Source organism: Cannabis sativa, chromosome 2 (genome assembly GCF_029168945.1).
Source record: "Cannabis sativa cultivar Pink pepper isolate KNU-18-1 chromosome 2, ASM2916894v1, whole genome shotgun sequence".
Classification (NCBI taxonomy): Eukaryota; Viridiplantae; Streptophyta; class Magnoliopsida; order Rosales; family Cannabaceae; genus Cannabis; species Cannabis sativa.
Window position 1 is genome coordinate 5,814,835 of NC_083602.1, and position 72,089 is coordinate 5,886,923.

Below are 72,089 nucleotides of genomic sequence, written 5' to 3' on the forward strand. Positions count from 1 at the left end.
AAAAGTATAAATTATAAACTATCTATACTCTAATTATTTTGGTACTATAAATTATTCCATTTTTTAAAAATAAAATTAGAGAACGTGTGTTATAGCTACAAATACAATAAATATCAGGATATATTAATTTGTGAATTTTTCTTACATGTATAGGATATAACACAAGAATAATACTGTAATTTTTTCAATAATTTATAGTTATTCTATGACGTTCTAGATGTGGTGAGGATTTCGAGATCCCAGAACATTTTTTTTTCTGTCATATTCTTATTCTGGTTTGGGAATGAAGAATTATAGCAGAGAGAGAACGAGAGAGAAAACAGAGTGTGTTTTCTTGAAAGTAATTTGAAGAAAAAACTTGATCATTTTATTACTGAAGCAAACGTTTATATATACAGAGTTACAAGCTAAACAAACATAACAGAAAATAGACAAGTGGAACAACTGAAACTAACAGACTCTAACCAACATCAGTTAGTTGGTTATCATCCCCCCTCAAACGAAAAGGGGAGGAAGACACTTTGAGTTTGTTTTTGAGGTAGTGAAACCGGTCTTTAGGCAGAGACTTGGTGAGTATATCAGCAATTTGATCGACAGAGGGGACATATCTAACAGAAACTTCATGGTTGAGAATCTGATCACGAACAAAATGTTGGTCTATTTCGATGTGTTTGCAGCGGGCATGAAAGACCGGATTAGCAGCTAAGGCTGCAGCACCTTGATTGTCCACCCAAATAATGGGAATATCAGCTAAGACCACCTGTAACTCTGTAAAAAGAGATTGCAGCCACTTTAACTCAGCAGCCGTATTAGCTAGAGCACGAAATTCTGATTCAGTGGAAGACCGAGCAACCACCTGCTGTTTCTTAGCAGACCAAGAGATAAGATTTGGTCCCAAAAAGATAGCATAACCACCGGTAGAGCGACGATCATCAGGGCAACTTGCCCAATCAGCATCGGAGTAAGCTTCAATGGATAATCTAGCTGCTGGAGATAGAGACAAGCTGTGAGTAATGGTCCCTTTTAAGTATCGTAGAAGCCGTTTACATGCTTCCCAATGAGTGGTAGTTGGGGCATGTATGAACTGTGATAGCTTGTTTATGATAAATGCAACGTCGGGTCGAGTGAGAGTTAGATATTGCAATGCGCCAACTGTGCTTCTATAAAGAGTTCTATCTTCAAAAGGAGTCCCTTCCTTAAGAGACAGTTTATGTGAAGAGCTTGTGGGACTAGAACACACCTTAGCACCTTCAAGATGAACTTTCACAAGAAGGTCTGTTATGTATTTGCTTTGGGATAATGACATTCCACTGTCATTTCTATGAATCTCAACTCCAAGAAAGTAGTGGACTTCACCCATGTCTTTAAGAGAAAAGGCTGCATTAAGATCACTTATAAATCTTTGTATAAGACTTGGATTAGGCCCTGTGATTAATATGTCATCAACATAGACTAGGAGTATTATTTGATTAGAACCCGAGCCATAGAGGAACAAGGAAGTATCAGCACGAGAAGCTGTAAAACCCCAGCTGAACAAGGTGGTTTTAAGCTTGTCATTCCAAGCTCTAGGCGCTTGTTTCAACCCATAGATAGCCTTGTTTAGTTTGCACACATGATGGGGATATTGAGAATCAATAAAGCCTTTTTGGTTGGGTCATATAAACCGTCTCATTAAGATCCCCATATAGAAAAGCATTTGACACATCTAATTGCCTTACTTCCCAATTAAAATGGACAGCAAGAGTAAGAACTAACCTGACCGTGACAGGTTTAACGACCGGACTAAATGTGTCCTCAAAGTCAATGCCCGGTTGTTGAAGATATCCACGTGCTACCAATCTTGATTTACACTTATCAAGGCTCCCATCTGCATTTAGCTTAACCCGAAAAACCCATTTGTTGTCTATTAGGACCATATGAGATTCATAAGGCACAAGAGTCCAAGTTCCTCTTGCTTTTAGAGCATAGAATTCACTTGACATAGATCGATTCCAGATAGGATCTTTAAGAGCCGACTTCACAGATTTAGGCTCTCGAGGTATGAGAGACTCAGGTAGTCTATGCTTAGTGGCCATATAAGCTTTGGATTTGTATATACCTCGCATAGATCTAGTTACCATAGAATGAGTTCTTGGTATTGTTGAAACTGCTGCATTAGATATAGGAAGAACTGGTACAGAATGTGGCACAGGTGCTGTAGCAAGAGTTGCAATGAAGTTGGTTCAGTGTCCGTAGCAAGAGTTGCGCTTGGTTCAGTGCCGTAGCAAGAGTTGCATCGGTTGGTTCTGTTGCGGTCACATGTTCTGGTGAGTTAAATGGTACAGAGTTGCCGACATTAGTAGAAGCGGTAGGAGTAACATTTTCGAATGCATGGAGCAGACCGGCACTTAATCGAATGAGGAAGCAGCTGAAATAAGTGGTACATCAGACCTGAAAACCTGTGGAAAACCAGTAGAAAATTGCATAGTAGGACAGCCAGCAGTTTCAGTTGTTTCTTTAGCAACAGTAGGAGTATTGTTAGTAGCAGGAAATAATAATTCATTAAAGGTGACATTCCTAGCTATAAAAATTCTCCCAGTAGCATTTTCACAAACATAACCTTTATGTTTGGGTGAATAACCAAGAAACAAACATTCTTCAGATCTGAGTTCAAGTTTATGATGATGATAAGGTCTTAGATGTGGATAGCAAGCACAGCCAAAAGGCTTAAGAATGTGATAATCAGGGATTTCATGAAATAGACACTCAAAAGGACTGATATGGTGAAGAACCGGAGTAGGCATTCGATTAATAGAGTGAGTTGCACATTGAAACGCAAACCACCAATAAGAAAGATCAAGACCAGCTTGAGCAAGAAGGGTTAGACCAGTTTCAGTGATATGTCTATGCTTTCTTTCAACCCTACCATTTTTTTCATGAGTATGAGGACATGGTTGCTGAAATCTAATGCCTTGATCTGCTAAAAATCTCTCAAAAGGTCTGAATTCTCCCCCACCATCAGCTTGGACAGCTTTGATGGGAAGATTGAATTGTTTTTCAACAAGGCTTTTAAATTTTATAAAGGTTTCAAAGGCTTGAGATTTGATTGAAAGAGGGAAAATCCAAGAAAACCTACTATAATCATCTATGAAAACAATATAGTATCTATAGTTTTCTTTAGATGGAATGTGGGAGGGACCCCACAAATCAGTGTGCACAAGAGCAAGAGGTTGAGTTGCTCGAGATTGAGATAGAGGAAAAGGTAATCTATGATTTTTGCCTAGTTGACATGCTTTGCAAAACTTAAGATCTTTAAGTGAACAAGCAATATTGGCTTTGGTGAGAATTTTTCTTAAAGTATCAGGTGCAGGGTGCCCAAGTTTTGTGTGCCAAACATTAACATCAGTGAGAGTTTGAGCAATGAAAGCTGTAGAATTGTACACAGTTGGAGAGAAAGAAAATGACTCTTTATTATCTTGATTATTACAAGTAGAGGTTGAAGAGTCAACCAAGGTACAATCTTGAGTACAGTTTTTATTTGGACACAAACTGAAAACAGATGGACTAGCAGCAGTAGCCAAATGCACCTGAAGAGCCTTTTGAGAGAGATTTGAACTATCATCCCCTAAGAGATAGAGACCATCTTTAATTTTGCCCTTGAGTAAGACAGCCCCCGTTTCCTTGTCCTTTACAAAACAACAAGTTTTATGAAATTCCAAGAAAACATTATTATCATTAGTAAGCTTTGAAACACTAACCAAATTTTTAGTGATAGTAGGAATTTGTAAAACAGAATCAAGATTTAAAGAACAAGATTTGGAAGAAAGAGTAGCTTTACCAATGTTAGAAATAATCAATTTCTTACCATTAGCCACAGCTACGGTTTCTTGGCCAGAATAAGGAATGATAGATTCAAGATTATCAGTAGACTGAGCAATATGATTTGTTGCACCAGTATCCACATACCAGCCTTCATCATCACCAAAATCCGGAACTGTTTGAGCAAGAAATGCTTGAGGATCATAATCGATGGTGTGTTCAGCAAGGTTTGCTTGGGGCTGAGGGTGGGGAGCTTTCGGAGTGACCCAATTTCTGTCATATCTATAGTGACAAGTAGCTGCTGTGTGTCCAAACCTCATACACACTTGACACAAAGGCCTGTTGTTATTGACAGATCTGAATCCATAGCCACGATTACCAGTTTTTCCAGCATTATCCGTATGTTGACCCTTTCCAGTATTGTGATAATGTCTGTTACCCCCAGTTCTTGATCCCAAAGTAAGGTTTGCAGCCATTTTTGTAGAGATGTCCAGAACCGTGGTGTGTCTTTCAAGTCTTGATTCATGAGACATCAAGAGAGCTTGAACTTCTTCCAGAGACAAGTTTTCACTTCGAGAGGTAATACTAGACACCACAGAATCAAACTCGGGACCAAGCCCATTAAGCAAGTGCAAGATTAAATCGAAATCATTAACTGGATGTCCAGCAATGGCTAAAGAATCACATACAGACTTAATTTTGTCAACATAATCTGAAATTGACAGATTACCTTTCTGTAGATTGGTTAGTTGACATTTAAGTTGAAGTAATCTTGCCTTAGATTGGCTGGCAAACTTCTGTTCAAGTGCCTTCCAAACAGAGCGCGAAGTGGAGTAGCATGCAACAGTGGCCAAGATTCCCTCTGTCATTGAGGATCGGAGCCAGGACAGCAACAATTGATCCTTGCGACGCCATTGCAGATACAAAGGATTGTCGTTGCCATTTATGAATTTATCAGGAGGAGCTGAATCGCTGAGAAGCAATTCATCAAGATCATGACCGATCACCGTGGGTATGACCTGCGATTTCCATGAAAGAAAGTTTGAGCGATCAAGCTTCAAAGTCAGAGAAGCAGTGAGAGAATTTGAGAAGGGATTCCAATTCTGTGCCGTCGAGGAGGACTGAGCCGGCACACTGACAGGATCGGAAGCTCCAGCTTGAGACGAGTGGTCACCGGAGGAAGCCATTGACGTTAGTCAATGGCTCTGATACCATGAAGAATTATAGCAGAGAGAGAACGAGAGAGAAAACAGAGTGTGTTTTCTTGAAAGTAATTTGAAGAAAAAACTTGATCATTTTATTACTGAAGCAAACGTTTATATATACAGAGTTACAAGCTAAACAAACATAACAGAAAATAGACAAGTGGAACAACTGAAACTAACAGACTCTAACCAACATCAGTTAGTTGGTTATCAGGGAACAAGCAAGATTACTATCTTCTATTCTATATCATAGATATGTTAATGGTCTGATACTGAACATTATTCTTAATGTTCTATTTTATGAATATTCTTGGGATGAGTTCGAATTGATGGTGATGTTACTGTGGTGGATTTGGTATGATAGAATTTTATTTTGTTCGGTAAGACGAAATCAAGAGTCAAAATTCTTCTCGAACTAGCTCAACAGGCCTTGTGGGAATTTCGAGAGCATTGACGACTTGGTATGAGGACGACAACAACTAGTAGTGTTGGCAGAGCCACGTCAAGGCGGTGTCCTCCACCAACGGGGCACTTCTCTTTAACTATTGATGCTTCAGTAAAGTCGGGCAGGGGGTTTGTGGGGTTAGGAGGTGTGATTCGGGATAGTGAGGGGGTGGTTTGGGCATGTTGGGCAGTGGCGTTGGTAGGGGAGTTTGCTGTGAATGTGGCGAAGTTGCTTACGGTTAGATTGGGATTGCATATTGCTTGACAGTTTGGCTTTTCTATCTACATTATAGAAAGTTATTTGACAGTTGTCATAGGCTGGATTAATAGTCCTAATTCCAATAACGTATGTCAGCCAATTATCTTTTATGTTATTTCTTTATTAACAATTGTTGGTGATAGTTCTTGCAATGTTATTTTGTGCTCTGCGAATGATGTTTGGCTACTTCTATTACTAGTTTTTTAGGAGAATTTATTTAGATAGATGTTAATCACGTTTTATTAGTTCTCCTCAAACAATTAATTTACTTTAATGAAATCTTTCTTTTCTCAAAAAAAAAAATATATATTGTAACTTTGTCCGAGATTGAATAAATATGTGTCATTGTATGTGGTACATACATAATCAAGCTCATTAATTCAGTTTCCAATCTCTAACTCGGTAATTAAGTTTTCAGATGTGAATTATGTAGTTTTTAGTTTTATATAGAAGAAATAAATAACAACAATGATAAAATATCATTTTGGATCTTGTGTTTTGTAAAAATTATTATTTGGACTCTCTGTTTTGTTAAATGATAAAATGGACCATGTATTTTCTAAAATGGTACAAATAGGACCCTACACTGATTTTTTGTCAAAATAAAATTTAATAATAATTCGATCTAAAAGTGTTATGACAAAAGTATTTACATTTTATGTATCTGTTCGTGTTAGAAATTGTCTTCAAGTTAATTATACTAAAAAAAATTGTCGAAAATTAAGCTCAGGGTCCTATTTTTACCATTTTAGAAAATACAGGGTTCATTTTGTCATTTAACAAAATAGAGGGTCCAATCAGTAACTTTTGCAAAATACAAGGTTCAAAATAGTATTTACCTAATAATAATAATAATAATAATAATAATAATAATAATAATTCATTTTTAAACAAAGGAAATCATGGAAAATGGGTCCTTGTAACGGCTAAAAATGTATGGTGATTGGGTTTGAAGTAGTAGTAGATTGGTATAATGGCAAATCTCTCGCAAGACAACACTCACGTACTGCTGCCTTAGAAAGACCCCACAATCTCTGCCTATATATATGACACACCCACAACCCATGGCCCTCCAATGTTTCACACCTCTTTTGTCCTTTTTTTTTCAAATTTCAAACTTAAATTTTAATAATCCAAATCCACAAGGACCCCATCCAACCTTTGGTTTGGTTTCTTTCTACCAAACTACCAACAATTAATTTACCACCAATTCTCTAATCCTCCCATGTGTGTGCATAAATATTTAAATGAGGAACTTAATCACTTCACTAAAAGACAAAGAGTAGAAATGCATTCAATAAGTACCTCTTATAGGGGGTAATATATGGGTTGAATTTGTAGGACTTAAATATTTATATTGAAATTTTTATTAGAAATGATTTGGGTTAGATCATAGGTCCCTCGTATTAAACTTTGACTAAATTTAAGATGAAATTGTTGGAGATTTTCTCATTACAAGAGGAAAAATGGACTATTACAATCAAATACATAAAATACAAATAAAGTACTTCATCAAGATTACATGGAAAAAAAAACACTCAAGAACATACGATAGGCTTGACCAAAATTTACGGAACTTAGTCCTAAATGTAATTTCTTCCCTCACATGGACACTTAAAGAAACTCAAAAAATACTTATAAAGATTTTCAAGCCTAATATGTTCACACAACTAGTGGTTTCAACTATATGTTTCCAAGTGAATAAATGGTCACTATTTATAAAGTTTTCACTCTCATATGAACATGAATGACCACTATAAAGCCCTTAGTTGTAACCAATCATCAAATGAAAGTTTATGGTATTAACTGGATGATTTGGATGTGTTTTGAGCTGTTAGAGAAGCTTTTAATGTTTTAAAAACATATAAAACTGATATGCTGAAAAAACAATAAACAATAACTGGTTACTAGTTACTTTTTTTTAGTTTTGGTAGATTCTTCTCCAAAGTGCTCCAAACCACTCTCACTTGATTTTGAACCATTTATATACCTTATAAATGAACAAATCAAGTCTCTGACATTTATATTTTCAATAGCTATCATCCATTCATATTTATAAATAATTAATAACATCTTTTACTAATTTAAAGGTGAAAAAGAAATGTGAGTTACATATTCATGTGATCATCAAATTTAAGGAATTATATGTGATCATCAAATTAAAGTATTTTTTCAGAGAAAACAGCTATTGTATATTAATGAATAAGTTCATTTACAACAATAGCATGTATAGGACTAAGAATAATGGCCCTCCAAACTTAATCAGTATCCACCTGAAGAGCAAATCTAGCAAGGTCGTGAGTTGTAGTATTAGCACGCCGAGGAACATGACTTAAAGATGCACTAGGAAAAAAGGACAATTGATATATAATATCCTAAATCAAATCATTAAACCTGTTGGGTTGATCATGGAAAGTGTTCACATTGTTTGCAACAATTAGAGAGTCAGTTTCAATAAAAAGAATAGGAACACTGAGATCATGCACCAATTGAAGGCAAGAGGATATAGCTTTGGCTTCAATTTCTTTGACACTCGAGAGCCCTTGTAGAGGTTTCAAGATGGTAGCAACCATGAGTCCCTGTGAATCACGAATAATACCGCTTATTCCCATAACCTTCCCTTCCGAAATGATGGAGGCATCAACATTAAGTTTAACGGTGTTGTAAAGGGGGGTTGTCACTGTGGTGCATCTTGAGAAAGACAGTAAATGGTACTCATAGATGAGTTGTTTGCCTCGTGATATTCATGGGGATAAGAAATAGCCTTCTCAAGAATAATATCAGCTGACATAGTTTTGGAGCCATGGTAATTGTTCTTCCTGTCATACAATATGTACCACATAACACATAAAATTGTCTCCATTTGCTTATCATCAAACAATCCACAAAGAGAATGAATGAAGTATCTGCTAGTAGTTGCTGAAGCTTTATCAAGATCTACCTAGAAATGTAGTAATCACCAAACGTTGCTTGGCCTTTTTACTATTGAAGAAAGCATGATTCAGGTCTTCACTAGTGTTGTTGCTGTGAGAACAAGATGAATCAGGTATGATATGTTTCTTATGAAGATTGGCTGCAAGCGGCAGGGCATTGTGGATAACTTTCCAGTCAAAAAGTTTGATTTTACAATGGAGGTTCATATGCCAAAAACGATTCCACCAATGAGAACTATCTTGAGAAGATGAGGGAGTGTGGAGATCCAATAAATTGGTAGCCAAGTGGTATCACGTCTTGATCGAATAAGCTCCTGTGGGAGAGAAATACCAAATAATGATCCTCCAAAGGGAAAAGGCTCAACAGTATTTGCATGATCCGATCAATATCAAAGTTAGTAAAGTTTCATTGCAAATCAATCATGTCCCAAGTTCGATTAGGTATAATTAAATTAGAAACTCTAAGGTCTTGATCAGCAAATAAGGTTCGGATAGGCTCAAAATTGGTGCTGCCTGGAAGTCAGGGGTCATTAATATATGATACTGAAGTACCTTAACCAATTATCAAGATCAAGCCTTTAGTAAGCAACTCTCAGCCCCAAATTATACTCCACCAAGTGTAAGAGGGATTGTTACCCAATCGAGCTTTAAAGAAACAATTGTGCTGAAAATATTGGTGATGAAGAACACAAAAAAGAAGTGAATTAGTATTTTATATCAGACGCCACGCTTATTTTACAAGTAAGGCTTGATTAAAATCAATAAAAGATGTGAATCCAAGACCCCCAACTTGCTTACTGTAGCAAAGAGCATTCCATCTTTTCCAATGTATAGAACGATCATTTAATTTGAAGCCCCACCAAAATCTCACCATTAGACTTTCCAAACTGTTGCAAAACTTGGCAGGAAGATGAAATTAACTCATGGCATAAGTGGGGATTGATTGCACAACCGCTTCAAGAGAACTTCCTTACCCCCCCCCCCCCACAGAAAAAACTTTTCTTGCCAAGAATTAAGAAGTTTCCAAATGCAATATTTAATAGAGCTAAAGGCCTCACTCTCATTGTAGTCTGTGTAGGAAGGAAGGCCCAAATAATGCTCATGACATGATTGAATCGGCATACCCAAAATTTGATGAAAAGCTTGTTGATCTGCAAGATAAGTATTAGGCGAGAAGGACATAACAAATTTGTCAGCATTGATGAGTTAACTCGATGCCTTACTATATAAATCCAAGATATTTTTAATGACAGCCTGAGAGTGAGCATCCGTTCATTAAACTAGCAAGTTATCGTCAACGAAGATGAGAGACTTTAGGGGCGTGTCAGGTAACAACAAGGCCAGTAAGCATACCCTGATCTTGTTGGTTTTTGAGTAGCCTTGAAAAAGCTTCCGCACATATGAGGAAAAAGTAGGGAGAGAGGGGGTCCCCCTGCCTAATGCCTCGTTGAGGTTTGAGATGGCCAGTAACTGCACCATTAAGAAGAAAAGAAAAGCTAGTGGAGCTGATGCAATGCATAATAATATCAACCAACTGTTGACCAAAACCCATTTTCAGCATGACCTGCTTAACAAATTGTCATTCAACCCTGTCAAAGGCTTTGCTCATATCAATCTTAAAGGTAGTGTAGCCAATTCGACCCCTAGTTTTATGTCTCAAATAGTGGAGAAGTTTGTAGGCCACTAGAATGTTGTCAGTAATCATTCTGTTGGAGATAAAGGCACTTTGGTATTTAGATATGACATGAGCCAGAAACGGTTTAATCTGAAGGACAATAGCTTTGGAGACAAGTTTGTATAGCACATTATAGAGGCTAATTGGCCTAAATTAAGCCACTACTGTAAGATTCTTGACTTTCAAAATAAGGGTTAGCAAGGTATTATTGATGACAGAAGGGTTCCAGCCTTGTTAAGAATATCAAGAACTCCCTTAGTCACTAGAGAACCCACCATAGACCCATGATTAGTGAAAAACATCACAGACATACTAGGACTTTTATCAGCACTCATGTTATGAAGAGCCTGAAGAACATCCTCAGAAGTATATGGTTTCTGTATAATATTATTCATAGCAGGCGTGATGGTGGTGGGAATAATAGCTCAAGTATCAGCAAGAGCAGCTTCATTAATACCAAAAGTGCCAAAAATAGAAGCATAGTGAACAATATTTGCAATTTTGGTCTGATCAGTTGTGAAAGTCCCATGAGTAGTTTAAAGTTTCTTAATGCAGTTGTTAGCTTTTCGTCCAAAGGCTTAAGAGTAAAAATATTTGCTATTGGCATCACCCGATTATAATCGAGAGATGCAAGAGTGTTGCTGCCAGTAAGTCTCTTCTTGTTCTAGCAAGCCATCCGAAATGTGTTCAGATTAGAAAAATAACCAGCAGAAATGTCATTGGAATCCCTGAGGCTAGCAACCCAATCCTCAACCTTAGTGATATTCTTTCTCATATTGCCATATTTATTAGCATGACAAGATTAAAGAGAGGTAAAACAATGCTGGATATTATTAACAACATATTTAGGAGAATCATGTCTAGAGTTTTGCCAATGTCAAACAATAATATCAGAATATTTTGTATCTTTCAGCCAAAGGGCTTCATACTTGAAGCAAGATTTGTACTTAGGCAAGGCATGATTGTTAGAAGGCATATCAGAGAAAATAATCTTAAGAGCTCTATGGTTAGAAGAGTAGAAATCCAAATGATGCAAAGTGTTGTAAATGGGTAATGGTAATTCCATGATGGATTGATAAAACTATAATCAAGACATTCTTTGATATTGGCATCACCAGGATCTTTGTTAGTCAAAGTAAAGTCATCTCCATCATGATCACCTAGATAAGTTTCCATACTTAGTACATGCATGGAAATTATCAATAAGACTACCATCTCTAGAAATACCCCAAGCTTAAGATTATGGGAATAAATTTCATTGAAGTATTCCAAGACCAACCATGGATCTTAAGGAGAAACATTTGCTAAACATCTCAAGACTTCCCATGTTTCAGCTCGTAAATGTGTTTCGGGTGCCCCATAAAAACTAGAAAAGTGCCATTCAATCTCATTATCACAATGAATATAGCAAAAAATATGATCCATTGAAAAGGATAGAAGTGTTACATCAATATTATCTTTCCATAACAACATAAGACCATCCTCGAGCCCTCTCCTAAGAACTTTTATCCCATTAAGAAAATTTAAAACATTGCAAACATGATTGATAGACCCAACCTTCAACTTAGTTTCCATAAGAAATAAAATTTGGGAAGCTTGTTGAGAGTTGAGAAAGTGCAGTTACTGGAATTCGCTCGGTTTCTCCAATCCCTGAGCATTCCAACCAATAACATTCATGGCGAGTGGTATGGTTGCGGAGCAACACCCACCAAACCATTCGCATCATTTGTTGTTGCAGCATGTGGAGATAAAAATTCAGGCACAAGAACAGCAGCAAACTCAGGGACTTCATTATTAAAAGGTTCAGATATGATAGCGAATTCAACATGAATAGTGTAATACCCGGAATTAAGAAATGGATTAGCAAAACCCTAACTAGATGATTATGTATAATGGAGGAATTATATTATTATATTGTTCAATATATGTGATTTATATGAATTTTAATATATTAAAGACCAGGGGCATTTTGGTAATTATGACCCGAGAAGGGTAAAATGATGAAATTAATTTAATTATATGTGATTTATGTGAGAAAACTTTCCTGGAGTTAAAGCAACGCTTGATTACCGCTCCTGTATTAACTCTTCCTTCAGATAAGGAAAAGTTTGTGGTATATTGTGACGCCTCGAGACAGGGTCTCTGCTGTGTGCTTATGCAGGCTGGGAGGGTAATAGCTTATGCTTCTCGGCAGTTAAAGGAGTACGAGCAGAGGTACCCTACTCACAATTTAGAACTCCCAGCAGTGGTATTTGCGCTGAAGATTTGGCGGCATTACCTTTATGGCGAGAAATGTGAGATATACACTGATCATAAAAGTCTGAAATATTTCTTCACCCAGAAGGACTTGAATATGAGACAAAGACGTTGGCTAGAATTGGTGAAGGATTATGATTGTGAGATCCTTTATCATCCTGGTAAGGCCAATGTGGTTGCTGACGCTTTGAGTAGAAAAGGTCAGAGTCAGTTGAATACTATGAAGCAAATCTCCCGACAGTTAGCAAATGAGATGACTCGAGCTCAGATTGAGTTGGTTGTAGGGCAACTGGCTAATATTACCCTGCAATCCACTCTTTTAGAGAGAATTAAAGAAGCACAAAAGCAAGATTCGGAGTTGATAAAAACCCGAGCTAGGGTTTTGGCTGGGAAGGCTAGTGATTTCTCAGTAGAGGAAACGGGAATGTTGAGATTTGGAAGTCGAGTTTGTGTGCCTATGGATTAGAACATCAAGAAAGAGATCATGGATGAGTCTCACACGACTCCTTATTCAGTTCATCCAGGGTCGGCAAAGATGTTCCAAGACCTGAAAGCCATGTTTTGGTGGCCAGACATGAAGAATGACATTGCTGAGTATGTTGTTAAGTGCCTTACGTGTCAGCAAGTGAAAGCTAAGCACCAGCGACCTGCAGGGTTGCTACAACCGCTGAAAATACCAGAATGGAAATGGGAAGATATAGCTATGGACTTCGTGGTAGGTATGCCTAGAACCACGGGACAATTTGACTCTATGTGGGTCATAGGGGACAGGTTTACAAAGTTTGCTCACTTTTTACCTGTTCGGACGAATTTCTCCATTGATCAGTATGCTGAGTTATATGTTAGAGAAATTGTTCGTCTTCATGGTGTCCCAAAGTCCATTGTGTCGGATAGAGATCCGAAGTTTACATCGAGATTCTGGGAGAGTCTGCATCGAGCTATGGGTACTCAGTTAAAGTTCAGCACAGCTTTTCATCCTCAGACGGATGGACAATCCGAGAGGACCATTCAGATTTTAGAGGACATGCTACGGGCATGTGTGCTTGACTTTGAGGGATAATGGGTAAAGTACCTTCCCCTGATCGAGTTTTCTTATAATAACAGCTAGGATGGCTCCTTATGAACTTTTATATGGAAGAAAGTGTAGATCGCCCATTCACTGGGATGAAGTGGGTGAAAGAAAGTTCTTGGGTCCCGAAGCTGTTTAAAAAAAAAAAGTGAGGCAGTTGATAAGATTAGAGAACGAATGCTCGCGACTCAGAGTAGGCAGAAGAGTTATGTAGATCCAAAGCGCAGAGATATTAATTTTCAGGTCGGGGACATGGTATTTCTCCGAATATCTCCGATGAAAGGCATAAAACGCTTTGGGAAGAAAGGAAAGCTTAGCCCGAGGTTCATTGGACCTTTTGAAATCCTTGAGAGGATAGGGCAAGTAGCGTACAGGTTGGCTATGCCCCCAGCGCTGGCAGCTGTACATAATGTGTTTCATGTTTCAATGCTTCAGAAATATGTCTCAGACTCGTCCCATGTTCTGAGTTATGAAGCATTGGAACTTCAGCCGGACTTGTCATACGAGGAATAACCAGTGCAGATACTTGATAGAAGAGAGAAAGTCTTGAGAAGCAAGACAGTGGCACTGGTGAAAGTACTGTGGAAGAACAGTAAGGTAGAAGAGGCAACCTGGGAACTCGAGACGGATATGCAGCAGAAATATCCGGAGTTGTTCAGGTAAATTTCGGGACGAAATTTCTATAAGGATGGGGTAATTGTAATACCCGGAATTAAGAAATGGATTAGCAAAACCCTAACTAGATGATTATGTATAATGGAGGAATTATATTATTATATAGTTCAATATATGTGATTTATATGAATTTTAATATATTAAAGACCAGGGGCATTTTGGTAATTATGACCCGAGAAGGGTAAAATGATGAAATTAATTTAATTACGTGCTTAATAGAACTATATTATTATATAGTGTGCCTATGTTGTCTTTTCAGGTGTGTTCTGACAGGTTGGCGCGGTATAGTCACAATCGGGAATTTCGGGTCGAACCGGGTTCGGGCCCGAAATGCAATTGGATGGAATGAATTGGCATTTTATTTGATATTTGATATTTGATAATCTGAATTTTATTTGGTATTAAATATGCATGGAATGACAAAAATACCCTTGTGAGGGTGAATATGTGTGCTTTGGCCCTAAGGGCATTTTGGTCTTTTGACCTTATTTAATTTATTCTAGTAAAAGCTGAATTTTGAGTTAATGAGATGAAAATTCTGGTATTCCCTTCCCCATAACCCTCTCTCTCTCAAACCCTCTCCTTATTCTAGCTTTGATTTTGATGGGAATTGCTTGTTTTGGAGCTTGGAGTTTGTGGATTAGTGAGCTTGAAAGTGAAGGAAGTTTAGCTAAACTTGAGGTAGCTTTTTTAGATTTTAATTTTGACTTCCTTGCTGAATTTTCTTGATGATGGAACATGATTTTGGTTGTTGAAAGTGTATGTTGCATGAGGTGTTATTCTCTTGTTAGTTTGAGTTTGTTGTGTTTGAATTCTTGGTAAATGATTGTTTGATCTCTAGGTAAGAATTCTAGGGTTTTCTCTTACCTTGAACTCAGGTTATTGTTGGTAATTATGGTTGAAAAATTGATGGAGTTTTTGGGTTTGAAGTTCTTGTTCAAGAGCTTGAATTTTACAAGTTTGGAACTTGATTTTTTATACTTTTGGGCAATCTGAATTTTGAGTTTAATATGTGATTTTGATGCATAAGTATGTGTTTAAGACCCTATAATATTTGCTAGCTTCTGTAAGTGGATTGATTAAGAATTTGGTTGTGAAAAGCAAGCTTGAGTCCATGGAACTCAAGCTTGGTGCTTTAATGGTACTTTTTGATTTTTAGTGCAATTGTTGGGTTTAAGTTGTGGAATATGTTTATTATGACATATATTGATGCTCTGGAAAGTTTGGGAATGTTTGGGGATGATTTGAGTGAGTTTTGGGGGTTTAAAGATTGAGAAATTTCGTGTTCTCTGCCCAGACAACCGGAATTCCGGTTGGTTCATCCGGGATTCCGGTTGGAGTTCATCGGGAAATGCTGAATTTTGTTTCGGCCATAACTTTTGACTCGGGACTCCGTTTGGGACGTTCTTTATACCGTTGGAAAGCTCTTTTCGAGCTCTATGTGATTATCTGTATTTGAAATGTCATGAATTTATTTTATGAATATGAAATCAGGGGTTAACCCTATTTGTGAAAAATCTCGGATTGTGTGACTAGGATTACCGGCACCTGGTCAGGAGCACCCGGGGATTCGGAATCTCTGCCTTTGCGGGACAACAGGTAAGACAGTAGTTGCACGTAGAGATATGCACGGTGGTGCTTATATTGAATATTATATTGGTGATAATTAGAAACCGAGATTAGGGTTATTACCCTAAAGTGAGCGGTTTAATGGCCTAGGGTTATTACCCTAGTAATTATTAATGTGTAAATGCTATGCCATGCTAAATATATTGTAATAAAGAATTATGCGCACAAGGCATAATTAGGTTAGACTCGGTAAATTAGTACCTTGAGTTTGATAGTAATGCGGTCTAGGGTTATTACCCTAGAAGTTATGTGAAGGTAAGAAAGTCATGATGTACAATAATATTGCTAATCAAGTGAAAGCATGAATTAGGGTTATTAATCTCTATAAGTGTTATTTTGAGCATGCAATGATATGTTATATGAGAGACTATTTGGTATGTAATTTAGGGTTATTACCCTAAGATTCTATATGTTTTGTTATCTATTGAATACATACATATATTTCAAGAGTTATGTGCATAAGACATAACTTGGTTAGACCTAGTATATTACTAGGATAAACCACTGAAAGAACGTAATGTATGGATTACGTAAATATATATGAATAGGGTTATGTGAGCAAGGGATAACCAGGTTAGACTCGGTAATTATAATCGAGATAAACCTTACTAAGGCCTTATTGTAAATAGACGTGTGAGTGTAACACGTAGGTCTATGCTACATAGATATATATAGGCGTGTGAGCGTAACACGCAGGTCTATAGCAAATAGACAAATAGTGCAGTGGCACCAATAATTATATGATAAATATATATGTTGAGACTAAGGGTTATGCGCTCAAGGCATAACCAGGTTGGACTCGGTAACAAGAACCGAGATGAACTGATCTAAGGCCTTATTGTAAATAGACGTGTGAGAGCAACACGTGGGTCTACGCCACGTAGACATAAATAGACGTGTGAGCGCAACACGTAGGTCTACGCCACGTAGACATAAATAGGCATGTGAGCGTAACATGCAGGTCTGTGTCACACAGACAAATTTGAATAGCATTGTTGTTTATATTGTATGATGAGCATATTATTGATATGTTTTATACTGTCTTGCTGGGCTTGGCTCACGGGTGCTCTACTGTGCAGGAAAGGGTAAGTCAGTGGCTGATCAACCATGAGTTTGAGGAGCAAGATGAAGAATGTACATGTTCAAGCCATATCAGACCAAGCGGGTTAAGGGTCTATCAGTGATGAACTTTTAAATTCTATTTTGCCGTTTAGGTCGGCTAGAAATAAATGACTTGTAATAGCGTTTGTAAATATTTTTGGGATCCCAACTATTTTAAAAGTTTTAAATATATTACAAGTTTATTTTCCTTCTATTTAATATAAAAGTTTAAATTCTGCGCTATTTTGATTAGTAATCCCGTTTAGGGATTAGGGTTTCATAAGTATTTTGGGTAGCGTGCCTAATTATTTAGGGCGTTACAATTTGGTATCAGAGCGCCAAGGTTTTTAAACTTCCCGTACCAGAACATGTACATTCATCGTCAGAGATAAGCTCGACTCATGGTGCAGTAAGTATTGAGAGTAAATACTTGACTGTATGTGTGATCATCTGTTTACTGCTTTCCATTTTAGGCAGTATGCAAGCATCTAGAGTATGTATGTGTTATGTGATGCCATGCTATAAATGCTAATTGTTTATGTAAATATGTATGAGGTAAATAGATGAGTTAGGGTTTAAGGCATTAAGTGCGTAAGTGTCGTATTGGTGCTTAATTCGCTGGGGCTGTTGATTACACGGGTACTAGTAGTGGACCCTCTTTAATCATCTAGACCATAGAGCAAGTTAGTAAAGCTTGGTGTAGACCTAACCAATTCACCGCACTGCCCCACCTCCGCGGAATCCGGGGAATTAATGCGGAGGTTGGCAATGCTAATCCTCCTGCTGAATGGCAGCAGATGTTTCAAGAAATGCGAAGTGTCATACTTCGTCAAGAAGAAGAGTTGCGACGATTAAGGTAACCGGCTGCCCCTGTTGATCAAGTGTTACCACCAGCACCTGTGCCAGTGGTGGGTAACCAGGGGTTTGTTATGCCGCATTGAGACTCGGTGTTTGAGCGGTTCGTGAAGCTGCAACCTCCAAATTTTCTAGGAGGTATTGACATAATTAAGGCGAAGCAGTGGATGAAGAGAGGACTGAATGCCACAATCAGTCGGGACTTGAAGGTTACCACTTCATATGACACTTTGTACAAGAAAGTGATAGAGCTAGCCTTAATTGTTGATGTAACGCCCTAAATAATTAGGCACGCTACCCAAAAATGCTTATGAAGCCCTAATCCCCTAACCGGGATTACTAATTAAAATAGCGCAGAATTTAAACTTTTATATTAAACAGACTGAAAATAAACTTGTAATATATTTAAACTTTTCAAAATAGTTGGGATCCCAAAAATATTTACAAACTTATTACAAGTTCTTTCTTACTAGCCGACCTAAGCGGCAAAACAGAATACAAAAGTCAACACTGTTAGACCCATAACCCGCTTGGTCTGAAGTGGCATGAACATGTACATTCTTCGCCCTGCTCCTGAAACTCATGGCTGATCAGCTAATGCCTTACCCTTTCCTGCACAGTAGAGCACCCGTGAGCCAAGCCCAGCAAGACAGTATAAATCATAACAAATATATTATGCTCATTCACATATGTCTGTATAGCACAGACCTGATCATTATTTCATCATGCCCATTTATGTCTACGTGGCGTAGACCTATGTGTTGCGCTCACACATCTAATTAAATCTACGTGACGTAGACCCACGTGTTACTCTCACACGTCTAAATACATTAAGGCCTTAGAAGCGGTTCATCTCGGTTATGAGTACCGAGTCCAACCTGATTATGCCTTGAGCACATAATCCTTAAATCTCATTTCAATTAACATGGCATGGCATTTATACACATATATCACTAGGGTAATAACCCTAGGCTATTAGACCGTTCCTATTAGGGTAATAACCCTAATCCCGGTTACTTAAACATTCATGCATATCATTCTCAACATAAGCGCCACTGCGCATACTCTACGTGCTAATCACTGTCTTACCTGTTGTCCCGCAATAGTAGAGATTCCAAATCCCCGGGTGCTCCTGACCAGGTGCCGGTAATCCTAGTCACACACAATCCGGGATTTTCACAAATAGGGTTAACCCCTGATTTCACATTCATAAAATAAATTCATGGCATTTCAAATACAGATAATCACATAGAGCTCGAAAAGAGCTTTCCAACGGTATAAAGAACGTCCCAAACGGAGTCCCGAGTCAAAAGTTATGGCCAAAACAAATTTCAGCATTTCCCGATGAACTCCAACCGGAATTCCGGATGAACCAACCGGAATTCCGGTTGTCTGGGCAGAGAACACGAAATTTCTCAATCTTTAAACCCCCAAAACTCACTCAAATCATCCCCAAACATTCCCAAACTTTCCAGAGCATCAATATATGTCATAATAAACATATTCCACAACTTAAACCCAACAATTGCACTAAAAATCAAAAAGTGCCATTAAAGCACCAAGCTTGAGTTCCATGAACTCAAGCTTGCTTTTCACAACCAAAATCACAATTAATCCACTTAGAGCAGCTAGGAAATATTATAGGGTCTAAAACACATATTTATGCATCAAAATTCAACAATAAACCCCATAATTTCAGATTGCACAATAATTAAAATCATGCCTTAAACTCCAAAACTTCAAGCTCTAAACTTGAGCTTCAAACTAACATTTTTCCAATATTTTTCAGCAGCTCAAGACCAAATAAAACATGTATTTTCAACCTAGAAAATACCCTAAAATCTTACTCCAAACTCAACAAACATAAGTCCCAACTAAATCATGCAATTTCACCAAGATTAAACACCAAACTTAACAACATGCATACACAAGAACACATCAACTATACATGCTATTAAAGCATAAAATTCAGCAAGGAAAATCAATTAGAAACTCAATTAAAAACTGTAGAGAATACCTCAAGACTAAGCAAGAATAATCCCCACAATCAAGCTCCAAAAATTAGCTCCAATTCACACCAATTTTCTTCAAATTCAACTTGAAATAACAAGAGGGTTTGGGAGAGAGAGGGGGTCGGCCAAGAGGAAAGCAAAAACCAGAAAATTGCTTTTCATTTCATCAAAAATCAATTTTAATCAAACATAGTAAATAGGGGTCAAATGACCAAAATGCCCTCATGGCTTATTATTCACACCTACACCCTCACAAGGGTAAATAAGTCATTTCAATACTCAATTAATTTCAAATAAATTTCAGATTATCATTCATCAAATATAATTCCAAATAATCAATCCAATTTACATTTCGGGCCCGAACCCGGTTCGGCCCGAAATTCCCGGTTGTGACTATACCGCGCTAACCTGTCAGAACACATCTGAAAAGACAACACAGGCATACTATATAATAATATAGTTATATTAAGCACGTAATTAAATTAATTTCATCATTTTACCCTTCTCGGGTCATAATTACCAAAATGCCCCTGGCTCACCAACGGGGTCTTTAATATATTAAAATTCATATAAATCACATATATTGAATTATATAATAATATAATTCCTCCATTATATATAATTATCTAGTTAGAGTTTTGCTAATCCATTTCTTAATTCCGGGTATTACAATTACCCCCTCCTTATAGAAATTTCGTCCCGAAATTTACCTGAACAACTCCGGATATTTCTGCTGCATATCCGTCTCGAGTTCCCAGGTTGCCTCTTCTACTTTACTGTTCCTCCACAGTACTTTCACCAGTGCCACTGTCTTGCTTCTCAAGACTTTTTCTCTTCTATCAAGTATCTGCACTGGTTGTTCCTCGTATGACAAGTCCGGCTGAAGTTCCAATGCTTCATAATTCAGAACATGGGACGAGTCTGAGACATATTTCCGAAGCATTGAAACATGAAACACATTATGTACAGCTGCCAGCACTGGGGGCATAGCCAACCTGTACGCTACTTGCCCTATCCTCTCAAGGATTTCAAAAGGTCCAATGAACCTCGGGCTAAGCTTTCCTTTCTTCCCAAAGCGTTTTATGCCTTTCATCGGAGATATTCGGAGAAATACCATGTCCCCGACTTGAAAATCAATATCTCGACGCTTTGGATCAGCATAACTCTTTTGCCTACTCTGAGCCGCGAGCATTCGCGCTCTAATCTTATCAACTGCCTCACTTGTTTTCTGAACAGCTTCGGGGCCCAAGAACTTTCTTTCACCCACTTCATCCCAGTGAATGGGCGATCTACATTTTCTTCCATATAAAAGTTCATAGGGAGCCATCCCGATTGTTGCCTGATAGCTGTTATTATAAGAAAACTCGATCAGGGGAAGGTACTTTACCCATGATCCCTCAAAGTCAAGCACACATGCCCGTAGCATGTCCTCTAAAATCTGAATGGTCCTCTCGGATTGCCCATCTGTCTGAGGATGAAAAGCTGTGCTGAACTTTAACTGAGTTCCCATAGCTCGATGCAGACTCTCCCAGAATCTCAATGTAAACTTCGGATCTCTATCCGACACAATGGACTGTGGGACACCGTGCAGACGAACAATTTCTCTACCATATAATTCAAAGATACCGATCAATGGAGAAATTCGTCCGAACAGGTAAAAAGTGAGCAGACTTTGTAAACCTGTCCACTATGACCCACACAGAGTCAAATTGTCCCGTGGTTCTAGGCATACCTACCACGAAGTCCATAGCTATATCTTCCCATTTCCATTCTGGTATTTTCAGCGGTTGTAGCAACCCTGCAGGTCGCTGGTGTTCAGCTTTCACTTGCTGACATGTAAGGCACTTTGCAACATACTCAGCGATGTCATTCTTCATGCCTGGCCACCAAAACATGGCTTTCAGGTCTTGGTACATCTTTGTCGACCCTGGATGAACTGAATAAGGAGTTGTGTGAGACTCATCCATGATCTCTTTCTTGATGTTTTCATTCATAGGCACACAAACTCGACTTCCAAATCTCAACATTCATGTTTCATCTACTGAGAAATCACTAGCCTTCCCAGCCAAAACCCTAGCTCGGGTTTTTATCAACTCTGAATCTTGCTTTTGTGCTTCTTTAATTCTCTCTGAAAGAGTGGATTGTAGGGTAATATTAGCCAATTGCCCCACAACCAACTCAATCTGAGCTCGAGTCATTTCATTTGCTAACTGTCGGGAGATTTGCTTCATAGTACTCAACTGACTCTGACCTTTTCTACTCAAAGCGTCAGCAACCACATTGGCTTTACCAGGATGATAAAGGATCTCACAATCATAATCCTTCACCAATTCTAGCCAACGTCTTGGTCTCATATTCAAGTCCTTCTGGGTGAAGAAGTATTTCAGACTTTTATGACCAGTGTATATCTCACATTTCTCGCCATAAAGGTAATGCCTCCAAATCTTTAGCGCAAATACCACTGCTGCGAGTTCTAAATCGTGAGTAGGGTACCTCTGCTCGTACTCCTTTAACTGCCGAGAAGCATAAGCTATTACCCTCCCAGCCTGCATAAGCACACAGCCGAGACCCTGTCTCGAGGCATCACAATATACCACAAACTTTTCCTTATCTGAAGGAAGAGTTAGTACAGGAGCGGTAATCAAGCGTTGCTTTAACTCCAGGAAACTTTTCTCACACCGATCAGTCCAAACAAACTTCTGGTTCTTTCGGGTCAGCTCCGTTAAGGGTACAGCAATCTTTGAAAAACCCTCAACGAACCGACGATAATAACCAGCCAAACCCAGAAAACTTCTGACCTCTGTAGCTGACTTTGGTACTGGCCAATCCCGTACAGCTTCAATTTTAGCCGGATCCACCATGATCCCATCTTTATCCACTATGTGCCCCAAAAATGAGACACGAGATAACCAGAATTCACACTTTTTGAACTTAGCATAAAGCTTGTGATCCCGTAATCTTTGCAAAACCGCTCTGAGATGCAACTCATGCTCTTCTTCTGTCTCAGAGTACACCAAAATGTCATCGATAAACACAATCACAAACCTATCCAGGTAATCCTTAAACACCCGATTCATCAAATCCATGAATGCCGCCGGGGCATTAGTGAGGCCAAAAGACATCACAAGAAATTCATAGTGTCCATACCGAGTACGAAACGCAGTTTTCGGGATATCTTCCTCTCGAATTCTCAGCTGATGATAGCCTGAGCGAAGATCAATCTTGGAAAAGACCGTCTTCCCCTTCAGTTGATCAAACAGATCATCAATTCGAGGTAAAGGATACTTGTTCTTAATGGTAAGCTTGTTCAACTCCCGGTAGTCAATACACATTCGCAGGGTTCCGTCTTTCTTCTTCACAAACAAAACCGGAGCACCCCAAGGTGAGTAGCTCGGTCTAATGAATCCCAGATTCAGTAACTCTTGCAATTGTATCTTCAATTCCTTCAACTCAGCTGGAGCCATTCGGTACGGTGCTTTAGACACTGGATCCACTCCCGGAGCCAATTCAATAACAAATTCAATTTCCCGAACAGGTGGCAATCCCGGCAAATCTTCTGGAAAGACATCAAGGAACTCACATACCAATCTCGTATTCTCAGGCCCTGATGTCACAGGTTGGCTAGTGTCCACTGTAGTAACTATGAACCCTAGACAACCTCTACCCATCAGGTCTTTAGCTTTCAACAGTGATATTCTCGGTATGCGTGCCCCTTGAACTTTACCCACGAACACCGCTGGGTTAGCACCGTCGGGCTCAAACACCACCATCTTCCGTTTGCAGTCAATCATCGCTCCATATTTAGACAGAAAATCCATTCCCAGGATTATGTCAAAATCAGATAATTGCAGCTCAATTAGATTGGCGGTCAACTCACAACCGTCAATCCAAAAAGACAAGGACCGAATCCACCTTGTGGATATTATCAGGTCTCCCGAGGGTAACAGGGTTCCAAACCCCGAAACATAAATATCACATGGCTTATGTAAACTTTCTATCACTCTACTCGATACATATGAATGAGTAGCTCCCGAATCAAATAACACAGTATAAGCACAACCATTAATAGATAACTGACCTGTCACAACTGACGGACTAGCATCAGCATCTGCCTGAGTTATAGTGAAAAGTCGCCCCGGGTTCTGAGCAACATTCTTCTTAGGCTCTTCTCTCTTGGCTTGGGGACAGTCTCTGATAAAGTGGCCCACCATGCCACACTGGAAACATGCCTTGGCTCGGCACTCACCAGGATGATGCTTCTTGCATTTAGAACATTCTGGATATGATCGGAATGAGGACCCGCGACCCTGACGGCCACCTCTGTTTCCCCGAAACTTTCTATTTCCCCCTGAAGCTCCGGAAGCCTCAGCCTTCCGTTTGTGCTCAGGGTTGCCACTGTCGGTCCCCTTACTGACATTACCACCAGCAGGAAGGTTTGATGCCATGGCGGCATCCTTTGCAGCCTGCTCCTTCATTACTTGCTGCTCGGCCTCCTCAGCAATTAAGGCCAAGTCTACCACTCTCTTATACAGAGTGTCATGTGATGTGGTAATCTTCAAGTCCCGACTAATTGTAGCATTTAGTCCTCGAACATATTTCTGCTTTCTGGTAAAATCTGTAGGCACCAGATCACCAGCAAATTTAGATAACCGATCGAATTCCAGAGTATATTCGGCCACAGACATTTTCCCCTGAGTCAACTTCACAAAATCTTCTTGGTGTGAAGTCCTCACTGCAACGTTATAAAACTTTTCTTCAAAAAGTTTCTTGAACTCTTCCCATGTCATCACACTGACATCTCGAGTCTGATTCACTATATCCCACCATACGCGGGCATGATCTTGAAACATAAAGGCCGCACAATTCACCCTCTCAGTTCCCGTCACCCCCATATTATCGAGGATACGGGTAACAGTGCTCATCCATTGATCGGCCTTAATAATATCAATGCCTCCCAGAAAAGCCGGAGGTTGCAGCTTCACAAACCGCTCGAACACAGAGTCCCGGTGCGGCATAATATACCCTTGGTTACCCACCACTGGCACAGGAGCTGGTGGTAACCCTTGATTCACTGGGGCAGCTTGTTTCCTTAAACGTCGCAACTCTTCCTCTTGACGAAGTATGACACTTCGCATTTCATGAAACATCTGCTGCCAGTCAGCAGGAGGATTAGCATTAACGGCCCCCGCATTATCCCCCGGATTTTGCGGAGGTGGAGGCAGTGCTGGTGGATCGGTTTGGGTAACCCCGGGCTCTACTTGCTCGCCCTGTGGTCTAGATGATTGCGGAGGGTCCATTACTAGTACCCCTGTAATCAACAACCCCAGCGAGTTAAGCACCAATACCACACTTACGCACTTATTGCCTTAAACCCTAACTCATCTATTTACCTCATACATATTTACATAAACAAATAACATTTATAGCATGGCATCACATAACACATACATACTCTAGATGCTTGCATACTGCCTAAAATGGAAAGCGGTAAACAGATGATCACACATACAGTCAAGTATTTACTCTCAATACTTACTGCACCATGAGTCGAGCCTATCTCTGACGACGAATGTACATGTTCGGCCGGTCTACAGGAAGTTTAAAAACCTTGGCGCTCTGATACCAAATTGTAACGCCCTAAATAATTAGGCACGCTACCCAAAAATGCTTATGAAGCCCTAATCCCCTAACCGGGATTACTAATTAAAATAGCGCAGAATTTAAACTTTTATATTAAACAGACTGAAAATAAACTTGTAATATATTTAAACTTTTCAAAATAGTTGGGATCCCAAAAATATTTACAAACTTATTACAAGTTCTTTCTTACTAGCCGACCTAAGCGGCAAAACAGAATACAAAAGTCAACACTGTTAGACCCATAACCCGCTTGGTCTGAAGTGGCATGAACATGTACATTCTTCGCCCTGCTCCACAAACTCATGGCTGATCAGCTAATGCCTTACCCTTTCCTGCACAGTAGAGCACCCGTGAGCCAAGCCCAGCAAGACAGTATAAATCATAACAAATATATTATGCTCATTCACATATGTCTGTATAGCACAGACCTGATCATTATTTCATCATGCCCATTTATGTCTACGTGGCGTAGACCTATGTGTTGCGCTCACACATCTAATTAAATCTACGTGACGTAGACCCACGTGTTACTCTCACACGTCTAAATACATTAAGGCCTTAGAAGCGGTTCATCTCGGTTATGAGTACCGAGTCCAACCTGATTATGCCTTGAGCACATAATCCTTAAATCTCATTTCAATTAACATGGCATGGCATTTATACACATATATCACTAGGGTAATAACCCTAGGCTATTAGACCGTTCCTATTAGGGTAATAACCCTAATCCCGGTTACTTAAACATTCATGCATATCATTCTCAACATAAGCGCCACTGCGCATACTCTACGTGCTAATCACTGTCTTACCTGTTGTCCCGCAATAGTAGAGATTCCAAATCCCCGGGTGCTCCTGACCAGGTGCCGGTAATCCTAGTCACACACAATCCGGGATTTTCACAAATAGGGTTAACCCCTGATTTCACATTCATAAAATAAATTCATGGCATTTCAAATACAGATAATCACATAGAGCTCGAAAAGAGCTTTCCAACGGTATAAAGAACGTCCCAAACGGAGTCCCGAGTCAAAAGTTATGGCCAAAACAAATTTCAGCATTTCCCGATGAACTCCAACCGGAATTCCGGATGAACCAACCGGAATTCCGGTTGTCTGGGCAGAGAACACGAAATTTCTCAATCTTTAAACCCCCAAAACTCACTCAAATCATCCCCAAACATTCCCAAACTTTCCAGAGCATCAATATATGTCATAATAAACATATTCCACAACTTAAACCCAACAATTGCACTAAAAATCAAAAAGTGCCATTAAAGCACCAAGCTTGAGTTCCATGAACTCAAGCTTGCTTTTCACAACCAAAATCACAATTAATCCACTTAGAGCAGCTAGGAAATATTATAGGGTCTAAAACACATATTTATGCATCAAAATTCAACAATAAACCCCATAATTTCAGATTGCACAATAATTAAAATCATGCCTTAAACTCCAAAACTTCAAGCTCTAAACTTGAGCTTCAAACTAACATTTTTCCAATATTTTTCAGCAGCTCAAGACCAAATAAAACATGTATTTTCAACCTAGAAAATACCCTAAAATCTTACTCCAAACTCAACAAACATAAGTCCCAACTAAATCATGCAATTTCACCAAGATTAAACACCAAACTTAACAACATGCATACACAAGAACACATCAACTATACATGCTATTAAAGCATAAAATTCAGCAAGGAAAATCAATTAGAAACTCAATTAAAAACTGTAGAGAATACCTCAAGACTAAGCAAGAATAATCCCCACAATCAAGCTCCAAAAATTAGCTCCAATTCACACCAATTTTCTTCAAATTCAACTTGAAATAACAAGAGGGTTTGGGAGAGAGAGGGGGTCGGCCAAGAGGAAAGCAAAAACCAGAAAATTGCTTTTCATTTCATCAAAAATCAATTTTAATCAAACATAGTAAATAGGGGTCAAATGACCAAAATGCCCTCATGGCTTATTATTCACACCTACACCCTCACAAGGGTAAATAAGTCATTTCAATACTCAATTAATTTCAAATAAATTTCAGATTATCATTCATCAAATATAATGCCAAATAATCAATCCAATTTACATTTCGGGCCCGAACCCGGTTCGGCCCGAAATTCCCGGTTGTGACTATACCGCGCTAACCTGTCAGAACACATCTGAAAAGACAACACAGGCATACTATATAATAATATAGTTATATTAAGCACGTAATTAAATTAATTTCATCATTTTACCCTTCTCGGGTCATAATTACCAAAATGCCCCTGGCTCACCAACGGGGTCTTTAATATATTAAAATTCATATAAATCACATATATTAAATTATATAATAATATAATTCCTCCATTATATATAATTATCTAGTTAGAGTTTTGCTAATCCATTTCTTAATTCCGGGTATTACAGTTGAGGAGGCTGAATAATTTGTAATAAATGAGCAGACCGCAAAGGATGCCGTCATGACATCGAATCCGCCTGCTAGTGGTAACGTCAGTAAGGGGACCGACAGTGGCAACCCTGATTACAAACGGAAGGCTGAGGCTTTCGAAGTATCAGGGAGTAATAGAAAGTATCGGGGAAATTGAGGTGACCGTCAAGGTCACGAATCCTCTTTCAAGTCATATCTTGAATGTCCGAAATGTAAGAATCACCATCAGGGTGAAAGATGGGCCAAAGCTACGTAGTATACTTGATATAGATTATATGAATCGGACGTTCCAAGATTACCTGATTAGATGTGTGATCGTGTTTATCGATGACATCTTGGTGTAATCTGAAACAGATAAAGAACATGAGTTGCATCTCAGATCAGTTTCACAATTACGGGACAATAAGCTGTATGCTAAATTTAAGAAGTGTGAGTTTTGGTTATCCCGTGTCTCATTTTTGGGGCACATAGTGGATAAAGATGGGATCATAGTGGATCCGACAATAATTGAAGCTGTTCGGGATTGGCCAGTACCGAAGTCAGCTACAGAGGTCAGAAGTTTTCTAGGTTTGGCTGGTTATTATCGTCGGTTCGTTGAGGGTTTTTCAAAGATTGTTGTACCCTTAACGGAGCTGACCCGAAAGAATCAAAAGTTTGTTTGGACTGATCGGTGTGAGAAAAGTTTCCTGGAGTTAAAGCAACGCTTGATTACCGCTCCTGTATTAACTCTTCCTTCAGATAAGGAAAAGTTTGTGGTATATTGTGACGCCTCGAGACAGGGTCTCTGCTGTGTGCTTATGCAGGCTGGGAGGGTAATAGCTTATACTTCTCGGCAGTTAAAGGAGTACGAGCAGAGGTACCCTACTCACAATTTAGAACTCGCAGCAGTGGTATTTGCGCTGAAGATTTGGCGGCATTACCTTTATGGCGAGAAATGTGAGATATACACTGATCATAAAAGTCTGAAATATTTCTTCACCCAGAAGGACTTGAATATGAGACAAAGACGTTGGCTAGAATTGGTGAAGGATTATGATTGTGAGATCCTTTATCATCCACTATTCTCACAGGTTGAACCCTCTGTACATTTGGAAAAATAAATCTCTCATAAAGCATAATAAATGTGGAGATTCGTGCACCCACTATTCTCACATAAAACACAAACACTTTTTCTAAAAGGCTACAGCTAGAGAAAATCGACATCTATCAGTACATCTTCACTAAAATAGTTTCGTTAGTACTTCGAGTATTATAAGATGAGACCAAAAACATGTTAAAGACCTCTTATACACATGGTAGGACCTGTACTTAGGGAACTAGTCAAATCTTGGTGTTGAAAATGCTAAATTAGTGAGCTTAATGGGGATTAACCCCGTATTAGGCCAGATTAATCTGACATGTCACCTAGTCGCCTATAAATACAAATTTTTATTTTAAAAAAATTATATAACTTAATTTAATTATTATATATATTTAAAATAATAATATGTAGTAAATATGTATATTTAAGTTGTATAATTTTTTTAGTATTGTAGAATAATATATTGTAACAAAAACGAATAAATATATTAGATCATTAAATATATATAATAATATTTGATATATCTTATCACTGAAAATTAATATACCGTAGTAATAAAATTATATACTATAAAGAAATCTTAACAATACTAAATTAATACTCAAAAATATATATCATGTTAATAAAATTATATATAGTTATATTAAAATATGTATGCATATCAAAAAAATTAATATATAATCCTTATATATAATAAAATAGAAACTAAATATCATCTTAAATAAATAATATATTATACACAACAAAAATTATATATCATACAACAAAACATTTATACCTACAATAAAAAAAAATAACATAATATTATTAAAATATATATAGCATATTAACAAAATTATATACAACCATAAAATATTTATACCATACTTACAAAATTATATATCACCGTTACATATAATAAAATAAAAACTAAACATGAATGATCTAAAATAAAATGATATACTGTATAATCAATCATATATACCATATAACATAAAATATATACCATACAATAGAAATATAAATATATATAATAACAACAAATAAAAATAAAAATATATAGCATGCTAATAAAATTGTATGTCACGTCAATAAAAGTACAATTAAAAATAGAAGTTAATATTATTTAAAAAAAATGATATACCGTATAATAAAAAATACATATATCATACACCAAAAGTACACACATATATGGGCAGGTTTCGTTTGTTTTAATCTTGTAAGGCCATTGTGGCTTGTTTTGTTTTGTACGACTAATGTGGCTAGTTTTATTTTGCACGGCCAACGTGGCTAGTTTTATTTTGTATGTACGATAAATGTGGCTATAGTTTTGGTTTTTGTGAGGCTAGTATGACTAGTTTTAGTTTTTGTAAAGCTAGTATGACTAGTTTTGTGTTTGTAATGCCAGTATGGCTAGTTTTGATTTTGTAAGGCCAATATGGTTAATTTTAGTTTTGTAAGGCCAGTGTGACTAGTTTTTGGTTTTATAAGGTCAATACCACTAGTTTTGATTTTATAAAGCTATTACATGCCTAGTTTTAATTTTATAAGGTCGGTATGGTCTAATATAAACACATCTATACTATAGCCACCTTCAGTAATAAAGACGATAATAGATAAGTTCTAGTCTTTACATCAGAGAAATATAAGTGACAATATTATATAAAATTTAATATTTTATATTTAAATATTTTTTATTATATATTATTGGTGGATAGGAAGTTACAAATCTCAGTTTAGAGATTTTCTTTTATATATATTAAGGTTTTATTGCCTAGTTCTCCTAAAGTATCTTTAGATGCCCTTAGGATAGACAATTAATTTTATAATATTATTATATATATTTAAAAATAAAAATTATATAGATATTTGTGTTAATTACTTCTAATATATTTAGAAAAATGATTAAAATATATTTAAATAAACAACTAATTATATAAATTTAGAAAATTAAATTCAAAATAAAAAAAAATAAAACTAACAATTTTGTTAATAAGACCAATTAGAGAATGACATGTGCCATTTTAGAAATAATTAACAAAATTATTAAAAGATGAACCTACATAGAAAACAGAAATTGGGTTTTAGGTATTTTTGCTGCAAATTTTAAGATTCGAGTGTTTATTAGCAACAAGTCAAAGAAAATAGGTATTTATGCCACAAATTTTGTATTTTCTATTAAGAAATTTAAATTTAAATTTAAAATACTTGAAATGATTTTATATTAGACAATTCCACTCAATTGGGCATACAACGATTCACGAGATATCTCACTTGAGTTTTATTGTACATATAAAATAAGTATATATATAATCACATCTAAAAGTCATACCAATGTAGCCGCAATAGCTAAAAAAATCATCAAAGATCAAAATCTCAAATTCCATTTCAAAAATAAAAAAAAAAATACATTACTTAATTAAAATAAATTAAACATACATGTATTACACTTAACTTCACCTAATTAAACCTAATTAAAAAAAAAGAATTATACGTACATTGCACGTAACATCAACCTAGTAGATATATATATATATATCAACTTACATTCAAATTAAAGAAAAAATTAAATAAATCCAAAATCCTTTCCAATTTGACCCTTCTATCAAGAACTGTTCATATCTTAAAAAAAATTTATAACCTAATCTAATTAGCTATATGGAACCGAGAAGGTAGAAAGAGGGAAAGAATTCTCCTTATTCGGATGAAAAGAATGAGTACAAACTCAATTTATACTACCCGAGTAAGTAAAGAATTAGTTACAAATTAGTACCTGTAACCATTTACTAACAAGTTGTAACCACATCAACTACTTTTTATTACAACATACTCTTAATTTATTGAAACTTCTTCTCAGGATAAATTGACATACTCGAAATTAGTATGGCTAATTAGCAATTTTTCTCTCCGAATTTTGACATGTAGTAAATCATGCCTAACTTTTTTGGGCGTTAAAAATTTCTCCTGAACTATTAAAATTGTTAAATTTAAGAACTTTTGTCTAATTTTAGTAAAAAAAATTTAACATAAATGAAAGTTCAGGGGGCATGATTTAATACATATAAAAGTTTGAGGGGCATGATTTGGTAGATATCAAAGTCTGGGAAGCATGATTTAGTACCTAAAATAGTAAAATTGAATGAAATTGGACAAAAGTCCTTAAATTTAACAATCTCAATAGTTCAGGGAGAATTTTTAATAGAAAAAAAGTTCAGGGGGCATAATTTGGTATATGTCAAAGTTCGGGGAAAAAATTACTAATTAGCCAATTAGTATTATAGTGAAGATGTCTACTACCATTTGTTCTTGTGTAGCTATATGTGTGTTGGAAAAAACGATAAACTTCAAGCGCAGCGAAATAACAAAGAAACCAAGCAAAGCAATTTACTCAGTTTGGTAAAACTACCAAACCCACAAAGAGATATATTTCACTTATCACTTCAAAATTACACATACTCTCTATTTTAATCTCGCTACCCAAACCCCAATACACCCTTTGCTTCTTCCTCACTCTCACCACATAACAAACTCACACACTTCTCTTTTCACAACTCACTATTTTTCTCTCTCCACACACACCTCTCTCTCTCAGACACAAAACATATATTTATAGAGTTACAAAACTTGGGCATCAAGACAACTTGGAGGCCAAGACATTCCAAAGCTTTCTTAAGAAGGCTTTTCAAAACTTGGCCACCAAGACTTCCCTTTTCCCAAAATTAATAATTACCTAAAAAAAATACAACTTTATAAATATAGATAAATAAATAAAGAAAGAAAGAATTTGAGTCAAACTGTACCAATGTGAATTTTGATGAGATTGGATTGTGTCTTCGTGCGCTTTTACTAAATGACAATCAATCTCAATATGTTTCGTTATTTCATAAAACACACAAGCTAAACATGACCATTATTCAATTAAAAACTTGAGGCTGAATTTGACTTGGACATTAAAAAATTAACTTCAATTAGATTAGGAAGCCTATAGCTAGAGGCATAGATATGTATAATTGTCTAATGTCAAATTATCTACATTTTGTAAATGAAAAAACATGTTAATGAGGAACCACAGTAATGTAGTTTTCGGATAAAAATTCTTTGTTATTCTTATTAATTTGTCTGTTACCCATAAGAGCATCTAGAAAATTAAATCGTTTTTGGTTTATTACCTATCTTAAATTTGTCGTTTTTTTATTAATATGAATTATTGATTCATAAATATGTGTATGTACGTTTCTGAGGATAGCACATGGAGTGTCATCATCTAGCTAGGTTCCTAATAAAACTGTATTTTTCAATTACTTAATTGATTATATAATTAATTGAAAGCTAGGCTGAATTCGACTCGGATCAATGCATACATTTGTTTGTTATTATTAATAATATTTTTATTAATAATAATATTTGGTTTAGAAGCCTAGCTCCTAGATCGAATTAGTCTATATATTGTTGATCAGTCTTATCTAGGTTGTATTATTAAAGATATTCTTGCTTTTTGTAAATATTTTAGTGATATTTCTTTTATTGTCTGATACTTTTTTTTCTCTTAAAGTTTCTCCGCACTGAATTTACTTTTAAGGTTTTAATAAGGTCGTTTTTTAGAAAAAACTAGTCTATTTGTCCTCCTAACCGATTTCAATTAAAGGCTTTTGCCACAAATAAATCTTTTAAGATAGTTACAATATATATCAATTACATCATATATTTAAAATAAAATTTCATTTATCTAGATATGTATTATTTTTTTCTTTTTGAAAAAATTTGCAACCTCATCACTTGAAAAAGATAACAACAATTTAGATTCAGAAATTAAATTCTCATATGTAAAAAAAAAAAAGCATATGGATACAAGTTTAGCAATCCACATTTCCCTCAAAAATATGTTTTAAGTGTACTAACTAAACATAAAATTAACTCAATTTCTATATGCAAATTTTCTCATCTAATTAAGACTCAAACTAGAAAACAATATAAATTCATTATTGTAACAAATTAATTATGATAAATCTGATAATATTGTTTCTTCTTCCATATCTAATTGTCGGGTGTGCCTTTAAAAACTACAAAATCTGCAGATCCAAATGTTTTGATCACCAATCTATATGTTTACATATCTTTAATCGACTTATTTTCAGACTTATTCTCTATATTTATATATAATATATATGTATGTAAAGCATTAACTAGCACATGGTGAATAATTTATTTAAATTTGAGGGATAAATATAGCAATATAGCTTACAAGTGGAAAGTATAATATAAAATAAAAATGATAGAGGATTCTCTACCCCACATTTTTCAGATATATTTGATATATTATATTTATAAATCTCTACATGCATATATATGCTCGTAGACAATTTGTCTCTACATTATCAATTGAGTATTGTGATTAGGGTACCTAATATGATGATAAAGTGACGCGTTACAATTAGTTATTAATTTTTTATAATATTTATTAAAATAAAAGAAGTGAGATTTAATATTGAGTTACACTAATAGTAATACACTTCACAATAATGCTAGACATTATAAATATCTTTTAACATTTCTCTTAACAATTAGGTAAATAACTATTTTGATTTTTTTTTTTTTTTTTGAATAATGGAACTTTAAAGAAAAAAAAACTCAGAGCAAGCAAAAACCAGTTCAAATGACCATAAGAGAAACCAAATCCTCAAAAGAAACAAAAGCAGAAAACGACTGACTTAACATCCATTGAGAAAGCTTATGAGCAAACAAGTTTCAGGAGAGAGGAATCCAAACGACATCCATCTCAGACGAAAATTAATCAAGTACCTCCATAGACTTCTAAAACAAGCTTGACATGTGCCGATCAGGGGCCTTCCGAGCTTGAACTCCAATTAGGGGCCTTCCAAAATAACTATTTTGAATTATGTGTACTTAGACTGAATCTTTTATTTTGTTAAATGATAAATTAGATTGGACCTTGTAATTTTTAAAAGAAATATTAGTGGCAAAACTACTTGAATTATACGATTTGTCACACTTAATCCCACAAACTCATTTTTAGGGTAAAACTACCCAAACTTCACTTCAGTTATGCTATTTACCCCTTCGGTTAGTAAATTGGCGTTTATAAATGTCAAGGATGATTGTCTATGTGTACCCAAGTGTGCACATGTGATGTTTTAATTGATCCACCTAATTTTTAATATTTAAATAAAATTAAAATAATTAATTTTTTTAAAAAATAAATAAAAAGATTAAAAAAAATTACATAACTTATTTTATTTTTGAATAATTAGCATTTTTACTCTCTAAATTTTTGGCACTACCTAATTTTGTCCCCTAAAATATACGTCTTATTAAAAATTCTCCTTAAAATATATCGTTACATAATTATGCTCCTTCTGCTGGGTTTCGTTGCTTTTACCGTTAAAAATTATTATTTTTACCCCCTAAACTTTGAGCAATGCAAAATTTTACCCCCTTTTATTAAAAAAATTAGTTTTAAAAATATAATATTCTATCTTTTTTAAAGCAATTAGAATATTTTATTAATTCAAAAAATAAAAAAGGAATTTTTTTTTTCTATAAATTATTTTTTTATAATCTTTAAATATTTTTCTTATATTTAAAATTAAAATTATGTAGACCACTAAAATTTTATCGTGTATTCTTGTGTACACGTAGGAAGTCCATTATGACACTTAATTGAGGGTTTTGGACGGAAATTATAAAGAGCAAAACAGAATATGAGTTTAGATAGTGTTGTCTTCAAAATTTTAATTTTTGTGAGTAAATATTAATTTTTGTTGTGCAGCGGTTTCGTTGGCTCTAGAGGAAGGTTTTAAGTTTGTTTTGATTGAGAGTGACTCGAGATTAGTTATCAATGCTCTCAATGGGACAGAGTCTCATTGGGCGATTGACAATTATATCTCATTTTGTGCTAAGTCATCTCCCTCCTTTAATTGTTGTAATTTTATGTATGTTAGTAGAACTTGTAATTTTGCAGCCCATAATGTGACTAATTGGGCTTTTATTCACAAGTTGTATGGGATTATTCTGGTTTCTTCGATTCCGGAGAACCTTTTATGTAATGACCGCGAGGTCTAACTTTGCTTATTAATCGTACGATTACACTTATTTTCAAAAAAAAAATATATATATATATCCTTATATATAAATATAGAAAATTTCTATGGTAGGAACCCTTATTTTGTCTTCATAGTATTAGGACATTTTCTCAACCATTGATATAGTACACTTTTAAAATTACAAATGACTTATTGTATAATTGTATGTACACAATTAAAATTTTAATTAAAAAAAAAACTAAATTGCATTGGTACTATAAAAAGTTGATAAAATTTATATATATATATATATATATATATTTCTTCCACTTGTCAAACTATATGGACTCGACTATTAACTTTTGATAATAAATTTATTTTATTTTTTTTCCTATACAATTAATATATTCTATTACATATTTTTTTTTCTTTGGTTTTAATAGTTTCTTTTTTTCATTAAAGAAAAAAATAAAAATAGTTTTCTTTTTATAATTTTATTTTTCCTTTATGTATAGTCTATTATTTTCTTATTACTTTTTTTGTCTCCTTTATACTCCAAGAATATTTTATTTTGATATTATTTTCCTTTTTCTTATTATCTTGTTTATATTTGAAATCTTTTTTTATTTTCTTATTTTTTTTCTTATATATATTTAATATTTTATTCCTTTATTCTTTATCTGAGGTAAAAAAAAATACATATTTATTACACAGACAACATTTTTTTTTTTTAATTTCTTATAACCAATTCATTTATTTTAATAAAATACCAATCCTTTTTTGTTCTTTTATTTTTTAAAATTAAAATTAAATTAATTTTGTTTTATTTTAATAATTTAGTTGAAACAATATATTTTAATTACTTAACAAGTTCATAAAACTCTTTTACATAATGAATTTAATTAATTCCACATGTTTAATCATGTGTTAAATGTGTCAATTTTTTATTTGTGTCATGACGTACATTTATAAAATGTATTATTGTGTCGTGTGATCTGTTAAGAAATCGTATTGTATTCGTGTTTGAAATCTTGATATAATTAATAATCGTGTAGACGTGTCAACACGAACACAATACAATAACATGAATTTTCATCCCTAATTGTAGTTTTAATACATATATTAGCAAAATATAATTAATGAAGAACAAAGAAATTGTACATTTTGGGTTCCAGTATAATTTTTTCAGTGTTAAATGTCAAAGTATTACACATTTTAAATGTAAAAATACAAAGTTAATTAAATTTTAAATAATATTTTTATAAAATTAAATTTATATATTTGTATATTGAAAATATTTTATTTAGAATTAATTTTATCTTTGTTTATAGTTAATAATTAGTATTTTTTTGCATAATAGAGGAAAAAAAAAAAGAAATGCATTATTTTTATTAAGAGAATTACAAATTAATTAGATTTTAAAATAAATATTTTCATTGATTTAATATGATATATTTTATATTAAAAATATTTTGTTTGTGTTTGATTGAGAAAATAATATTTGCGAGAAGAGTTAAAAAGAAATAGAAAGATGATAAAAGTGTGGCCCAACACAAGAGAAAAATAGTATTTTTGAAGACCAAATTGACTCCAAGAAGAACCAGGCCCATTTGGCCCATTTTCTTCTCCATCAAACATGCTCGCCATATGGCGAGCTCGGGTTCCTTCTGTAGTCGCCGGGCCCAGCAGAATCAGGAGCCCCCCAGCCCGACTCACGCAAAACGTTGTGTGGTCCGGGCATGTCACGCACGTGCCAAGCGCACAACTCCCTCTCGTTTCAGCTGTGGTACACAAGCTTCAAAAAAAAAAAAAAGAAAGCTTGTCTCCTCCTTTCTGCACACAACACGTGTCGCCCAGTAGTCCACTTGCTCCTATTTTAAGGCAACCAACACTCCATCTGTGGCTGAGGTTCATCACATCCACCAATCTAAGGCTACCACGTAGCACTCTAGTTTTGACTATTGGGTAATTTCAGTTTTACCCCATGCAATTTGTTATAAGTTTTAATTGCGCATTAGTCTTTTTACCTTTCTATAAATAGAAGCTTAGGTTTTTAGAATTCAAGACAGTTTCAGACAGAGAAATCTAAAGAAAACACTCTAAGCGCTCAATGTTAGATTACCGCTTTTTCTTAGTTAATTTTCTTATGGGTTTCTAAGTTTCCTTAATATTAAGGTGGACGATGAAACTTAGTGTATTTAATTAAATAAATATTTTTATGTTGATTATCAGTATAAATGCTTATAATTTTTCGCTTCTTAAAATAATTTCTTTCATCTTTAATATCACATATTTTTTATAGTTAGAAATTATTAATGTTTGGTTATACATTTTATTAAAATTAATATTATTTAATTTATGTATTTACTTTAAATTATTTCACATTTAATGCTTAGAAGTTATAATTTTAAAGCGAATGAAAATCTTTTTTTTTTTTTTAAAGGGGAATTTTTGAAATCTATTTTTGTTAGAAAATAATTAGTTTGATTACTAATTAAATTATGAGAATCGATATAATTATAAATATTTTTATAATAATTTCTCCGAATACCATTAAAATAATATATGTTACTTGTCAATTGTCATATTTACTATTAAATACTTTATATTATTTTGTTACCAAAAACATCATTATTTTTTGAACTAGGTTAGAATTTTAATAATTTAAATTAAAAAAGAATTTTCTTCGATCTCACGTAATTTCCATGGATTTGACAATAAATATTTTTTAGTTTTTAGTACAATTCATAAATATTTTTTTTAGTTTTTATTTTATTTTTTTAATGTATATTTAGGCTTAATTGTTATTTAAAAAAAAAACAAGTATTTTTTTTTCAATGTTAGAAGAACAATAAATAATAGTACGAAGGGACATGAGAATTTTTCAAGTAAAATTAATAAGTAAAAGTAAAATAAAATAAAAAGAAAATCTGAATCAAAAGTGAAAATAGTTTTTTTTTTCCTTAGTATTTTTTTATAAAAATAAAGGTGAAAAAGTTATGCAAAGTAATATAATTTTCTTTTTTGTTAAAAAATAAAATATTATTAAAAAATTGAGAAGGAGATATGTTAACATACACCAAGCTCTACATTTACTTTTATGTACCTTACTCTCTTATCACCTTTAAATTTTTAATCTAGGTACAATAAAATGTCCTCACGGACCTCACCCATAGGGACAAAACAAGGATCCCTACCATAGAAGTGTCCTATAAATATATATATATAAATATATATATTTACACACACCATTGACCCGTACTTTACTAACTAAAATTTTATTTCAATTTATGTTAAATTTTAAGATAATACTATAGTAATAGTTGTAATTGTTCCATTAAAAAAAATAGTTGTAATTGTTTCATCTAGCAATAAAAAGAAAAGGGTCTTTTCATAAATATATACTTTTATGTTTTATTTACATTTTTACAACCTAAATTTTTTATTTACAATTTTAAAATTTCAAAATTATAAAAATACAATTTTTTTAACAAAAAAAATAAAAAAAATAAGAAAACAATGAAAATTCAATCACACAACAACTATAAATAAACTATAAATAACGACAAAATCAACCTTATAACAACTATAAATAAACTATAAAATAAACAAAATAGAATATCAAATAGTTTATTATTTTTACTGAAAAATATATTTTTATAAATAAAAAACTTAAATTGTAAAAAAAAATCATATATATCTTTATATATTAAAAGTGTCTATCTAACGGCAATTCTTGGTTTAACAGAATATACTTAAAAATAAAAGAATATTCTGTTAAATTTAACGATTATGTTTGATCTCCCGTTAACAAATAAACCCAATAATTAAACCCAAACAATTAAACAATCTTTTAAATATTAATAATCTCTTTTTAAATTAAAAAAAATAACCTATCTTGGGAGAATATTAATATTCTTTTTATTTATTTTTTAAAAAAGAAAAATCTTTATATATTAAAGTTAACCTCACGTTATCTAATGTTTTCTCTGGATAAGCATAGGAAGCAGAAATACCACTTCTATCTTTGTGTGATTGCAGATATACCACTTCTGTCATTGACCCACTTTTTAGCTTTATAAATGGAGATGTTCATATAATATTAACACTTTACAGAATATTTATAGATATAAACTTACATTACAATGCTATGTTAAAAAAAAAACTAAATAGCATAATCTACTACTCTAATAATAAATTTATTTACAATTTTAGAATTACACTAATATTATTTTTAATACATTATTAAATAATATTTCAAATATAAATATTTAATTTTTTCAAACAAAAAATTTGTAATCTTTAAAAATAAAATACATTCAAAATCTTAAAAAGACCAAAATCTTAAATAAAACTAGCAATACGTGGCTCGGCACGTACATTAACCTAGTATATATATATATATTAACGTATTTTTATAATTTATTTTAAAATTTTGGTGTAATATGTAAAAAATTTAAAACATTCCAAGTAATCCAATTACTATGAAATCCATAAATGAAAGCTTCATCATTTTATTCTCTCCCCTTAAAAGACAAGATTCATAGGTTAATAATATAGTAGCCATTTTCGAATCCTATTTAATGAATGAGCATAAAGCTCATGCTCACAACAAAACAAATTCATATACACTACACACGTGCATGCCAATCAACAAAAGAAATTAATAGCAACTTATTATTACATTACGTACGTAAACTAATCCACTTGGTTATTATGACATAACACAAAGCTCTCTTTATGGAAGCTCCTTTTGTCGCATTGCAATTGTTTTTCCTTGTTAGAATATTTAGGTAACAATCAATGATAAATATTAATTCTAATTGATTAATAGTCAACATTTATTGTGTACTATTCCTTCATCATCACTCATATTTACTACATCAAATTACCATCAAAGTTGGGATTGCTATAGTTGATTTCTTATAGTCATACTGAGACTAATGTTTCATTTTATTATATATACATTATTATTCATTCTTATTTCGTAGACTAATTAGTTTTTTGTGTTCATCAAGTGGGTCGCCCATATAATTGACACAATAAGAAGTTACAAAGAAGAGTTAATTAATAAACACAATAACAAAAACGAGAGAGATGTAGAAAGGTAGCTAATTAACACTTTAAGCAATAAAATAGAGAATAAACAGGGAAAGAAGTTTTAGAAAGAGAACGATATTATACATTATTTAAACGAAGATTGGGTCAGATTCAAAAGTACTGATCAGTCCTTCCTTTGAATCCAATTTGCCCAAATGTGAGGACGATAAACAGACCCAAATGCCACGTCACCAGCCACAACCTGCAAATAAATTTAATTTTATCAAGTTTTGTAATTAATATTACTTGTTTTCTCAAATCGACAAGCCAAAAAGGTCCCATGGTCTAGTGGTTAGGACATTGGACTCTGAATCCAGTAACCCGAGTTCAAATCTCGGTGGGACCTATTTTTGCTTTTTTCTTTTTTTCCCATTTCTCGAAGCCCTACTTCGCCTTTACTTTACGAGATAAGTTAAAAAATACCTCTTTTGTATCCATTAATCAAAAATACCATTATATTATTTTTTCTATTAAAATATACCTATTTTTTTAAATGAATTGCCTAATATACTCTCACTCTCTAATTAAGTATAGCATATAATTTACATAGGGTCTAATGGGGACATCATCTATAAAAGTGGATACATTTAAAAAAAAATATGAAAATAGAGGTAAAAATTAAAACAAATAAAGTAAAGTGGGTATAGAATGTAATTTCCTCTTACTTAAAGTTAAGCTAAGCCCACCTAGATTGGGCTTTCAAAGGATGCATTGTTGGGCCTTCATTGATATGGGACCAATATTGCTTGTTATTTTTCACAAAAATATTGGATTTTGAGTAAAAATTTATAATTTTACTGTCACACGAATTTTTTTATAAAAATACTATTTTTCTATGAAACAACCGTAAAACAACAAAACAAAAACAACTAAAAAACTACTGCATAACAACAAAACATAACACAGTACACGGTATAAAGCTTACACAGTATTTTTTAAAAAAAATCTGCCCTACAGTAAAAAGGTAAAAAAATTAAAAATTTTAATATATGGTGTAAAAATCCCTTTATTAAAATATATTGTTGATATTTCCTAAAAAATTATGTATATTGTTGATATACTACAGTAAAATGTAATTTAATTTTTTTTATGTATCTATAATTGCTTTAAATTCTATAAAATGATGCTACACTCAAATTTTTTATTTATTTTTAAATAGAATTCTTAATTTGGAAAAATAGAATTTATAGATTTTATTTTTTTTAAACTCTTAAAATCCAAATTCAAGGTAGGGGTGGTAAAATGTGATTCAACACGAACATGGTACACGAACACGACACGAATTTTACAGGTTAGGATTAAGAATATTAGACGCAGGTCGAAAATGGGTCGACACGACTTTACACGAAAAAAAAACGAGTTAAACACGACATGACCCGCTAAACGCGAATTTGATACGTTTAACACAGTTTTTTAAAATAAAATAAAATAAAAAATTATTAATAATAATAATATAATTATGTAAAAAAATATATATGTAGTGATTTAATGTTAAGTTAAAAAATTTTAAATTTAATTTTCTTTAAAAAGTTATTAAAAAATAATTTTTATTATATATATAAAAAAAATCAACATATACATTTCTTTTATACCAGTTTTGATAATAGTAAAATAGGTTAAAGTGGATTAAAATGAACACAAAATTATTTTTTATAAGTCGAGTTATGGTTGATAAAATTAGACACAGTCAAAAACGAATCGACACGCCTTACACGAAATATAGAAGTGGGTCACACAAAATATGACACAAACACTCCATAATAACAAGTTTTGAGTGGAAATTACATTATATACCCACTTTACTTTATTTGTTTTCATTTTTACCTTTATTTCTATATTCTTTAAAATATACTCACTTTTATAAATGATGTCCCTCTTATACCCCTTAAATTAATATAAATCATGTACAACAGGGGTAGATTTTAATGAAATATAATATAAGAGTATTTTTAATTAATAGGTAAAAAAAAAAGTATTCCTAAACTTATCCCAAGTTTATCCAAGGTCCAAAGTCCTAAAAGATTGGAAGAAACTCAACACTAATTTTGCACAGTCGACCATTTCTTATAACATGTAAAAAAAAAATAGGCAGAGTGAGAGAATGATACAAACCAGAATTGGGAGGTAAGAGCAGGAGGAGTGGGGAAGTGGGCCAGCTCAGCACCAATGCTATCAAAGAAAAGGCCCGTTAAACTCTTGCCGTCGATTACTGGGATGCTGGACGGTGCTAGCCATCCGATCAATCCAAATCCAATCACATTAAAATCCCTTCGCAACCAATCTCTCTCAAAGCTACATTAACATAAAATTTAAAATAAATTATCAAAAACCAACGTACGGTCCTGATTGTTTTGAACGAAGATGATTAGTGTTTAATTACCAGGTAAACCTCCCACCCGAAGCGCGTGCTTGCTTCAACGGGTTCCTTACGCTGACGCTAGACTTCAAAAACCCTATTACATATATATATTAATTTAATTAATTATTTTTCTATAAAAAAAAATATGTATAAAAAATTAAAGAAAAAAAATAAAGTAATATAACCTGAAGAGAGGGTTGTTGTCTTGGTTTTGGGAGAAGAGAGGGAAGAAGAGCCAAGACCCACTACGGTTGAAGCGGTGGCAAAGGTTGATGCCATTTTTTCTTCTGTTTCTGTATTTTTTTAGAGTGAGTGAGAAATGTGTGTGTGAGAGAGAGAGTATGTGGTGGTGTTGTTCTTCTGTTACAGATTTTTGTGGGAAAGATAGATTGCAATTCCAAGAGAAGATTCTTTTCTGCAATCAAAATCTGCCACGTGGTATTTTCATGGATAAAGTGGGTCCTATATTTTCCTATTAACGATCAACATTGATTATTGATGGGTTTACTAGAGTTTTACATCATCTTGTCAGTTTGTGACTTATTTTAACGGATAAATACTCTTTTTTATAATTAAAGTTTTATATTAACTCTGTATGATTTATTAAAATTAGAAGTGCTTTACGCAAATAATAGAAATATAATCTATAAAATTAAATATAAATTAAAAAATAATAAAATTAAAATAGAAAATAAAAAGTAGATAAAAGATGTAATTCCCAATTTTGTGTCTGTCTTTGTATTAAAAAGGCTAATTAGTAATTTTTTCTTTGAATTTTGACATATACTAAATCATACCCTTTGAATTTTTTTGGCCGTTAAAAATTCTCCTGAACTATTGAGATTGTTAAATTTAAGGACTTTTGTCTAATTTCATTCAATTTTACTGTTTCAAGTACTAAATCATGCTCTTCAGACTTTGATATCTACCAAATCATGCCCTTCAAACTTTTATATGTATTAACTCATGCCCCCTAAACTTTCATCCATATTAGAATTTTTTTACTAAAATTAGATAAAAATCCTTAAATTTAACAATCTTAATAGTTCAGGATGAATTTTTAACGGCCAAAAAAGTTCAGGGCATGATTTAGTACATGTAAAAATTTTGAGAAAAAAATAACTAATTAGCCTATTAAAAAATATGAATATTTCGTAATACTCAAAAATGATAAAATGTTTCAAAAATACATATTTATAGTTTTTTAATATTTTTCAAGAATAAAACAAATTGTTTTTTTTTTAATTTTTTTCACATGAAAGCAAGCAATATTAATGTGATACAAGTAAAAAATATAGAGCAATTTGCGGCGAAATGTTTTTATGTTTTAATTTTTATATACTTAACTTTCTTTATTTTATTTTTTTTTTTGTGACAAAATTTTCTTATGTTTATTTTCTTTTGAAAATTTGACACGCAAGTTAAATATCAATTGGATGACCACTATATATACATGTGCATATGTAACAGTAAAACTTTAAAGTTAATACAGTAATAATTCAATTGGTATTTAACGGTGATATTTTACTGAAACCTTAAATTTGCAAAAGAAAATAAACTTAAAAAAAATTTACCACAAAATAAAAAATAAAAAAAATAAATGTATAAAAATTAAAACATAAAATTTACTGCAAATTTCTCACAAACATATAAGAATAAGCAATAGAAACTTCACACAATCGCAGTGTATATAGACATCGTACATAAATAATGGTAGTGCTTGACTTAGAGGATTACTACTGTGAAATCATAACATAACATTATTCTATACTTAATCATAAGTATCCAATTGTATCTAATAGGAAATTGAAAATTTAAACAAATATAAGAACAAGTTACTAATTTATAACTATTTTATAGGTTTGATATTCTCATATATATACGAAACGAAATTATTGAAAAATAAAAACTAAGACAAGACCAAACTGCTGTATTATTTTCTTTGCACCCTCTAACTCTCATTCTTCCTTGCGGCCAAGCAATTTAATTTCTATGACACCATCGCCTGAGAACATTACAGTATTACACCACCATGGTAACTAGTTTTTCTTCTTATTAAATGGTAACTCGTAACCAAAACTGTTTTGGTAATAAAACTTTTAGAAAATCTAAGAGTTGATTTTTAGGGAAAGTTTTGCAATAAAATTGTTCAAACAGAAAACATTATACCAAACAATTTATGCAAAAGTTAAAGTTGGTTGCAATAAAATTGTTTAAACTGAAAACATTATACAACAATTTATTCAGCTATTTTTTCCCACACGACAATTCAAGTTTGATTGTTAAATAAACTGTAATTATACGCCCATGCTCTGCTAAATATGAAAACAATAATAATATAGTAATTAGTGACCAATTTTTCTGAGTTTTGGAGTCGTAATTTATTACTAGTTTGCTAAAATATAGAAAGCATGCCCTATTTACTAAATATTAGTTTTTTTTTTTTCATTTTTCAAAGTGATAATTGGTTACTTATAGTTATATGCAAAATCTAAATCACACAATAAGTAAATAAGTAACTAGTATTCAATTTTTCAGCTTTTCGAGTAGTAATTGGTATTATTGTGACAAATTTTGAAAGTACTATCAAGTTACTAGTAACCCTTTTAGATTTTCCAGTTTTCATTGCTAAACAATTACTAGTATGCTAATAAAACTAACAAAAAATGCAAAGCATGTGCCCAAAAAGTCAATTATTTTTTATTTTTTGGGTAAGAAAAAAGTGTTTAAACCCAAAATGGCTTGTAAATGAGATAAGGTGATAGTTGAACATCTTTCATTATTAGTCAGCCTAGTGTAATAAGAAGAATAAAAAAAGAAAAAATAGGAGGATTCGAATTAGAAGTTGAGAGAATGTTGAGGAGAAAATGTCAAATTTATTGGTTTTGAGTAAGTCTGAGTTCATAATTTCATAAGCGCATGAATGTTGTCCACGATTGATCTCTAAAAATGTTATATTTTATTCATTGTGATTATGTTACAACTCTAAGTTAAAAAAATAATTTTGAGAGAAATCTGAGTTTGTTAGGTGCAACAAAAATCTAAAATAAGATGATATTTTGGATTTGATTATTCAAATTTGAGATTTTGATTTTTCTTTTTTCTTTTATCTCTTAATACTATGATTAGTTATAATTAGTTAGGTTAAGTGAGTGGAAATTTCGGTTAGATTGTTAGCTGGTTAGCTATTTTTTCAAACTAAATCATCTCATTTTTTTCTGCCTAATTAAAAGGCTTGTATATTCAAAACAAATTAAGTAATGAGATACATTTCTTTTTACTTTCTCTTTTTCTCATATGGTATCGCTCACAGCTTCCATGGCAAGTCCTTCCACACGCTATCAAAATGGTGTTCTCCCATTCACAAGTGAGACTTCTTCATCGAAAATCAATCTCAATATCACTTCTGCTCCAATTCTAACACATCTCCCAATCTAACAGCATATGTAGAGACAAGCCTCTCTCGCTCGAATGTTCAAGTCTCCTTTTTTGCGGATGCTGATTGGGGCAGCTGCCAGGACACAAGACGCTCCATTTTAGGCTATTGTATCTTCGTTGGCAACTTCCTTGTATCATGGAAATAAAAAAAAAAAAGTTGTGTCTCGATCTTTTACTGAAGCTGAATATCGTGTCAAGACAAACGCAACCTCTGAGCTCACTTGGGTCATTGCTCTCCTTAAAGATTTTGGCATCTCTCACAACACACCTACTATGTTGTACTGTGACAATACTATTGTTATCCACATCAGTAAAAATCCTAACTACTACAAACGCACCAAACACGTCGAGATCAACTGCCATTTCATTTAGGAGAAGGTTCAACAAGGCTCACTCAAGCTTCTTCATGTTCCATCACAACATAACTTAGCAGATATAGTTACAAAAGCATTACTTCCTATTCCCTTCTCCAATATTGTATCCAAAATGGGTGTAATCAACATTAACACTTTATCTTGAAGGGGTTATTAGAATTAGTTATGGTTAATTTTTCAACTCAATTATGTGAGTGGACATTTCGCCTTGTTTTATCTTTGCTGGTTTATCTTGAGGGGGTTATTAGAATTAGTTATGTTTTATATTGAATTATCAAAATAATATTCCTTCTCCAACTCCATTATTATTGTTACAAATTAACAACCTCAGCTTGATTTGAAAATATGAAATTAACAAAATATATAAACCAGACAAATAAAAACCAGCAAGAAATTAATAACAAAAAAGAAAATAAAAGACACAAGAGGATATAGAGGGGTTCGAACTTTCCTCTACAATTTGTAGAGAGCCTATTCCCCTTGAACTCCCTTCAAGGAATCCTTTTCCACTAAGATTAATGGCAGATTACAAACTTGGTTCAAAATAACTTGAACTTGATACAATGGTGATCTTTCTCCCTTGAGCAATATTCAAAAAGAAACTTAGAGCACTTAGGAAACACCCTTGAAGACCCTTGCTTCCTTCTGGTTTCTCAGTTCTGCTCCTCTCTCTTTCATCTCTAACCTTCTTGCTACAAGATACAATAAAACCTCACCATACAATAGTCTCTCTCTGATTTTCACTCAATCTTATTTCTGCACTAACTAAAAAAATGATCCAAGGCCTCCTTTTATAACATAAGGAACCTGGTTACAAAGGTTGTTACATAACAGAAAGAATTAACTAAAATAACTGAAAAAACAGTAACAAACAAGAGAGGCCAAGTGAAGTGTCTTAATACATGCCATGTCATCTTAGTCTTTAGGTAGAAGGTTTATTTAAGACTGATATAACAACAATTATCAATTCAAAAGTTGTTGATAGAATACCTTACCAAATTGAAAAACCTTTACTACTAAATTTGACCTTAGTTTACTTTAGATGGTTGTGGGAGACATAATAATAATAGGCCCTCTTCCCTTCTTCCTTTCGCCTTGCCAAACAAAAATAAGTCAAGATTAATAGGCTAATTCCCTCCACACTCTTTAATCCACATGTTCTCCAGTCCATCATATCTAAATAGTTGTTAGGTTTCGATCATGTTTTATATAAACATATGTAAACAAAATAATAATAACAAAACAAAATAAAAAATCAACTAAGCCTCAATGGGAAGAAGACTCTTAACCATTTGACCCATCAGAAACTGTCAAACAAAATATCAAAAGCAATAATATACTAATATAGGCACCAAATCCCCAAATTGTTCCAAAGTTTTTTAACTGAAACTCCAGTCCTACTTTAAACATTGCCACTAGAGTCAGAGAGAGCATTCTAAATATTCTATATTAGAAATAATAATCTCATGAACAGCACGGATTAAACAACAAGACTATGCCTCTCAATGGATTTTAAACTGAAACTCCAACCCCACTTTAATAAGGCATTTCTCTTCCAATTTGCAATATTGTAGTTACTAAAATACTCGTACACAAAATGAGCAACGGCAAATAGAGTACAATTTTTTTAAGAAAAAAAGAACTTGGCCAAAAAGATTCAGTGCATTTTCCAATATGCCTCACATAACATTGACTGACTAATCCCCCCATGTTGACGGGCCACCGACTCCAACTTCAACTTCGGGTGAGAGACTTAAAACAAAACCTGTACTTTGGGATTTCGCTTTCTTCGTCTTACCTGGGAAGGTTACTATGACACCTCCAGACTTGTCAGTAAACTTCTTTTCCCTTTTGAAGTCGGGAACTTCTCCGCCAACATTTGACACAAGCTCCATGAATGAAGCCTCACTGTCATCAATAATATCCAGGTCACTCCGTTTTGTCTTTGATGTTTTTGGTAGTTTCTTCACCTTAGCATCATCTTTCTCTATGAATGTCACTTTTCTCTTTTGCAGCTTGTCAACCTGTTCTTCACTTTCCTGTTTCGACTTTCTTTCCAGATCAGGATTTTGGTGTTTTGATTTCTTAGCCTTGACATGATCTCTCTTCTCATCATTGTGAGAAGGAAGTTCTGCTGCATTGTCTCTTGTTCCATCGTTTCCCCCCTTCACTTTCTTCTTAGTAACAAAATCACTTGGACTATCCTGATCCACGACAGAATATTTAGAGTTCTTGCGGTTGACATGATCTCTCATTTCTTCTGTTTGAGTATCTGGATCTTTGTCAGCGGCAACAGAAGAATCCAAGTCATTTCTGGTGCGTTTGTTCGTTGGTTTCGCATTGAACACATGCAAGTTTGGGAAAGTATTTTTGATCTGCAATAGAATTGTTTTTGTAAGAATCAAGTTAACAAGGCACAATACGTTGAAACAGAGATAAAATAATGAAAATAAGATGATGACTTGTACCTTCTTCACTGATTTTTCATGGTCAGCGATAGGGTTCCCTTGCAAATTCAGATTTTTCAGGCTAACAAAAGAATTAAGGACCTGCAATTTTAGCATGGATAATTGCAGAGTAAGATGTTTTTCCACAAACGAAACCATAAGGGAGAAAATATATAAATATAAATATATATATATGGATATATATCAAGAAAGAATGATCCAGCTCCAAATGTCAACCTTTACATCTGACCATGTTGTGATAGCATTATATCCCAAATCTAAGTTCTGTATATCTTTGTTATATGCCAACTCAGCTGGAAGACTCTGAACAGGGCACACACGTAAAGAAAGAGACTTAGGGACTCCATGATTAAAGAAAAAAATTCAACCAAAAAGGAAAGACATGGAATGAAAGGTGGTGTCTCGTGAGGAAAATGAGATAATTTATCACTCTAATTTCAGAAAATATACCTTGATATCATTATGAGACAGTCTCAGTTCTTTTAGTTCAACACAAGACTTGAGTGAAGCACCGATATTTCGAATCTGGCAATAAGAAAGAGAAAGCTGGAAACAAGAGAAAGTTCAAGCATTTCAACATTCGTTAAATATCAAGGAATATTGCTGAGATATACATTTGAGCTAAGAAGTTAAAACCACGCACCTTTGTCAAAGATTTTACATTTATCAAAGAGTCGCCAATTTCACCAATGGGGTTTTTCGATAGAACTGCAAGACAATCCCCAAAAGAAGTTCACAATTATATTTGCAATCAATAACTAATTCAGATAATACTTCACAAAACGTTAGAACAGTCTGCTAGAGATGGAAGGAGGTAAAACAGAGAGGGAAAAACAGCCATAAGAGATAGAAATTGTTTATATTAAAGTTATCAAGCTGAAAACAGGTAGAGAACGAAGACAGAAAGTGAAGGATATATGCAAAGAGGCATAGAAGCACTGTTTCCACCATATATTAAACCAAAACTTGGTCTGAGATTGGAAAAATAAATCGTAAATGGACCATCAATCTGACCCAACCCACATGCAATGTAAACAGGCATTGTCATATCATTGATACTCTACTGTATCAAGATCATTTGACACCACAAAAACCAATTGATTTGTTTTAGCACTTTGAACGCAAAGGCAGATGCAAAGTTCTTAACCAGATAAAGGATGCTACTAAATATTTTAAGGGTTCAAATTTTGTCATTCACTACAGATTGATTTTGCAGTCATTACAGTAACTATTTACTACTCTCATTTCAAGAATAAGTACAGAGAGAGAGAGAGGGAGGGTGGGAGAAAGCAGATAATGCATAGTAATACCAATCGTGTTCAATTCTTTCATTTGATCAAGCCTGCAAATTGAACTAATTTCATTATCTGCAAAGAAAAAAATGAGAAATTATTGGTGAGAAATGTGGCTTGAACAGAAAACCTATAAACCTTTACAAAACAGAGTTTAATACTTTTAAAAGCTCACCATTCAAAATTATTGCTCGTAAAGATGTAATTGATCGGACCTCATTCATAGACTTAAGCTTATTCTTGCCTGCATTTAAGACCTGATTTACAGAAAGAAAACCAAGTCATCAAATCCAAAATTAAGTAATCTTATTTACCGTTTCATGGACATAGATCATGAATGTTGAGAGAATATTACAAAAAAAAAAAATTGTGCTTGGAACATATAAGGATGATAGAACAATATATTTAGTGGAATTTTAATACTATTACAATTTACAAACGCTTCCACAAAAGTAAGTGTAAAAATAAACAATATGAAAAAGACAAGAAATAACATACAAATTAAAACCACTCAGCTGAACGCTTGTTCCATTAAAAAAATAAATAAATAAACCCACTCAGCTACAAATGAAATTATATATGAAAGTTCTAGCACCGATATATGAAGCAGTATTATAAGTTTATGATATGTGCACCCAGATATTGGGCATATTTTAGGTGCACATATCGTTAAATCGTATTACAATATTGGTAAATCTACATGCCATAACCATTAAATGTCTCACTAGCCTCTAAGGCATAAGAAAGTATATTAAATGTCTACATATCAACAACATGAGTTAATAGAGCCTCATGTAAGTTGCAGCAGGTAAGTACAATAGCAAAAACACAGTCCATAGTACTCTTGTTAACTCATAATTCAATAATAAAAGGAGAGAAAAAAAAAATTCCTCAAGTAGAATTACTTGTACTAAAATCTCTTACGGCCAAATAACACAAAGCAGAAGATATTAAGATCTCACAATAGAACCAACCAAACCAGAAAGAAACACTGAAGTGGCATTAATCAACATTGTTCAATCTAATCTGTTCAAACATTCATGAATACTTCCACATCCATCAGTACCATTTATTTGAACACTCTATTGTAAAAAGGATGACTGAAAAATTGATTATGGAACTTTAGACTGAAAATTACAAGTGGAAAGCCTAGGCAATAGGGGTTAACAATATCAAAGTGAAAAGGTACACTTACAGTGAGCTGAGTAAGTGCTTCAATTCCTTTCAAGCTCTCCAATTTGTTCTGCGTGACCGATAGCCATCTCAAATTTGTACACAGCTTCAAATCCTGAAATCGAACAGAAAGCACCCCTTTCACCTCAGTACTAGCTTACATATATAACTTTCACTCTACCACATACAAATATGGAGAAGTAAATGACGCACCTCAAGAGAAGTGAGATTGTTGAGCCTTAGGTCAAGCCTCTCCAAGATCTTGAAGTCCTTCAAGCACGAGACCTGAACATTTCACATGAGAGAGAGTCAGAGAGATTAAAGTTGATTAATTTACGACATGGAGGGTGCAGAGAGAGTGGGGAAGAAATGAAAACACAAAACGTGGTACATCGGAGAGAGCTCTATGGTTGAGAGTGAGAGCTTCAATGGTTGAAGGGTCACGAGTGTTGTTATCCCTGAGAACACGGTCGGAGCTCAAGCGAGTCATTGGTTACCGTAATCTGCCCTAAACCCTAGTTCGAATGCGAACCCTTTCCTCTCTCTCCAACCAAATACCTTTGATTCACACTAAATACAAAAAGAAACATTCACTACTGTCAAATCTCGTACCCTCCAAATTACTTTAACCTAGCCGTGTTCAGTTTCGTTTTTTTTTTTTTTTTTTGTTTGACGTGGTGGTCGGTTTTGATTTTCAAAATAAAAAATAATTAAATTAAAAAATCGTCAAAATCGTCAAAAACTACAATAAACCGCTCAAAACTACAAAAAAAACAGTCTATATTTTTCAAAAGGATTTAATTAATCTAAAAGTACCAAGTATAATCTAAAAGTATAGTGTTTTTTGTAATATTTTTTTTAATTAGTTTTTTGTTTTTAAAATTGGAAAAGTAAAATTATTTTTTTAAAATTATATTTTATAAAATTATTTTTAATTTTAATCTTTTAATTAAGAATTTAAAAAGAAAATTATCAAGAAGGAACAATCTTCAATAATCACAAGCAATTACAACCAAAACTAAGCAACAAAAATAAGCTTAGCATACCTGAACCCCTTATTTACAACATAATTGCTCTATATACATTCTCTCAAGTTTCTAATTTCCTCTTTTTTGCTATATTCAACCTGTACAAAGAAGCTTTTTTAATTTCCTGCACAATCTTAGAAACCAGCCAAGAATATTCACTAAAGATATAATTGTTTCTATTGATCCATATGTTGTAGACCACAGCAGCAATGATCACCATATGAATCTTGTGCAATTTGTTCCTTCTGTCTTGCTCCAGCCAACACTTCCAGTTTTGAAACTTATTCGGTCAAGCCTTTTTTCCCACCCACAACCCGATTTGTTCATTAATTTTTTGAGAGAGACTGCACTCGAAAAATAGGTGTTGGTTTGTCTCAGTTGCAACTCCACAAACCGGACAATCAACTGTTGGGTTTTATGCCCTAAATAAAACTCTATTTCAATGTAATCTCTATTATTTAAATATCAATAAAGAGACAGAAGTATTTTCATCACTTATTTAATGTGTCGTTTGGTTCATGTTATCATTTATATGTTTATTTAAGTTATAAATTCATCCAAACCCTTATCACATTAATATTCTTGTTTATTGTGTCGTCAGCATAGTGGAAAGTAATCAAGATTATGTGATTAAATATATATTCCTAAATTTATCAGTACACAAGGTTTAACTGATATGATAATCTACAACATAGTTTACTTGCACCTTGGATAAGTGTTATGTCATTTCCAGGGCATTGGTTAAAGTAAAGCTTGGGTTGGATGCATAGAGTATGCATCGAAATGGACCGATATTGAACTTTGAATCAGATATGATAAATTTACCGTAATATCTATTCAGTTCAATATCACTTAGTTGATCCTAGATCAAATGATCTTAATCCTGACATGGTTAGGTTCGATCTCAAGAGTATTATACATGTTCTTTGATTTGTTAGTTAAGCCTACTTTTTGGTCAGGGTGATACATACATTTTGGGAACATGGTAGTGCAATTGAGTGGGAGCGCTAAACATAGATATGAAATCTATAGCTTCTATCAGGGCATAGAAGTGAAATGATGATTTCCTTCGAGCTTGGCTAAACAGAGATAAATGGTTGAGTACTCATTTCAGTGATTATATTTAGTTCACTGAAATATCATTTATAGGTGGCTAAGTATTTTAAGGATAAAATACATTGAAAGGTGTAACGGTAAATTAATCCCTATACAATGTAAATCATCTATAGAGGATCATTGATTATTGGGATTATAACAATGGATAACTAATAGTGTATCTATATCGTGAAACATATAGAGCGTTCTATATAACTGAGAGTGCAATTCCAAGTTCTATGGTGGATGAACAAGGAATTAATAAGTCAGTGAATTTACTTGGTAAATTCTAGAGCTGCTTATTGGAAGCTCAGATATATAGGCCCATGGTCCCCATACTAGTTGAGACAATACTACTTGTAAGACTCAGTTAATTGATTTTAACTAATCAATTATAATTCGAAAATTAGACTATGTCTAGTTTATGAATTTTCACTAAGCAAGGGCTAAATTGTGAAAAAAGAGATTCTAGGGTTTGCTTGTTAATTAAGAGACTTTGATAAGTCTAATTAATAAATATATTAAATGACAATATTATTTAGTAATTATTTTTCGTTATTAAATAATTAGAATTGGCATTTAAGTGGTTAAATTGGAAAATTGACATTTTTTAGAAAATAAGATGGAAAAATGAGAAAATGGCAAAATTGCAAAGTGGTTCATGGTCGGCCACTTCACAAGGTATTGCCACTTTATTTTTTCTATTATTTTAATGTTAATTAAATCTAATCTAACCCTAAGTGGTTTCTTATAAATAGGTAGTGATGACTTAAGGGAAAAGATGATGCATCTCATTCCTTCAGTTAAAATTTGAGCCTCTCTTCCTATACCTAGCCGAAACCACTCTCTCTCTCTTCCTCTCTTCTAAACCGAACCCTATAGTGAAAGAGTGAATGCCCACACACATCAAGTGGTACTCAATCATAGTGTGTAAGGATGTGAAGAATCCAGTTTCAAGAGAAGGAGATTCAGACTCAGATCTTAGTGATACTCTGCTACAGAAAGGATACAAGGATTAGAGATCTGAGTGGAATGAGACATTATATTCCGCTGCAACCACTGTAAGGTTTCTTTGATTCTCTTTATTTAATTTATTTATTTTTAATATATATTTATTTAAAATTTCCAATTTAGAATGAAAAATTCTAAATATAAATTTTAATTTAATATTTATAAATTTTACTTAGATGGATATAAAAATAACATGAATTATTTTCATCTTAGTAATAATTTCCAATAAATATTTAGAAAAATATTCAATTTAAGTTGTTACAAAATTAATATAAATTAATTTACAACTCAAATTTAATTTTCTATAAATATATATTGCATTTCGAAAAATTAAAATATTTAAGAATACAATTTTCGAAAATGCATGTTAAAATAAAAAATTAATCCTGGAAAAATTATTCTAATTTAATGTTGGCCCAAAATTAATTAATAAAATTAATTTACAACAAAAAATATAATTTTCCTATTTAATTAAATATATAAGAAAAATTTCAAATATTTAAGTATGATGATGAAAATCAACCTAAATATTAATTTTCTATTTAATTAAATACACTAGAAAAATACTTCAAGCAAAAATATCATCTATCTAGATTTTCCTTTGACTAATTAATTCAATTTCTAATAATATACTTTAATTAAATTTATTTTAAATTAATCAATAAATGAAAAAATCATTGATTTAAGTTGATCCAAGAATTAATTAAAATAAATAATTAATTTACAACTTAATCTATTTTTCAAGATAAAATTCGAAATTCTAGCATTTAACAAATGCAATTTCGAAAATTGATTAATAAAATAAAGAAAAAATATATTTTGAAAATTATTTAAATTTAGTTGAAAAAATAAATTTCAACTAAAAATAATTTTCTATTTAATTAAATGTCATGAAAAAGAAATATTTAAGTATGATGATAAAAATCAACTTAGATATTTAATTTTCAAATTAATTAAATGTATTAAATTCAAGAAATAAATAATTAAGTGTAGAGAAGGCTTAATTATTAATCTCTAGTTTAATACTAGGAAAAAATATACTTAAAATAAATTGTACCAAAATTAATTATATAAATAATTAATTTCACAATGTGTAATATTTTCCTATTTAATATTAGAAATAATAAGTAGTCTAGAAATAACTATCTAGAAAATATCTTATTTGACTAAGTATCTTTTCCACAAAATTTGAAAAAAAAAAATATCTAATTTAAGTTGTATTAGAAAAAATCTAGAACTTAAATATTTTTCAAATTTAAATTTAATTAAATATCATAAATTAAGTTGTAACCACTTAATTCAAAAATATTCCATTTTAAGTTAATATTCGAAAAGATATTAACTTAAAAAATATCTAAAGAATCTTAATAACCAATGCCTAAAATTCCTCAACTTAATTTTAAAATTTGAAATTCAAAAGATATTCAGATTTAAGTTGGTTAGTTGTAGATAACTAAATATCAACTTAAATAAGAATATTTAATGAAAAATTTAAATTAAGTTCCAGAAAGAATCTAGATGGTTATAATTCTATATATTTAATTAAATACAAGAAAATACATATAGTTTAGCTTAGAATAAAGAATTCTTTAAACTATAATTTTCTTAAATTAATTTCAAAATAAATGAAATTAATTATGTTGCTAATCAATTTTATTAGGTTAAACTAGTGTAATTAACCTAGTACAGTTGTTCAAATCAGGCAAATGGGCCTTCACAATTGGGGTGGTTCATGTGAGGGGGTGTTGGGTTCAGTATGTCGTACCCACTTCTATGGCTCCCAACTCTCACACAAGGCCCAAAAGAGAGGAATTTAACCTTAATAAGAACAACTGTTATTAATTGAATAAGCCCAATAACTAAATGGGCCTAAATAAATTCTATCAAGAACTATGATAATTTATTTTAGCAACAACAACCTATATGTATCTATAATCAAATTAAACACATAGGCTCACACAGGCACACTTTGGATGGGTCCTATCATGTTGCTAGGTCATACACAGATGAAAGAAGATTGTAAATATACCTGTTACAAATTATTAACTTGACCAAGGGAGCCATCAGATCATTAGATCTGGCAAAAAGAAACCATGGCTATTTGCAATCAAGTAATAATAGGTTTTGAAAACTTACAAACAAGCTAAAACACATACTCATGCAACAAGGTTAGCTGGATAGTTGGATGTAGGATTTATTTAATTTTAAATTAAATAATTAATTTCGAAATATTTAATTAAATAATAAAAAAAAATCAAAAAATTTAAAAAATTTTGAAAAATTCAAAATTTTAAAAAAATTTAAATTTAAAATTAAACCTACAATTTTTGAAAAATTAGGTTTCAACCAACCTAAATATCATTTCAAAAATTTGCTAACTACTTTTAAATTTTAAATGTTATTTTATAAATAAAAATTAAATGAAAAATTAGAAAAGATAAATAAATATCTTTTTCAAATTTTAAATGTAATTTAAATAAATAAAATAACAAAATTTAAAAAAAAATTAGCAAAATATCTTATATCATTTAAAAATTACATGATTATAAATATCTTATTTTTAAATTTAAAATAAGATAAGATATAATCAAATTTTAAAATAAGATAGATTTTTAAGCAAGAAGATAGATACTAATTCTATTCAAATTCAAATTACACTAATATCTTGAATTAAATTTAAAAGTATTAAATTAATTCAAAAAGATAATTAGAATTGAATTAGGAATAGTAATAGTATAAATACAAAACTATACCAAAAATCGAAAGTTAATTCCATGAAAAAGCATGAAAAATCGAAGAAAAACAAAAAAAATTGTGAACTGTACGGACAGTTTCGCGATCGCAGGAAAATTTCAGCACAACCCCGATTTTTCAAATCTTCAAAAATTCATAACTAATTCAAATAAAATCGAAATTGAGTTCTGTAAAAGGCTAACTTGCTTAATTTTTCCCATACTATCCAATAAAAATAATTCCAGAAACAAAATCGCAATTATATTTCATGAAAATTTACAAACATCAATCAATCATCAAATAACACTCAATACAACATGATATCATCCAAAGAACATACAAACAATCGTTTTAAAGTCCAAATTTCTTGCAAGTAAATCAATTACCATGGCTCTCAGGCCAGTTGTTGGAAATTATTTTACCAGGATCTTAGATCTACTCACAAGTATGTTTATTAACATCCTAAATAAGAACTTTCTAAAACGATGAAATAAACACATATAAAGTTTAGGAAACCTTACATTGGGTGCAGCGGAATAATATGACTCCTTCCGTTCAGATATCTAGCCCTTGATTCCTTTCTGTAGCAGAGCATTATCAATATCTGAACCTGGATCTTCTTTCTCTGAATCTTTGATGTTGAAACTCCTTTGTTGATGATCTTTCTTCACGATCTTCCTCACTATGATTGAGGTATCACTTGATGTGTGTGGGCACTACTCTCACACTAAGATTTTCGAAATTGAAGAGGGAAGTAGAAAGAGAAAGGTCAGCCAAAGATAGGGAGAGAGAAGGCTCAGGTTTTCTGAATCAGAAGAAGTCTGAAGAAAAGTCTAATTTTCCTGAAGCCTTCACTATCTATTTATAGCATTCCACTAGGGTTATATTTGAATTATATGGCAGTAAAATAATGAAAAAATCAACTTAAAATACCTACAATAGGTGGCCGGCCATACACTTAGTGGATTGGTCCTTGCTTTTTGCAATTTTGCAATTTTAACACCTTTTGTATCTGATTTTCTCAAAAATGCCAATTTCCTAATTCAACCATTTAAATGCCAATTCTAACTATTTAATAACTATAAATAATTATTAAATAATATTGTCATTTATCATATTTATTAATTGAACCATACAAAGTATCATAATTAACAAATATGCCCCTATAAACTCTTTCTTTACAATTTCGCCCTTACTTAGTGAAAATTTCACAAATAGACACAGTCTAATTTGTGAATTATAATTGATTAATCAAAATCAATTACATGAGTCTTACAAGCAATATTATCTCAACTAGTGGGGGGACCATGGGTCTATATAACCGAGCTTCCAATAAGTAGATCAAGATTTTAGCACTAAAATTCACTAACTTATTAATTCTTCGTTGAATCCACGCATAGAACTTAGAATTGCACTCTCAGTATATAGAATGCTCTATATGTTCCACCATATAGACACATCATTAGTTATCCATTGTTATAATCCTAATTTGATCAATTATCCTCTATATGAATGATCTACACAGTAAAGGGATTAAATTACCGTAACACCCTACTATGTATTTTATCCTTAAAACACTTGACCCCTTATAAATGATATTTCAGCTTATGTGAAATGAGATCTCCACCATTTATTTTTGTTTGGTCAAGCTCGAAGGAGATCATCCTTTGCTTACTATTCGCCAGATAGAAGCTATAGATTCCATGTTTATGCTAGCGCTCCCACTCAATTGCACTACCGTGTTCCCAAAATGTACGTATCACCCTGACCTAAAAGTAGGCTTAACTAACAAATCAAAGAACACGAATAGCCTTTCAAGATTGAGCCTAATCATAACAGGATTAAGATCATTTGATCTAGGATCAACTTGGCGATATTGACTTGAATAGATTTTACGGTAAGTTTAATTAAATCTAAGTCAAAGTTCAATATCGGTCCCTTCCGATGCATACTCCATGCATCCAACCTGAGCTTTACTTTAACCAATGCTCTGGAAAGAACATAGTATTTCTCCAAATACAAGTAAACTCTTGTTGTAGATTATCATATCAGTAAAACCCTGTGTCTGATAAATCTAGGAAACTTTATTCACATAGTCATGTTTACTTTCCAATGTGTTGACGGCACAATAAACAGGATCAAGTATGTGAAAAGGGTTTCAAATGAATCTATACATTATGTACATATAATCATAAAATAAATCATGTGAACCATGCAACATTAAATGTTATTTCTGATCTATATTAATAAGTAAATCTGATTATATTGAAATGAGTTTTATTTAGGGCATAAAACCCAACATGCTTGCCCAACAGAGAAGTCTTTGTTTGATCTTCTTGATAATCACATCACAATCTTCAGCTTTCCATTTTGTCAGTCTCAAAGGAACTCCCAGATACTTTAGGGAAAAGGTGCTCTCAGTTAGAGTTAATTCTCTCAATATAGCCTGTTTAGCCTCTTCTCCAACCCCTCCAAAGTACATATGAGATTTACTTGTATTAATAGCAAGACCTGAGGTATCTTTGAAATCCTACAAACATTTCTTAAGAACCTGGATTGACTGAGTATTCCCCTTGCAAAATAATATCAGATCATTAGCAAAGCATAAGTTTATGATTTTGAGGCTTTTACACATGGGGTGGTATCTATATTCTGAATTGTTAGCTGCCAGTTGCAATCTCCTTGTTAGATACTCCATTATCAGAATAAACAGAGGAGGAGATAGGGGACCCCCTTATCTCAAACCTTTCTTTCCTTTGAAGCTGCTTTGAACTCTTTCATTCATAAGAATAAAGTAGGAAGTGGCTCTCACACAGGTCATTATCCAGTTAATGAACCTTGCTGGCAACTTATACGAATTAAGAAGCTCCTCCAAAAACTCCCAATTTATCGTATTATACGCTTTGCTGATGTCAACTTTGATAGTACATCTCGGAGACACATTCTTTCTGTTGTAATTCTTTAAGATGTCTTGGAGAATCATGATATTATGAGCAATTGATCTCCCATGAATAAAGGCTCCTTGATTCTGGCTGACAAGAATAGGTAACACCTGAGCAAGTCTGGAACACAATAGTTTAGATATGCATTTATAAACCGTGGAACAACAAGCAATCGGCCTGTAATCCACCGCTTTTGTAGGACTCTCAATTTTGGGGATAGGAGTTATCATAGTTGCATGAAGCTCCCTTGGCATGACACCATTGTTGAAGAAGCTTTCTATGGCTTTAATGAAATCGGCTCCCAAATTTGCCCACATTTTCTTGAAAAATCCAGCTCCATACACATCAAGTCCCAGGGATTTTGAATCAAGAATGCTAAAGAAAGCTCTCCTAATCTCTTTGACAGTAAACAGTTTGATCATGTTCAATTGCTGCTTAACATTCAACCTTTTCCCCTACTCCATGCAATCCTTCCTTAAACTACGAGAAGTTATATATATGCAACTAGTCCCCATGTATCCCTAAAAATGGTTCATAAAGTGTTTCACCACTTCAGGAAATTTCTGTATGACTTCTCCATGATCATTAGTGTAAAAAACTATACTATTCTCCATCCTTCTTTTTTTTCAAAAAGGCATGAAAAAAAAGTATTATTCTCATCTCTTTTACAAAAGCCAGTTCACTTTGCTTCGTTGTTTCAAGAAGCTATGATACATGTGTTCCTAATCATGAAAATGAGCTGCTGCCTCTTTCTCCTTCTTTTGATAATTCAGATCTTGCCCATGCGCTTGAGCTTCCATTCTAACTTCCATATAATGAGTTTTTGCTGCCTGATAACCTTTCCCAATATCCCCAATTGTCTCCTTGTTGAATTTCTTCAATTTGTGCTTTGATCTCATGAGCTTTAGAAATAAAGCTTTCATCACATCAGCTCTAACTGGTTTAACCCAGTCACTAAGAACCACATGACTGAAGTCTTGATGATCAGCCCAACAATTATAATATCTTAACGGTTTGTAACCAATCTTCTCATTCACCTTCAAAGAAATCACACAAGCACAATGATCATAAATACTTTCCCAACTGTACTTAGCCTTAACCAAACTGAAAAAATCAAACCAATCTTCATTCACAAATGAGTGGTCAATCTTAGAATAGATTCTCTTACTCCCCTCTTGATTACTGGTCCAAGTGAATTTAGAACCAGTCTTTAGAAGCACTTCCATATGGTTTTGAGCCAACCATTTGGTAGCATCTTCTATATCAGCCACAGTAACTTTCTTGCCCCCTTCCCTGACCTCCAAATCAAACAAAGCATTAAAATCTCCTGTTATGAGCCACGGCTTAGCAGGGGGAGTGAGACCCGAAAGAGCAGCCCACAAATCTTTCATCTCTTCTCCTATATTCAACCAATAAACAAACGTGATACTAATTGCTTCAACCTGACCAACCATCATGACAAAGCAATGGATGAATTAAGAATTTAAATTTTAAAAACAAAAAAAATTTCTTTAAATTTTGTTAAACAATTCTTTTTTAATTAATATTTTGAACTCCGACCCCAACTTAGACTTTAGAAACCGAAACCGTACCCAACCCCACACTTGGACCCTCCCTCAATCCCGATCTCGTACCCAGCCTCAGACCCGACTTAAATAAAATCAACAAATGAAAATGAAATTTACAGAATACATTTTTGTTTTTTGTTTTTAAAATTAAAATATAAAAGTAGCACATTTTTATTTTTCAATAATAAAATTTTAAAAACAAAATTTTACTTTTATTTTTATGATTACAAAATTTAAAAATAAAAGTGTTACTAAACATCATTATAATAACTGTATTTTTTTTTTTTTTGCATATATTGAAAAAACATTGATCTTTTAAGTCATAATTACCAATTAATTCAACCAAAATAGTATTTATAATCATAAATCAAAATTGGTTGAGTCTTTTTTTGGTCCGCTAGTGTAATAAGAAGAATCAAATAATAAAAAATAAGAAGATGAAGAGAAAGTTGAGAGAAAAAGGTCAACTTCATTAATTTTGGGCAAGTCTGAGTTCATGATTTCATAAGCTCATGCCACTTTGTCGAAGGTTGATCTTGACATTTTATATTTCATAATGTGTTTATAAAAATTAAGTTTAAGACAAATCTAAGTTTGTTAGAATTAGCTTTATACTTTTATATATATTTGGGTAGGTTCAAGAGAAAAAAAAGAAAGGTGATTTTAATTTTGAAATGTAATATTGACATTTGAGTTTTAACTTTTTATTTAGTTTTAATTTTTTTTTCCATAAATTTTTAATTTGATTTTGAACTATTGTTGAAATAAATCCCTACATACATTGTTCAGATCAACATAAACATAGTTACAAGAATATAAAACCTACAAGTGGTCTTCAACCTCTAACAACCTACTGAGAAACCAAAGCTAGTTGCAAAGTTTGTTAAAATTATTGTAACTAACTCTCAGCTCTCTTATCTACTTTTAAGCTATAAATACAAGCTCAAACAACTGGAAATTAACAAATCAGAACAGAATTGAGAGAAAAGGAGGAGACTTATAGAGATAAGTCTTGGAGCCCTAGGGTTAGGGCTCGGAGATCAAACTCAAAGGGAGTACCATAAATAAAGAAGAAGAAGGAGTTAGTAACAAAGAGAGAGAGAGAGAGAGAGAGAGAGAGAGAGAGAGAGAGAGAGAGAGAGAGAGAGAGAGAGAGAGAGAGAGAGAGAGAGAGAGAGAGAGAGAGAGAGAGAGAGAGAGAGAGAGAGAGAGAGAGAACATTGTAAGCACTTGAAAATTAAAGGATTATCAATCGTACCGATGATTTGGAATCCATGATTGTAAACTGTTGATCTTGAAGCTTCAATAGAGAAATTGAGCCATTTCTAAGGCGAGCTCGAAAGAGGAAGTACCCAACAACATTTTGCGGAACCTCTATAAATTTAGTGTTATCTCTCTATTATTTTTTTTATTACTTTATATGTTTGTGTGTATGGATTTAGGGGTTTGATTTTAATCTGGGAAAGGGGATAAGGCTCGATCTTGGGTAGATATCAGTCTTCGAGTTTCTTGAGAAAAAACACGAAGCTTTGCTAGGGTTTGATTCAATTAGGCCAAGGATGAAGTGTTTCGGGGATTCGAGAGAGTTATGAGAATTTTGTGTTAGGATCAAAACGACAGTGTTTTGATTGAGTCAACTTGTGTTTGACTCAGGGTAAAATGTCTATTTTGACCTTAGTTAAAAGCTTGATTATATTTTGTTGTGTGTAGGTTAAATTGGTAAATTCCTACAACTGTGAACATAAATCTTTTTTTAGGGGTAACCTTAAGAAAGGTTATTATCTAGTCATCTTAAGAAAAAAATAATTTATGGCATAAATATTTAAATTTAACTATCGGATGTAGATAAATACTTAAATTTAATTTTTGACAATAATAATACCTAAGTTATATATTTTGGGAACTTCTAAAGTACCTGAACGTTAAGTATCAAGTTATTATCTACGTGTCATTTTCTTATTGGTATATATATTTAAATCAATTTTTAAATAAAAAATAAAAAATTTAATGACATGAATTAATAAAGGATTGTCATGTTACAATTTACTTGAGATTTAACGATCAGGTACTTACATTAGTTTCAGAATTATAACTTACATATTATTACCGCTAAAAATTAAACTTAAATATTTACTTACAACCAATAATTAAACTTAAGTATTTATACCATAATTAACACTAGAGGTGCTCATCAAACTGCTCGCACAGCAAAAAAATGCGGTTTGAAATTCTTTGTGGTGCAGTCGCAGTTTGAATTTTTCTTAAATCACGCGGTGCAGTGCGGTTTGCGATTTTGAATTGTTAATATGCGGTTCAAACCGCACTGCACATTATAAAAATATTATTTTTTATATTTATTTAGGTCCAATATGTGAATGTCCAACCCAAAGCCTACTGATTATTGTATTACTAAAACTTTTTTTTTTCTTATTCATTTTCAAGCCTTATGGTATTTTTGATAAGTGTTGCTCAAGCTTTGTTATATTGGTGATAGTTTAATTATTGGTGATAGTCCAAACTATAAAAACCACACCGCACCGCACCATTTTTTGCGGTGCGGTTTCTGCTGTTTTTTAGTTTCGCGATGCAGTTGCGGTTTGGAAAATTAAAAAAATCGCATGTGTGAATTAATTTAAAAAAAAATAATCAAAAGACGCACCACCACCTGCACCGCAAACACCCCTAATTAAGACTCTTAATTAATAAGATGAAGTTATACCGCCCTTTTATAAGATATAAATCAAGCTTTATATGATACATATTGAATTATCAAAGCTTGATATTTGACTTTTTCCTTCTTCATTATCATTATATCATTATCATTACCTAATTGAAAAACCCTTTAGCAAAACAAGATGTTATATGAGATATCACTATGTCTCTCTCCACCTCTTATTTTATTTTTATTTTTTATACGTATTAATGTTGTTGATGAATATTGTATCATAACTCAACTGAAAAAGTCATTTTTGGTAAAGTAAATATACATTACTTTTATATTCAAATATTAATATAAACAATCAAATTCAATCCCTATTTACCTTTTTCTTTTCCTAATGTAATTTATGTAATGTTATATGTTTAAATTTAATTTTTGACGATAATAATACCTAAGTTACATATTTCGAGAACTTCTAAAGTACCTGAACGTTAAGTATCAAAGTATTATCTACGTGTCATTTTTTTTATTGATATATATATTTAATTAAATTTTTTAATAAAAAATAAAAAATTTAATGATATGAACTAATAAAGGATTGTCATGTAACATTTATTTGAGATTTAACGACTAGGTACTTACATTAGTTTCAGAATAATAGTTTACATATTATTACCGCTAAAAATTAAACTTAAATATTTATTTACAACCAAAAATTAAACTTAAGTATTTATACCATAACTAACACTAGGGGTGCTCATCAAATCGCTCAAACCGCGTGCACTGCAAAAAAAAGCAATTTGAAATTCTTTGTCGTGCAGTGGTTTGAATTTTTCCTAAATCGCGCGGTGCGGTGCGGTTTACGATTTTGAATTGTTAATATGCGGTTCAAACCGCACCGCACATTATAAAAATACTAATTTTTATATTTATTTAGGTTCAATATGTGAATGTCCAACCTAAAGCCTACTGATTATTGTATTATTAAAACTTAATTTTATTTATATTTATTTTCAAGCCTTATGGTATTTTTGATAAGTATTGCTCAAGCTTTGTTGTATTGGTGATAGTTTAATTATTGGTGATAGTCCAAACTGCAAAAATTACACCGTTTTGTACTATTCTTTGTAGTGCAGTTTCTGCGGTTTTTTAGTTTCGCGGTGCAGGTGCAGTTGGGAAAATTAAAAAAACTACATGTGTGAATTAATTTAAAAAAATAGTCAAAAAAACGCATCACTTGCACTACAAACACCCCTAATTAACACTCTTAATTAATAAGATGAAGTTTATAAGATAAATCAAGCTCTATATGATACATATTGAATTATCAAAGCTTGATATTTGACTTTTTCCTTCTTCATTATCATTATATCATTATCATCACCTAATAAAAAACCCTTACTAGTAAAGCAAAACAAGATGTTATATGAGATAACTATGTCTCTCTCCACCTCTTATTGTTTTCTTTTTTTTTTTTATACGTATTAATGTTGTTGATGAATATTGTTCTTAACTCAACTGAAAAAGTCATTTTTGGTAAAGTAAATATACATTACTTTTATATTCAAATATTAATATAAACAACTTCATTGGCTGCAATCCAATTCAATCCCTATTTACCTGTCTCTTTTCCTAATGTAATTTATGTAATGTTATGTACATTGTACAACAGAGTAACTAACCGTAATAACTGTTTTCCTTTTTTTCTTTATCTGAAAAGAATAAAAGACCAAAAAAAGATAAAAATAGAAAGGCCAGTAACGATGCAGACCAAGTCAAGAGCTTTCTCTCGACTAAGCTTTCTCTCTCTACTCTCTCTCCTCAAACCCAAATATTCCTCATATCTCTCTTTCCCCTCTCTACTCTTCCGTACCTTTCTCCTACCTCCTCCTTCAATGGCGTTTCCCAATATAACCAAGCTCTCACTCCCCTTCAGGTGCCTACCTTCCATATCCTCCACGTGTAACCCCACCTCCCTCACGTGCATCTTCCCTCTTTCCTTATCAGTATCACCCCCGCACGTGACCACCAACCCACACTGCACCACCTCTCTCGCCCCCGTCATCACCGTCGAGAATCGGAGCTGAATTTCTCCGGTCAGCCAGTGTCGATTAACCGATACAGGTCTCCGGCTCGAAACATTCGCAGCCCTCTTAAGGTTTGGGTCGATAAGTATCCAGCTCAGCGTTACATTTTCTTCCAAGTGTTTCAGCCACGCGCCGTCGTCGTCCCCGGGCACGGCGGCGCGTCGTATATCTGTCGGGATCGGATCTTTCGGGTCGATTAATTCGACCAGAAACGGTGAGCAGAGGAACCACTCTGATAAGGTTTCGGTCTCTTCGATTTTGGAGAGGACGAGTTTTCCCTGGTAGAAAATATCGACGGCGGAGATTAATCCGGATGGACGGCTGAGATTGTGATTGAATACACGTGGCGGAACCTCGTCTATTGTTGGGAATGAGTCGGAGAAGAAAGAACGGTGGCCAGAAGGGAAGTTGGAGACGATAAGTTGTTGGAGGCGGGGATCCGCTACGGAGGGCCACATGGAAGTGCATATGTCTTGCCATAGGGACTCGTCAACGGAAAGCGCGTGGAGTTGAGACGACGCGCTAGCGGCCGAAGCCAGGGACGGGCCGTCGAGACGGGCCAGAATATGGGCCCGAATGATGTCGGGATGGAGGGCTGAGATTGTCCTTTCACAGCCGTGATCGTCTCCCGCCGTTTGATTCGTTGTTAGGTCGGGAGTTGCCATGTAACGGTGTCGTTTTTGAGTCTGTCTTAACAATTTATGTATTTTTTTTTCTTCTTATTTTTAGGCTTGGGGGAATGGTGTTGGTTGTTGTAAAACTCGTATTGAGTAAGATGAGACAAATAAAAATTGGGTTTGGAGTTGAGGTTTTATAGTTGGGATTTTGGGTTGAGAGAGAGAGGAAATATCCTTTTTGTCACTTCATTTACCGAAAAAAGTCTCACGAGTTTCACATTTTTTTTAAAATTTTTCTCTTTTTTTCAATGTCACTATTTTTTTTTTATATATATATAAAATAGACTCTTTATTTTTGTCACTATTTTTGTTTTGTTAAATGATAAAATAAATTTTGTATTTTTTAAAATAATATAAATAAGACTCTATGATAAAATTGGTTATATTTTCTGTATCTGTTCGTGTTATAAATTATCTTCAAATTGGTTATATTAAAAAATAAAATTGTTAAAAATTGAGCTCAGAATCCTATTTTTACCATTTAAAAAAATATAAAATCAATTTTATCATTTAACAAAAAAAAAATAGTCTAATTAATAACTTTTACAAAACAGAAAATACAAAATACAAATCATAAAGTTCTCTCATCATCTTGTTATAAAAAGAAAAAAAAAACTAAAAATTCTCATCATCTAAATCTATATTTTATTTTTCTTTTATTATGGGTGGGGGCAATAGCACCGGAGCGTGTTAGGTTTCATGCATATTTGAAATGAATGGTTTAATTGTTTTCTATGTATTAAATTAGTAGTATGTGTTTATAATAAAACATACAAAGACTATTGATACAATTTATTCTTTATTTAATATGAAATAGAATAAACTATGGAATTGGACAGTATATAATATTGTTGCAGATAAGAACGAGTAAAGTACGTAATTATAAGTAAACAAAATAAAAATACCAAGTTATTGTTCAAAAATAAAATAAAGTAATATCAAGTTTGAGGTCATCACGTCAAATGGTATAATTTCTCTACTACGTACGTACTCCCTTTCTTACTTTTTTTTATTATTCTTTTTAAATGCACTATACTTTTCTAGTTCCTACTTCCTATAAGATATAAAAGAAAATTCTAATTTCTAAGTAAACTCTTTGATATTTTATTTTTGACCAAAGACTTAACTTTTGAGCCATGCAATAAGATAAGATGAGGATTGCCTTCTTATTTACAAACAAAAAACGAGGATATAGATATACACTAAAACCTTTATCTAAAAAATATTATTTTAATAAAAAGATTATAACTAAATAGAATTATTTTTAAAATAAAAAATCAAAACACTAAACACTATCATCGTAACAATAACAACGATAAACAATTTTTAGTATTTGAGCATTGTTATGAGATACCTCTTACGATAAAGTATCGCTTTATAATTGATTAGCGATAATTCATAATATTTATTAAAGTAAAATAAATGAGATCTGATATTAAGTTGCACCAATAGTGATCTTACACCTCACAAGGTGTTAAGCACAATGAGTGTCCTTTAACATTTCTCTTATATATTTATTGTAACCATCATGGTTACATTTTTCTTTAACCTATAATAGCAGGTTACTAATAGGTAAACATTCTTTTTTTTAGAATTAATTAATTATAATTAACTATTTTCTTAAAATAATTAATTAAATATTTAACAAGACCTCTTTTAGCAATTAATATTTATAAATATTTTTTTTATATTTAAATCTTACTCTAATTATTTTAACAATTAAGCCATTTAATTATAATATTTACAATAATTTTTTTTTTACAAAAATTAAATTTCTTTTTACACAAATTAAAATTCTCTTCTTATAATAAATTTTTAAATGATATTTAATTATTTTGTTACAATTAGATGAACTAAGTATGAGCCCTCTAGCTAGTCAATCGATAACAAGTGTAACTATTTTTTTAAAAAAAATCCTTCAACTTATTTCACTTTTTAATTTTTAAATATTTAAATAAAAAATTAAATAATTAAGTGTAATAATTTAAAATTAAGATTACAAGTATAATAAAATCTAAATTATGAAATTATATGTGTATAATTTTAAATTATAAAAAAAATTTGCTATAAAATTTTAAATAATTTAAGTGCAAAAAAATAAATTGCTAAAAGATCCTTATATGGTAATAAATTGTAAAAAATTAATTACTAATTATAATTAATTTAATTTTAAAATATAATTAATCTTAATTAAAGTTTTATAAGAAAATAAATTATTAGGTTGCTTTTAGGTTACAAGTTATTTATTATTTATTTTTATTTAATTTTTAAATTAATCACAACCATTTAATAGTAATCCATGATGGCTTAAAAAAATGTCATCATTGAAACCTCTTCCATTATATATATAGATATGGGTGCACTCTTAATGAGTATCAGTCATGAATGGGTAATAGTAAAAAAAAAAATTAAGTTTTTATACTTAATTTTTCTATTTAATTAGAAAAATCTCTCATTTTTACATTATATGGACTGAGATTGTTCTATCGGCTGAAAAATAATAATAAAAAAATAATTTTGACAAAAAAATGATAAAAAAAGTTAAGTTTGACTTAAATATTTTTCATATAAACATATTTTAATGTAGTGTAATTAAAAAGAGGTATAGTTTTTGATATTTTCTTTAATTAAGTAGCTAAATTATAAATATATAAATTTAAATTTCTCTTTTGCTATTCATCATCGGATCAAAATTTAATGGTTTAATATTTTTAAAATTAATATTTATAATTAAATTTGTTTGGTACTTTCCATAATGGATAATATCCATTAAAAATTGTTATATATATATATATATATAAAAATAAGTATTGCTATTGTTATTAGGTATTATTAACAATAGGATGACTCATAAAAATGTTAGGCATCATAAATGCCTTAACCTTTCTCTATATATACACTAAATAAAATCAATAGTCTTCCTATTTAATTAATTTTCTTTGAATTATTATTATTATATACTTTTTTTAATTTTTATATAAAATTTGAAATAAAAAATTAATATCATATATAATAAAAAAGTTAATTTAAATAAAATTAAAATAATTTACTAAAATCTAATTTATAAACCTTTCATAAATATGTAGTATATTATACAAATGAGAAAAAAAAATACTTCATTGATATAAATCAATAAGAAATTATAGAAAAACATTAATCCAAAACCAGTTTATTATTTACCTTAGGTGCAGATACAATTAATTTATAACTCACAACCAGTCTTATATATTGTTCGAGTTGAACAATAATATTTGATGAAATCATATAACTAAATTAAAAATACATATGGTATGATTTATTTATTTAAAAACATAAGTAGGAGTATTGTATTAATTTATTAAATATTGATAATAAAGATATGAGCATTGTTATTAGGTATTAGTGGTGCTTAGTACTTTCTCGACATATCACATTACGGTTGGTTAGAGATACTTCTTAAAAGTTATTATACTAAACTATGTGAGTTTCGATACTTAATTAAACCAATAACAATACTGACATATAAGAATGTGTTAGTTACCTAACATTTCTCTAAAGATATCTATATATATATATATTAGAGAGAGAGGTTTGTTAGTGGATTTTGTTTTGTCTCAACTTGTATATCCTTTGTTGCCACTTTGAACTTTGGCTTTTAGGCCTCTTTGGTTTTAAAAAAAGTTTCTGTTATCAAAAAAAAAAAAAAAAAAAACTTGTATATCCATTCCCCACCCCACTAATGAGAATAGTCAAACAACGACTTTGGTACGGAAATATGCATGCATCAATTAATTCCACACTGCGATTAAGATAGTGCCATAATTATTCAACAAAGTGGGCTCTCTTTCATAATTTATTTCCCACCACTTCCTAACATTTTACAATGATCCCTTAAATAAATCATTTTTATTTAATTTATATTTTGAATATATTAATTATTTCTCAACTTGCAACAAATTTCAAATACTAATTTTGATTGTTTGCATTTAAAAGTTTAATTAGATTGTATATGTGGAAAACATGCCCTCA

At 32.6% G+C, this 72,089-nt stretch overlaps 3 protein-coding genes, 2 long non-coding RNA genes and 1 other non-coding gene across 7 annotated transcripts; 1 reads left to right on the top strand and 5 right to left on the bottom strand.

The window, feature by feature from the left end:
* Positions 1-18,279: 18,279 nt before the first annotated feature.
* Positions 18,280-20,058, bottom strand: LOC133034682 (uncharacterized). Its single transcript, XR_009686074.1, has 3 exons — positions 19,917-20,058; positions 18,989-19,051; positions 18,280-18,511 (listed from the first exon to the last, which is right to left on the bottom strand). It is a non-coding gene; the product is annotated as an uncharacterized LOC133034682 (long non-coding RNA).
* A 5,593-nt stretch (positions 20,059-25,651) lies between these two features.
* Positions 25,652-27,532, bottom strand: LOC133034683 (uncharacterized). The gene is made up of 3 exons (XR_009686075.1): positions 27,289-27,532; positions 26,361-26,423; positions 25,652-25,883 (listed from the first exon to the last, which is right to left on the bottom strand). It is a non-coding gene; the product is annotated as an uncharacterized LOC133034683 (long non-coding RNA).
* Positions 27,533-40,991: 13,459 nt separating this feature from the next.
* Positions 40,992-44,105, bottom strand: LOC115720850 (photosystem I subunit O). Its single transcript, XM_030650035.2, has 4 exons — positions 43,722-44,105; positions 43,558-43,630; positions 43,290-43,469; positions 40,992-41,379 (listed from the first exon to the last, which is right to left on the bottom strand). Exons 1-4 carry the CDS (start codon positions 43,813-43,815, stop codon positions 41,289-41,291), a joined length of 438 nt encoding a protein of 145 aa, XP_030505895.1. The 5' UTR covers positions 43,816-44,105; the 3' UTR covers positions 40,992-41,288.
* TRNAQ-CUG (transfer RNA glutamine (anticodon CUG)) lies at positions 41,452-41,523 on the top strand. The gene has a single exon. It is a non-coding gene; the product is annotated as a tRNA-Gln (tRNA).
* A 4,666-nt stretch (positions 44,106-48,771) lies between the features above and the next one.
* On the bottom strand, positions 48,772-52,919 carry LOC115719382 (uncharacterized). 2 transcript variants are annotated; one of them, XM_030648404.2, is made up of 10 exons: positions 52,673-52,915; positions 52,495-52,566; positions 52,304-52,396; positions 51,284-51,365; positions 51,127-51,183; positions 50,460-50,524; positions 50,267-50,362; positions 50,033-50,119; positions 49,817-49,897; positions 48,772-49,723 (listed from the first exon to the last, which is right to left on the bottom strand). In XM_030648404.2, the coding sequence occupies exons 1-10, from the start codon at positions 52,769-52,771 to the stop codon at positions 49,046-49,048; spliced, it is 1,410 nt and encodes a 469-aa protein (XP_030504264.1). In that variant the 5' UTR covers positions 52,772-52,915; the 3' UTR covers positions 48,772-49,045. The 2 variants fall into 2 exon arrangements, with proteins under 2 accessions (XP_030504264.1, XP_060965969.1); XM_061109986.1 differs by having other exon boundaries at positions 48,772-49,897; positions 52,673-52,919.
* Positions 52,920-66,847: 13,928 nt separating this feature from the next.
* Positions 66,848-68,295, bottom strand: LOC115720657 (F-box protein At2g27310). Its single transcript, XM_030649819.2, has one exon. It carries the CDS (start codon positions 68,067-68,069, stop codon positions 67,026-67,028), a length of 1,044 nt encoding a protein of 347 aa, XP_030505679.2. The 5' UTR covers positions 68,070-68,295; the 3' UTR covers positions 66,848-67,025.
* Between the last annotated feature and the right edge of the window lie 3,794 nt (positions 68,296-72,089).

Excerpts from the sequence above, each read along its gene's own strand:
- LOC115719382 (XM_061109986.1), bottom strand. The coding sequence starts at position 52,771 with ATGACTCGCTTGAGCTCCGACCGTGTTCTCAGGGATAACAACACTCGT. Across the intron at positions 50,120-50,266 it reads TGTCTCATAATGATATCAAG|AGTCTTCCAGCTGAGTTGGC; the intron begins GTATATTTTCTG and ends TGCCCTGTTCAG. Across the intron at positions 49,898-50,032 it reads CAACATGGTCAGATGTAAAG|GTCCTTAATTCTTTTGTTAG; the intron begins GTTGACATTTGG and ends CTAAAATTGCAG.
- LOC115720657 (XM_030649819.2), bottom strand. The coding sequence starts at position 68,069 with ATGGCAACTCCCGACCTAACAACGAATCAAACGGCGGGAGACGATCAC.
- LOC115720850 (XM_030650035.2), bottom strand. The coding sequence starts at position 43,815 with ATGGCATCAACCTTTGCCACCGCTTCAACCGTAGTGGGTCTTGGCTCT. Across the intron at positions 43,631-43,721 it reads GACAACAACCCTCTCTTCAG|GGTTTTTGAAGTCTAGCGTC; the intron begins GTTATATTACTT and ends TATATGTAATAG. Across the intron at positions 43,470-43,557 it reads TCGGGTGGGAGGTTTACCTG|CTTTGAGAGAGATTGGTTGC; the intron begins GTAATTAAACAC and ends ATGTTAATGTAG.